Here is a 71,709-nt window from a genome sequence, read left to right as displayed (position 1 = left end):
CTCTGCGCACGCCTGTGCCTGCCAACCATTATGTGTCAACTGTTCCAGGCATTTCCTATTCTGCTCAGTGTGATCCTATGTACAGTAGTGAGCCTAAAATGGCTGCCTCACCTGGATCCTCCTCCTTCTCCTTCTCTCCTTCTTCTTTTTCTTCTTTTTTTCTTCTTTCTTTTCGTCTTCTTTTTTTTCTTCTTCTTTTTCTTCTTTGTTTTCTTCTCCCCCCACCTCCCTCTTTTTCTTCTTTTTCTTCCTGCTCTTGTTGGGTAGTTATTGCTGTCAGTTATCTGTCAGCTGTGATGGCCGAGTGGTTAAGGCGTTGGACTTGAAATCCAATGGGGTTTTCCCGCACAGGTTCAAATCCTGTTCACAGCGTGGTTGGTACAATTTTATTTTTTCTAGGACAATTTTCTCTAATCCAATTGCAGGCACTGTCCATGATGGCCAGTCAGATTCTACCTCTCGTTCTTTAGCATAACTAGATGATAACAGTGACGCGAAGCAGGATAATAATATAAAAAATAAAAATAAAACACAGCTTTGTAGGTGGCCATCTGGCGCTGTGGCTTAGTTGGTTAAAGCGCCTGTCTAGTAAACAGGAGATCCTGAGTTCGAATCTCAGCAGTGCCTACATTTTACAGATAAAGCAATGGTGGTCAGTGCTGAGCGTATAATAATTGTTAACAACAATAGAATTCATAAACCAGACTGATCGATTAGTATTTATTAAGCAATAATGTTATATGTAAATATGCTCTTTTTAAACTGCTATAATCTATGTAAAATAGGATGGAGGTCTGTCATTCATGAGACTACTAAAAAATAGGTGGGAAACAAATAGGAGAAGACAGTGGTGTGGTGTCCTAAAGCACTGCATGATATACTGATTGTCAGAATGTAAACAGTACTGTTTTAGCTTAAGGGCCGTATTCACGGGCCGATTTGGGGAGAGATGTGCGCTGAGCGGTTCGCTCAGCACACATCTCTCCCCCCGCTCAGCACAGCGCGATGTGTGCTGAGCGTGCGGGGGGAGATGGGGGGCACTCATTTCACCCAGCGGGTGAAGTGAGCGACCTGCTAGACAGGCCAATCTAGCACCAGCGATAGCGATGCGCGGGGCTGCTCATCGCTATCGCTGAGAGGGGTACACACGAAGTGATCGCTGCTTAAAATCTAAGCAATCTAGTCAGATTGCATAGATTTTAAGCAGCGATCGCTCAGTGAGTACCCCTCTTTAGAGTTTACCCTAACCCTTATTGCAACCTAACCCTAATTTACCATAATTGCGTAAAATTTTTAAAAACATGTTTTTTTTTGGTGTTTTTTTTATTGCTAATAACATATCTATTTATATTAGAAGGGATTATGTACTTGGTTTGTCTATTAGGAGACACAAGTATTATTTATATATTTTTTAAAAGAATATATTTTTTTTAACTGACTAAAATAATATGGAGAGATCAGAGCATGGTTTTCAGTGGGAAGGGGTGGGAATGGGTTAAAATCAAGAAAAAAATGCGTAGGGTCCTTGATTTAAGGGGTCCCCACTCCTCCCAACACTGGGATCTCAGCATCTAAAAATCTCGATGGCTGGCATGTCGACCAACAGCAGGGACTATTCCCGCTCGTGGGAGTCCACGATACCCATAGAGAGGGAATATAACCTGTGGTGAGCGCAGTGAGCCACCGAGACCGCAAGGTGCTTTGTTCCACTCACCCCCCTGCTAGCCATCCGACAGCTGGGATCCCGCCGTCGGTATTCTGACCAGTGGTCTCATGACCGCCTGTCAATCATTCCCAATTCAAGAGAACATATGCACAAAATCAGTGTTCAAAACTATTAAAATAAATATATAGGTCGGGTTTCGGTTGTCCGGAGACCCATTATCCGGAATATTCAGTTTTCCCTATTCAATTACAGTTTTTGAAACAAAAGACAAGGGTGTACTGCAACTTTTGAATCACCCTGTACTTGGGCCTCATCATTTTTTTTAAGAAATGGATAGCAGCCCTATCATAGACCCACAACACATGGAGTGAGACCAGGATCAACATTCACAGCTGGTAGCGTGGCCGAGCGGTCTAAGGCGCTGGATTAAGGCTCCAGTCTCTTCGGAGGCGTGGGTTCAAATCCCACCGCTGCCAAGGTTTTTTTTTTCCCCCACTTAATAAATAATATTGTCTTCATTACAATTTGAATTAAATAAAGATGTCACTTTATTGTCATTGAAAAAAAAAGCTGCAAATATTTTCTCAATGGTTCTAGAAGACCAGAATGAAAAAGACAACAATTTAATTTTTTTTTTTTTGCAAAGATCAAACAGCCGGCAGGTGCTGTGGCTTAGTTGGTTAAAGCGCCTGTCTAGTAAACAGGAGATCCTGAGTTCAAATCTCAGCAGTGCCTACATTTTATTTTGGGCTAAATCAGTCTGGAGCATGAAAACATTGATTAGTAAAATTAATTTACCAGACTGATCAACTGAGTCTTGTAAGGACAAATGATCTGATAATAAACTTGCAGGCCTACCCTGTAACCACAGATATACCGGCATGGGAAGCAGGGCGGATTAAGGTTTGTTGGGGCCAAATGGTCAGAAATGTATGCTGGAGATGTTATTAAAAAGTATAATGTGTAAATGCTCCCAGCACCACAAATGTGTTGAATACACTGCAGGGTCCAATGGTGGATTTCCCATTAGGCACACAAGGCACATGCCTAGGGTCACTACTAGCTGAGGGTGGCACTGCTGGCTCCCATGCATTAGAGCCCGAGGAGACTGCTGGCCTGATGAAGATCCCTGGAGGCCGTATGTTTCCCTTTTATTTCCTTTTCCACTATGGCAAATTGTGGTGCAGAAGGTGGGGAGAGGTAGGTGCTGCCTTGGTTGTCCAAAGACACCCTGGCATAAAGGGGGTGGAGCTGTCAGTGATGTGATTTGGGGGTGGGCAGCCAATATAAAAGTGTGTGATAATATTAATATAATGTGTGTGTGTGTGTGTGAGGAGTTTGGGGCAAGGGAGCGACTTCCAGACATTTGTTAATTGCATTTACCTATCTCACAGAGGGGCACATGGTAAATGTATTGCAAAAAGTACTCAGATGAGAAGCCTTTACATGTAGAAAACCAGCAGTGATGCTCCAGGTAAGTCTGTGTAATGTTATTTTATTTCTGGGTTCTGTTACACTATTAGTGCCATTGTTGTATGTATTTACTTAGCATGTCCTTTAAATGATCATTCGATCTTGAGGGTGGAACATTTTATAAACTATCCACTAATTTAATGTCCATGGATTACATGGTAAATCATTGTAAAGTTATCTACACAGAAGAAGAAAATTGCCTGAGCAGTGGGTTGGTAGTGTGGCCGAGCGGTCTAAGGCGCTGGATTTAGGCTCCAGTCTCTCTGGAGGCGTGGGTTCGAATCCCATCACTGCCAGTGTGTTTTTATTTCTTTTTCTCCCCTAAATGGTAAATCTGTATGAATGCATCATTATTATAAAATAACAAACTGGAAGCCATTTACTTGAAATTAGGCATGCCGTGTGAGGAAAGGTACAGCCTCTGCTAAGTTTGCATGGCAGCAATGAAACGCGTTAGCCTATTTTATCATTTTGCTTATAAACTTGATTTCGCTACACATACAGTAAGAGCTAATTCTTAGTTGGACAGATCTCTGTGCACGGATACAAATGGTGCATGTCCGTACTATTCATGAAATTGGAAGTTTCATATCGGGAACTGGGTGAGAATGCGATCGCACCCCGATGTCATCTATATGTTGTGGGCATGCATCTAAAGCTTTGTGCCATTGAGTCACACGTACGGCAAGGATACTTCTGTGTGTGACACATTTCTTGCCACTAGCATAGAGTTGGTGCAAATGCACATAGTAATGATGGTGGTATCCGGTCTGTAGGTCGACAGGCAATAGGACAACCGACCACTATTGGCTGACATGCATTTGGTTGGTTGGAGTCCTGCAGTGGTGGTGAGTGCCCTGCTGACACTATACTTGGGCATTATGTGTGTCTGTCGTTATTGGGGGCAGTGTGTGTGAGCAGGTATTACTGTGGCCATTATATGTAAGAGAGCACGTGCATGGGTGGGGGAGCACTTATAAGTTGGACCGCGAATGATGTTGAAAAAATTCAAATGGCCCTTGGCAGTAAAAAGGTTTCCACCCATGTTCTAAAGGATCTCTCTGAATGAATGAAGCAGCTCAATACATACCATTCTTACTAGAAATTTATTTTATGATAGACATCGGAGTAGACAGACTAAAGCAAGAGGTATGAGACCCTCCTCCCATGATAGGGTAACCTCCCCTTCCCTGAGACATACACTACCATTCCCCCCACACACCCTAATGACCAAGACAAAGAGGGGGCAGTAAGATGAGAAGGGAGGGGGCACAGGGGGTGATGATAATGCTATGGAGGGGACAGAGATATGGGGAGAGGAGCTCAGAGGGTGATGAAACTGCTATGGAGGGGACAGAGAGATATGGAGAGAGGGGCTCAGGGGGTGATGAGACTACTATGGAGGGGGGAGGCAGGGAGATATGGAGAAAGTGGGTCTCAGGCAGTGAGAGAGCTATAGAGAGGGTAATAAAGAGCTATAGAGTGGACAATAAAGAGCTATGGAGGGTACAATGAGTGAGATATATAGGGGTCATGAAGAGATATGGAGGATGTAATAAGAGAGATATTGAGGGGCAGTGAGAGATACAGAAGACGTCATAAGAGAGATGTGCAGGGAGGGCTGCTCACGGGTGATGAGACAGCTATTGGGGTGATAGGCGGAGAGATACAGTATGAAGGTAGGGGGCAGTGATAAAGTTATGGAGGTAGCAATGAGAGAACTATGGACGGACAGTTACAGATATGGAAGGGGTGAGAAGACGCATATGGAGGGAGGGGATAATGAGAGAAACCTGTGTGGGCTAGGATATTCATTCATTGTTGGTCTTTTTATTACTTATCTCTTCTACAAACAGGCCTGTAACTTTCCAGAACTTACAATGGTGCTGGAAAGTTTGTGTATCCTTCAGAATTTTCTATATTTCTGCTGAAATTTGGGCTAAAACTATTTTCACACAAGTCCAAAAAGTAGGTAAGGAACCAAATCAAACAAATGAGACAAAAAATATAGACGTGCTCATTTCTTTATTGAGGAAAATGATCCAATATCAAATATCTGTGAATGGCAAAAATATGTGAACCTTTAGGGTTAGCAGATATTTTGAAGGTGAAATTAGAGTCAGGTATTTTCAATCTATGGGATGACAATCAGGTGTGAGCGGACAACCTGTCTTTTTGAAAGAACAGGGATCTATCAAAGTCTGATGTTCACAACACATGTTTGTGGAAGTGTATCATGCCACGAACAAAGGAGATTTCTGAGGACCTCAGAAGAAGAGTTCTTGATGCTCATCAGGCTGGAAAAGGTTACAAACCATCTGTAAAGAGTTTGGACTCCACCAATCAACAGTCAGACAGATTGTGTACAAATGGAGGAAATTCCAGACCTTTATTAGCCTCCCAGGAGTGGTCAACCAACAAAGACCATGCCAAGAGCAAGGCGTCTAAAAGTTCCCAAGATTACAAAGGACCCCAAGGTATCCTCTAAGCAACTGAAGGCCTTTCTCACATCAGCTCATGAGTCCACCATCAGGAGGGCACTGAACAATGGTGTGCATGACAGGATTTCGAGGAGAAAGCCACTGCTCTCCAAAAAGAACATTGCTGCCCCTCTGCAGTTGGCTAAAGATCACCTGGACAAGCCAGAAGACTATTGGGACAATATTTTGTGGACAGAAGAGTCCAAAGTAGAACTTTTTGGTTTAAATGAGAAGCGTTATGTTTGGAGAAAGGAGAACACTGCCCAGCATAAAACCCTCATACCATCTATGAAACACGGGGGTGGTGGTGGTGGTGGTATCATATGGATCAGTTACAAGATATTAGACCTCATGTAAACCTTTGTATGTACTAATTGTATGGTGACCTGTCAGTGAATCGTTAGGTGTAATCACTTGGTCTCTGCAAATTGGTTCCTCTCCTCTGACCTCCTTGTGGACAGAGGGTTTGACAGATTAAAATTAAAAAATAAAATAAAATCAGGCGCAAGTTCTATAAATACAAAATAGTATAATATAGTTAATTAGAACTGATAATCCCCTAAGTATAAGCAGATTGATGCTGCTCCTAAAAGGCAACTCTGATTTGCCTAAGAAACATATAATCTGTTTCACCAAAGAGAATGCATGCACAAAATCAGTGTTTAAAACTACTAAAATAAATGTATAAGTCGGGTCTCGGTTTTACGGAAACCCGTTATCCGGAATATTCAGAATACCGGGATATTACGGACCTTTAGTGATGTCATGACATGCCTCGACGTCATGATGTCACTACTACAGTGACCAATGGCTGGAGGCGGGGGAGTTTTATTTGCAGCCATTCCCTATAGTGCATGCTGGATCCCCGCTGACTTTGCCATGGACCCTCCCGGACCCCCACAATGACACCTGGACCATCTGTGACGACTGCTGGACCCACCACACTGAGCGCCGGACCTCCACCGACCACCAGTGACGACCCCCGGACTGGAGATTCCATTATCCAAAAAAATCCAATATCCGGAATACTACCGGTCCCCAGCATTCTGGATATGGGATACTCGACCTGTAATAATAAATATTAGCAACATATATAGAAAACTTTTAAATATATCAAGGGCTGGACAATCTCCTCAGAACATTCTCCTCATGTTCAAAGCCTATGGGACACAGATTGCATAATTAGCCTGAAGACCCTCCCCTGAAACGGTCGGCGCGCATTTCTGGTCAGCGGACCTGCGAATGAGCAGGAGCCCCTGCACCACAATGAGCACAACACAAGTGCTCGGTCACACATCTGGCTGTAAGAGTCACATCTTGCGCCCAGATCACATTGCAAATGCAATTCTTGAAACTTGGGCCTCATCATATTTTAAGAGAAATGGACAGCAGTATTATCATAGAATGAGATCAGAACTAAGGGTCATGACTGTTACGGTGGATGAGCAGTCTAAGGTGCTGGATAAAGTCTCTGGTTTCTTTGGAGGTGTGGGTTCAAATCCCACCGCTGACATGTCTTTTTTTCCCCCCCACTTAACAAATAATATTGTCATCATTACAATTTTAATTAAATTGGATGTCACTTTGTTGTCTTTAAAAAAAAAAGTTTTCAAATGTTTTATCAAAAGTTCTAGCAGGCCAGAATGATACAGGCAACAATAAACAAAAATTACAAAATAGCGTTGCACCACCATGTGGCGCTGTGGCTTAGTTGGTTAAAGCGCCTGTCTAGTAAACAGGAGATCCTGAGTTCGAATCTCAGCAGAGCCTACATTTCATTTTGGACTAAATAAAAGGTCAGTCCGGAGCGTGAAAACATTGATAAGTAAAATTAATTTACCAGACTGATCAATTGAGTCTTATGAGAAAAAATTTATCTGATAATAAACTTGCACGCCAATCCTGTATCCACAGTTATACCGGCATGGGAAGCAGGGCCGGATTAAGGTTTGTTGGGGCCAAATGGTCAGTAATGTATGCTGGAGATGTTATTAAAAGGTATAATGTGTAAATACTCCCAGCACCACAAGTGTGTTGAATACACTGCAGGGTCCAATGGTGGATTTCCCATTAGGCACATAAGGCACATGCCTAGGGTCACCACTTGCTGAGGGTGGCACTGCTGGCTCCCGTACATCAGAGTCCCAGTAGACTGCTGGCCTGATGAAGACCCCTGGAGGCCAATATGGCAAATTGTAGTGCAGAAGGTGGGGAGAGGTAGGTGCTGCCTTGGTTGTCCAAAGACATCTGACATAAAGGGGGTGGAGCTGTCAGTGATGTGATTTGGGGGTGGGCAGCCAATATAAAGTGTGTGATAATATTAATATAATGTGTGAGTGTGTGTGTGTGAGGAGTTTGGGGCAAGGGAGCGACTTCCAGACATTTGTTAATTGCATTTACCTATCTCACAGAGGGGCACATGGTAAATATATTGCAAAAAGTACTCAGATGAGAAGCCTTTACATGTAGAAAACCAGCAGTGACGCTCCAGGTAAGTCTGTGTAACGTTATTTTATTTCCGGGTTCTGTTACACTATTAGTGCCATTGTTGTATGTATTTACTTAGCATGTCCTTTAAATGATCATTTAACCTTGTGGGTGGAACATTTTATAAACTATCCACTGATTTAATGTTCATGGATTACATGGTAAATCATTGTAAAGTTATCTACATAGAAGTAGAAAATTGCCTGAGCAGTGAGTTGGTAGTGTGGCCGAGCGGTCTAAGGCGCTGGATTTAGGCTCCAGTCTCTCTGGAGGCGTGGGTTCGAATCCCATCACTGCCAGTGTGTTTTTATTTCTTTTTCTCCCCTAAATGGTAAATCTGTATGAATGCATCATTATTATTATAAAATAACAAACTGGAAGTCAATTGCTTGAAATTAGAAATGCCATATGAGGAAAGGTGCAGCCTCTCCTAAGATTGCATCGCAGCAATGAAACGCGTTAGCCTACTTTATCATTTTGCATATTATCCTAATATTTCTACATATAAGAGCAGATTCTTAGTTGGACAGATCTCTGTGCACGGATACAAGTGGTGCATGTCCACACTACTCATGAAATTGGACGTTTCATATCGGGAATTGTGCGAGAATGCAATCGCACGGAACTACCCCGATGTCATGGGTATGTTGTGGGCATGCATCTAAAGCTTTGTGCGATTGAGTCCCACGCACGGCGAGGATACTTCTGTTTGTGACACACTTCTTGCCACTAGCATAGAGTTGGTGCAAGTGCACATACTAATGACGGGTGTATCCGGTGTTTAGGTCGACAGGCAATAGGACAACCGACCACTATTGGTAGTCATGCATTTGGTTGACATGTTTTTTCCACAATTTTTTTCGCTTCTATAACATTTCTTGTGCAAGTTGACCGAGACACGGTCACCCTTTGTACTGTCACCCTAATGACCGATACCCGTTTCAGCTGTTGGGGTAACATCAGTGGGTGGCGCGGCTTTCCATTTGCAGACACGCGGATCCTCACATTAGGTGACCGGAATCTTGCATTAGTATAAGGAAGTAATTAGGGCTGCCTGCAAACACAGTCCCTTTGCGTCTGACTCAGAATCAGCACCATTTGGTTGAAAAACTACTGCGTTAGAAATTGGGATTGGTATGCAGAGGTTATGTGTTCTTACACTTCAGCTAACAGACTGTGTGGACATATACACTGTAGTTCTAAAGCAGGGGTAGGGAACCTCCGGCCCGCGAGCCTTATCTGGCCCGGAAAAGCATTTTGACCGGCCATGGGCAGAGTCAAGGAAGCCGCCGAGTGTAAAGCCGTCCGCCGCACATTCATCATGGGAAATGTAGTTTTCTCACATTGTGCACTGTATTCAGTGTGAGAAAACTACATCTCCCATGATGCAGTGCATGGCAGACAGCCCCGGGAGATGAGAAGAGACAGCATTGGAGAGAGAGGTCTGCTCTGCTGGCTGCGGGCGGGAGGTATAGCTGTGTTGCGGTGCGGAGCAGATTCAGGACCTGGACCAGATGTGTGCAGGAGTCCTGCAGTGGTGGTGAGTGCCCTGCTGACACTATACTGGGGCATTATGTGTGTCTGTCATTACTGGGGGCAGTATGTGTGAGCAGGTATTACTGTGGCCATTATGTGTAAGAGAGCGCGTGCATGGGTGGGGGAGCACTTAAAAAATGGCCCGCGAATGATGCTGAAAAAATCCAAATAGCCCTTGGCAGTAAAAAGGTTCCCCACCCATGTTCTAAAGGAACTCTCTGAATGAATGAAGCAGCACAGTACATACCATTCTTACTAGCAATTTATTTTATTATAGACATCGGAGTACACAGACTAAAGCAAGAGCTATGAGACCCTCCTCCCATGATAGGGTAACCTCCCCTTCCCTGAGACATACACTACCATTCCCCCCATACACCCTAATGACCAAGACAAAGAGGGGGCAGTAAGATGAGAAGGGAGGGGGTGATGACACTGCTATGGAGGGGACAGAGAGATATGGAGAGAGGGCGGCTCAGGGAGTGATGAGACTACTTTGGAGAGGGGAGGCAGGGAGATATGGAGACAGTAGGGCTCAGGCATGGACAGTGAGAGAGAGCTATAGAGAGGTCAATAAAGAGCTATAGAGGGGCAATGAGTGAGATATATAGGGGTCATGAAGAGATATGGAGGACGTAATAAGAGAGATATTGAGGGACAGTGAGAGATACAGAGGACGTCATAAGAGAGATGTGCAGGAAGGGCTGCTCACGGGTGATGAGACAGCTATGGGGTGGTAGGCGGAGAGATACAGTATGAAGGTAGGGGCAGCGTAAAGTTATGGAGGTAGCAATGAGAGAACTATGGACGGACAGTGACAGATATGGAAGGGGTCATAAGACACATATGGAGGGAGGGGATAATGAGAGAAACCTGTGTGGGCTAGGATATTCATTCATTGTTGGCCTTTTTATTACTTATCTCTTCTACAAACAGGCCTGTAACTTTCCAGAACTTGCAGTGGTGCTGGAAAGTTTGTGAACCCTTCAGAATTTTCTATATTTCTACTAAAATTTGGCCTAAAACTATTTTTACTCAATTCCTAAAAGTAGATAAAGAACCAAATCAAACAAATGAGACAATACATATAGACGTGCTCATTTCTTTATTGAGGAAAATGATCCAATATCAAATATCTGTGAATGACAAAAATAAGAATTTACTTACCGATAATTCTATTTCTCGTAGTCCGTAGTGGATGCTGGGAACTCCGTAAGGACCATGGGGAATAGCGGCTCCGCAGGAGACTGGGCACAAAAGTAAAGCTTTAGGACTACCTGGTGTGCACTGGCTCCTCCCCCTATGACCCTCCTCCAAGCCTCAGTTAGGATACTGTGCCCGGACGAGCGTACACAATAAGGAAGGATTTTGAATCCCGGGTAAGACTCATACCAGCCACACCAATCACACCGTACTACTTGTGATCTGAACCCAGTTAACAGCATGATAACAGAGGAGCCTCTAGAAAAGATGGCTCACTACAACAATAACCCGATTTTTTGGTAACAATAACTATGTACCAGTATTGCAGACAATCCGCACTTGGGATGGGCGCCCAGCATCCACTACGGACTACGAGAAATAGAATTATCCGTAAGTAAATTCTTATTTTCTCTAACGTCCTAAGTGGATGCTGGGGACTCCGTAAGGACCATGGGGATTATACCAAAGCTCCCAAACGGGCGGGAGAGTGCGGATGACTCTGCAGCACCAAATGAGAGAACTCCAGGTCCTCCTCAGCCAGAGTATCAATTTTGTAGAATTTTACAAACGTATTTGCTCCTGACCAAGTAGCTGCTCGGCAAAGTTGTAAAGCCGAGACCCCTCGGGCAGCCGCCCAAGATGAGCCCCCTTCCTTGTGGAGTGGGCATTTACAGATTTTTGGCTGTGGCAGGCCTGCCACAGAATGTGCAAGCTTAATTGTACTACAAATCCAACGAGCAATAGTCTGCTTAGAAGCAGGAGCACCCAGCTTGTTGGGTGCATACAGGATAAACAGCGAGTCAGTTTTCCTGACTCCAGCCGTCCTGGAAACATATATTTTCAGGGCCCTGACAACGTCTAGCAACTTGGAGTCCTCCAAGTCCCTAGTAGCCGCAGGCACCACAATAGGTTGGTTCAGGTGAAAACGCTGAAACCACCTTAGGGAGAAACTGAGGACGAGTCCTCAATTCCGCCCTGTCCGAATGGAAAATCAGATAAGGGCTTTTACAGGATAAAGCCGCCAATTCTGACACGCGCCTGGCCCAGGCCAGGGCCAACAGCATGACCACTTTCCATGTGAGATATTTTAACTCCACAGATTTAAGTGGTTCAAACCAATGTGACTTTTGGAACCCAAAAACTACATTGAGATCCCAAAGTGCCACTGGAGGCACAAAAGGAGGCTGTATATGCAGTACCCCTTTTACAAACGTCTGAACTTCAGGGACTGAAGCTAGTTCTTTTTGGAAGAAAATTGACAGGGCCGAAATTTGAACCTTAATGGACCCCAATTTCAGGCCCATAGACACTCCTGTTTGCAGGAAATGTAGGAATCGACCCAGTTGAATTTCCTCCGTCGGGCCTTACTGGCCTCGCACCACGCAACATATTTTCGCCAAATGCGGTGATAATGTTTTGCAGTTACATCCTTCCTGGCTTTGATCAGGATAGGGATGACTTCATCCGGAATGCCTTTTTTCCTTCAGGATCCGGCGTTCAAAACCGCCATGCCGTCAAACGCAGCCGCGGTAAGTCTTGGAACAGACAGGGTCCTTGCTGGAGCAGGTCCCTTCTTAGAGGTAGAGGCCACGGATCCTCCGTGAGCATCTCTTGAAGTTCCGGTTACCAAGTCCTTCTTGGCCAATCCGGAGCCACGAATATAGTGCTTACTCCTCTCCATCTTATCAATCTCAGTACCTTGGGTATGAGAGGCAGAGGAGGGAACACATACACTGACTGGTACACCCACGGTGTTACCAGAGCGTCTACAGCTATTGCCTGAGGGTCCCTTGACCTGGCGCAATACCTGTCGAGTTTTTCCCAATGGTTTATAATCATGTGGAAGACTTCTGGGTGAAGTCCCCACTCTCCCGGGCGGAGGTCGTGCTGAGGAAGTCTGCTTCCCAGTTGTCCACTCCCGGAATGAATACTGCTGACAGTGCTATCACATGATTTTCCGCCCAGCGAAGAATCCCTGCAGCTTCTGCCATTGCCCTCCTGCTTCTTGTATCACCCTGTCTGTTTACGTGGGTGACTGCCGTGATGTTGTCCTACTGGATCAACACCGGCTGACCTTGAAGCAGAGGTCTTGCTAAGCTTAGAGCATTGTAAATGTCCCTTAGCTTCAGGATATTTATGTGAAGTGATGTCTCCAGGCTTGACCATAAGCCCTGGATATTCCTTCCCTGTGTGACTGCTCTCCAGCCTCGCAGGCTGGCATCCGTGGTCACCAGGACCCAGTCCTGAATGCCTAATCTGCAGCCCTCTGGAAGATGAGCACTCTGCAACCACCACAGGAGGGACACCCTTGTCCTTGGTGACAGGGTTATCCGCTGATGCATCTGAAGATGCGACCCGGACCATTTGTCCAGCAGGTCCCACTGGAAAGTTCTTGCGTGGAATCTGTCGAATGGGATTGCTTCGTAGGAAGCCACCATTTTACCCAGAACCCTTGTGCACTGATGCACTGAGACTTGGCTCGGTTTTAGGAGGTTCCTGACTAGCTCGGATAACTCCCTGGCTTTCTCCTCCGGGAGAAACACCTTTTTCTGGACTGTGTCCAGGATCATCCCTAGGAACAGAAGACACGTCGTCGGAACCAGCTGCGATTTTGGAATATTGAAAATCCAATCGTGCTGCCGCAACACTACCTGAGATAGTGCTACACCGATCTCCAACTGTTCCCTGGATCTTACCCTTATCAGGGAATTGTCCAAGTAAGGGATAACTAAAATTCCCTTCCTTCGAAGGAATATCATCATTTCGGCCATTACCTTGGTAAAGACCCGGGGTGCCGTGGACCATCCATACGGCAGCGTCTGAACTGATAGTGACAGTTCTGTACCATAAACCTGAGGTACCCTTGGTGAGAAGGGTAAATTTGACATGAAGGTGTCACGATCCGGGTATCTGGACGCCATTTCTTACCCATCAGATGCCTCCTAAGGCTGGCTCAGCGCTCCAGGACCGGATCCCATCTGTTATCCTGATGTGTACATTCCTGTATCCTCTCCTGTCACTCTGGGACGCTGTCACAGTAAACGCCATATTACACCTGGCATGGCGTCTCCCGCGGCCTCCGCCGCCGTCCCTGAACTTCTGCATGCAGAGTGTCTGAGTGGCGATTACGTCAGCCGCGGCCTCCGCTGTGTCCGCGTGGTTGGATGTGCATCTGTCAGCCTGGCGCCTCCTGTCTCCGGTGGCCGGCGCCGCCATTACTGTTTTCATTACCACATGGATTACAAACCAAACTTCCCTCCAAGTGTCTGCATGGGCGCAGCCATCTTGGATTCTGTCAGCTGATCATTTCCACCAATCTGTTCTCAGTATTGATAATCTGCATAATTGCCTAGCCAATCCCTTCCTTGCTGCAGGTATAAATACACTGTGCCTGAGCAAGGAAGGCGTCAGTGCTTTGGTTGTCAAACCTAGTTCCTGTTTGTCTCTCTCCTGTGATTGTCTTCCAGGTTCCAGCTCCTGTCTCAAGACTTCCACCATAGAGACCCGCACCAGCATTCCACCTGCGGTGTAGCCTGACTCTCCAATCCATTGTGGATTCATCTGTTTCCAGCTACAACATTACCTGCTTCCAGCTCAGCTTCCAGCAGAGTACAGCTTCCCTTAAAGGGCCGGTGTCCTTTCTACACTTTACCACTCTCCACCGGTATTATTATTTCTCCGCTCTCAAGTTCTACATTTCAGTTCATATTTCATCGCTCCCAAGTTCATTTATTATTTAACTGGTTCCAGCCAGTATCCACTCCGTGCTAACAACAGTCTGGTTCCAGCCAGTATCCACAGCAGCTGTTTTATCTTCAGCAACCCAGCTTTTCCTGGAACACCAGCTGGCACAATCCTGGGTTATCTCCATTGCTACAGTCGGGCCTGGTAAGGACTTTCCATCTAGAAGATCATAAGAACTATCTCACACTACCAGTGCCCTGTGGCTCCTGCCATCCTGTAGTACCCAGGAACTGTATTTATTCTTTGCTGACTTTTACGTTTTCTTTTACTGCTGCTGTGTTGCGGAGTTGTCATAATAAACATCATTGACTTTTATCCAAGTTGTCGTGGTCACGCCTTCGGGCAGTTATTATTCATGTTACTTACATGTCCAGGGGTCTGATACAACCTCCCAGGTTCCGGTACATCTCAGCCTTTACAACTGAGGCTGCCTCCCGTCAGCTCAGGCCCTCAGTTGTGACAGTAAGCACTGACCTAATGAATCCAGCCGGAGACCAGGATCAAGCGGCCAGGCCGATGCAAGAACTGGCAGCCCGACTAGAACATCAGGAGGCTGCACAGGGCCACATCATCCGCTGTCTCCAGGATCTCTCTACTCGGCTGGATGGGATTCAGACAACTCTCCGTGGATCAGGCGCGTCTGGTGCGTCAACCACAGTGACTCCAGCTATAACCCCACCCACCTTACCCATTTCTGCTCCATGTCTTCATCTTCCAACGCCAGCAAAATTTGACGGATCTCCAAGATTCTGCAGGGGATTTCTCAACCAGTGTGAGATTCAGTTTGAGCTACAACCTGGCAATTTTCCCAGTGACCGTACAAAAATTGCCTACATTATTTCTCTTCTCAGTGGCTCAGCCCTTGATTGGGCATCACCGTTATGGGAGAGGTCCGACACCCTGCTATCTTCCTACACTGCCTTCGTGTCAACATTCAGGCGCATCTTCGACGAGCCAGGCCGGGTAACCTCAGCTTCATCCGAGATTTTCCGTTTACGCCAGGGGTCACGTACTGTGGAACAATATCTGATACAGTTCCAGATCCTGGCATCCGAACTGGCATGGAACGACGAGGCCCTGTATGCTGCATTCTGGCATGGCTTGTCTGAGCGTATTAAAGATGAGTTAGCTACCAGAGACTTACCTTCTAAGTTAGATGAGCTAATCTCACTCTGCACGAAAGTTGATTTACGTTTCAGAGAGAGAGAGCAACTGAGCGTGGAAGATCATCTGCTCCAAAATCTTCTGCTCCTCCTCCTCGTCAACTGTCACCATCTAAAGATGAGCCCATGCAACTTGGCCGTTCCCGTTTAACTCCTGCTGAGCGCCGAAGACGTCTCTCCGAGTCTCTCTGTCTCTATTGTGCAGCTCCGTCTCACACCATTAATGCCTGTCCCAAACGTCCGGGAAACTCCAAATCCTAGCTCGCCAAGGAGAGGGCCGGCTAGGAGTAATGATCTCCTCTCCATCTCCTCAAGATTGTAATCTCCCAGTCTCGCTTCAAGTTGCTCAACGTTATCGGAACGTCATTGCCCTCCTTGATTTCGGAGCAGCTGGGAACTTTATTACCGAAGCCTATGTTAAACGGTGGTCCCTACCCACCGAGAGACTTCCTTTCTTTAACTTTCTTTCTTTAACTGCCGTGGATGGCGGCAAAATTTTTGATGCAGTTATTTCTTTAAGGACTCTACCAGTTCGTCTGAGAGTGGGAGTTCTTCATTCCGAACTTATTTCTTTTTTAGTGATTCCAAGAGCCACACATCCTGTGGTCCTGGGCCTTCCATGGCTCCGTCTTCACAATCCTACAATTGATTGGACGACTACGCAAATCCTGGCATGGGGTTCCTCCTGTGCTGAGACATGTTTGTTTAAAGTATTGCCTGTCTGTTCTTCCTCCCCCAGGTCGTCTGATGTTCCACCTCCTCCATATCAAGATTTCACGGATGTGTTCAGTAAAGCTTCTGCTGATATCCTTCCTCCTCATAGAGAATGGGACTGCCCGATTGATCTCGTTCCAGGGAAGGTTCCACCTCGAGGCCGAACTTATCCGTTGTCTCTGCCTGAGACGCATTCTATGGAGGAATATATTAAAGAGAACCTAGCAAAGGGGTTCATTCGACCTTCTTCTTCTCCAGCCGGCGCAGGCTTCTTTTTTGTAAAAAAGAAAGATGGTGGTCTGCGGCCGTGCATCGACTACAGAGGTTTGAACGACATTACCATCAAGAACCGTTATCCTTTACCCCTGATTACTGAGCTCTTTGACAGAGTTAGCGGAGCTACCATCTTTACAAAGCTGGACTTGAGAGGTGCATACAATCTCATCCGGATCCGTGAGGGTGACGAGTGGAAGACCGCCTTTAACACCCGTGACGGACATTATGAGTACCTCATCATGCCCTTCGGATTGAGCAATGCTCCAGCTGTCTCCCAGCATTTTGTCAATGAGATCTTCAGAGACATTCTATACCGTCATGTCGTGGTCTATCTAGACGATATCCTCATTTTTGCCAACGATTTAGAGGAACATCGTTTTTGGGTTAAAGAGGTTCTGTCCCGTCTCCGTGTCAATCATCTCTATTGCAAATTAGAAAAATGCGTCTTTGAAGTCAAGTCCATTCCGTTTCTAGGGTACATTGTGTCCGGTTCCGGACTACAGATGGATCCTGAGAAACTACAAGCAATCCAAAATTGGCCGGTACCCTTAACCCTCAAAGGGGTCCAGAGGTTCTTAGGGTTCGCCAACTATTACCGAAAGTTTATACGAGACTTTTCCACCATTGTGGCGCCTATTACTGCTTTCACTAAGAAGGGTGCTAACCCGTCCAAGTGGTCTGAAGAAGCCATGCAAGCATTTCATCTTTTAAAACAAAGGTTCATCTCTGCGCCTGTTCTGAAACAGCCTGACATCGACTCTCCTTTCATCTTAGAGGTGGATGCCTCCTCCGTTGGAGTAGGAGCGGTGTTATCTCAGAGGGCTAAAGATGGCCATTTACACCCTTGCAGTTTCTTCTCCCGGAAGTTCTCCCCAGCTGAGCGCAACTATGCCATTGGCGACCAGGAGTTGCTAGCCATCAAGCTCGCTCTAGAAGAGTGGAGGTATCTGTTGGAGGGAGCTTCTCATTCAATCACCATACTTACAGACCACAAGAACCTTTTATATCTGAAAGGCGCACAATGTCTCAACCCTCGTCAGGCCAGATGGGCACTTTTCTTTTCCAGGTTCGACTTTAAACTCCAGTTCTGTCCGGGCTCTCAGAATCGCAAGGCCGATGCCCTTTCCCGCTCATGGGAGCAAGAAAATGAGTCAGAGTCTTCAGACAAGCATCCTATTATAAATCCGTTGGCATTCTCCACGGTAGGGATGGACTCTACGCCCCCATCAGGGAAAAGTTTTGTGAAACCGATGCTAAGGAAGAAGCTCATGCATTGGGCCCATGCTTCCCGTTTTGCCGGACATACAGGTATCCAAAAAACCCTGGAGTTTATCTCTAGGTCCTATTGGTGGCCAACTCTGAAAAAGGACGTCTTGGAGTTTATTGCATCTTGCCCAAAGTGTGCTCAACATAAGGTATCCCGCCAGTCGCCTGCGGGGCAACTGGTTCCACTATCTGTTCCCCGTCGACCTTGGACCCATTTGTCGATGGATTTTATTACAGATTTACCCATGTGCAACAAGTTCAATACCATCTGGGTGGTAGTTGACCGGTTCACCAAGATGGCACACTTCATTCCTCTCACCGGTCTTCCGTCAGCTTCCAAGTTGGCTCAAGTATTCATACAAGAGATCTTCCGACTCCACGGTCTTCCTGAAGAAATTATCTCAGATCGAGGAGTTCAATTCACAGCCAAATTCTGGCGAAGTTTATGTCAAGTCCTCCAAGTCAAGCTAAAGTTTTCCACGGCTTACCATCCTCAGACCAATGGTCAAACCGAGAGGGTGAATCAGGACTTGGAGGCCTTCCTCCGCATCTATGTGTCCTCCTCTCAAGATGACTGGGTTCAATTACTTCCCTGGGCCGAGTTCTGTCATAACAACCAGTATCATTCTTCATCTGCTTCAACACCATTCTTCACTAACTTTGGATTCCACCCTAACGTCCCTGAGTTCCAACCGCTTCCAGCAACTTCTGTTCCCGCAGTGGATATCACCTTGCATCAGTTTGCCAATATCTGGAAGAGCGTACGATCAGCTCTGCTCAAGGCATCGTTCAGGTACAAGAAGTTTGCGGATAAGAAGCGTCGAGCAGTTCCTGCTCTCAAGGTGGGTGATCGGGTATGGTTATCCACGAAGAATTTGAGGTTAAGAGTTCCCAGTATGAAGTTTGCACCTCGCTATATCGGTCCTTTCAAGATTGAACAAGTCATCAATCCTGTTGCTTACAGACTCCAGTTGCCTCCCTTCTTAAAAATACCCAGGACATTCCATGTTTCCCTGTTGAAACCGCTGATCTTGAATCGGTTTCATTCCTCACTTCCTCCAACTCCGAAAGTCCAAACTCAACGAGGCGTTGAGTATGAAGTGGCCAAGATCCTGGACTCACGTCACCGTTACGGTCAACTACAATATCTTATTGACTGGAAGGGTTATGGTCCTGAGGAACGTTCATGGACCAATGCTTCTGATGTCCATGCTCCTGCCTTGGTCCGGAGATTCCATTCCAAGTTTCCTCAAAAGCCAAAGAAGTGTCCTGGGGCCACTCCTAAAGGGGGGGGGGGGGTGCTGTCACGATCCGGGTATCTGGACGCCATTTCTTACCCATCAGATGCCTCCTAAGGCTGGCTCAGCGCTCCAGGACCGGATCCCATCTGTTATCCTAATGTGTACATTCCTGTATCCTCTCCTGTCACTCTGGGACGCTGTCACAGTAAACGCCATATTACACCTGGCATGGCGTCTCCCGCGGCCTCCGCCGCCGTCCCTGAACTTCTGCATGCAGAGTGTCTGAGTGGCGATTACGTCAGCCGCGGCCTCCGCTGTGTCCGCGTGGTTGGATGTGCATCTGTCAGCCTGGCGCCTCCTGTCTCCGGTGGCCAGCGCCGCCATTACTGTTTTCATTACCACATGGATTACAAACCAAACTTCCCTCCAAGTGTCTGCATGGGCGCAGCCATCTTGGATTCTGTCAGCTGATCATTTCCACCAATCTGTTCTCAGTATTGATAATCTGCATAATTGCCTAGCCAATCCCTTCCTTGCTGCAGGTATAAATACACTGTGCCTGAGCAAGGAAGGCGTCAGTGCTTTGGTTGTCAAACCTAGTTCCTGTTTGTCTCTCTCCTGTGATTGTCTTCCAGGTTCCAGCTCCTGTCTCAAGACTTCCACCATAGAGACCCGCACCAGCATTCCACCTGCGGTGTAGCCTGACTCTCCAATCCATTGTGGATTCATCTGTTTCCAGCTACAACATTACCTGCTTCCAGCTCAGCTTCCAGCAGAGTACAGCTTCCCTTAAAGGGCCGGTGTCCTTTCTACACTTTACCACTCTCCACCGGTATTATTATTTCTCCGCTCTCAAGTTCTACATTTCAGTTCATATTTCATCGCTCCCAAGTTCATTTATTATTTAACTGGTTCCAGCCAGTATCCACTCCGTGCTAACAACAGTCTGGTTCCAGCCAGTATCCACAGCAGCTGTTTTATCTTCAGCAACCCAGCTTTTCCTGGAACACCAGCTGGCACAATCCTGGGTTATCTCCATTGCTGCAGTCGGGCCTGGTAAGGACTTTCCATCTAGAAGATCATAAGAACTATCTCACACTACCAGTGCCCTGTGGCTCCTGCCATCCTGTAGTACCCAGGAACTGTATTTATTCTTTGCTGACTTTTACGTTTTCTTTTACTGCTGCTGTGTTGCGGAGTTGTCATAATAAACATCATTGACTTTTATCCAAGTTGTCGTGGTCACGCCTTCGGGCAGTTATTATTCATGTTACTTACATGTCCAGGGGTCTGATACAACCTCCCAGGTTCCGGTACATCTCAGCCCCTACAACTGAGGCTGCCTCCCGTCAGCTCAGGCCCTCAGTTGTGACAGAAGGTAAGCATCCTTGATGTCCCGAGACATCATGTAGTCCCCTTCTTCCAGGTTCGCAATCACTGCTCTGAGTGACTCAATCTTGAATTTGAACCTCTGTATGTAAGTGTTCAAAGATTTTAGATTTAGAATCGGTCTCACCGAGCCGTCCGGCTTCGGTACCACAACAGTGTGGAATAATACCCCGTTCCCTGTTGCAGGAGGGGTATCTTGATTATCAACTGCTGGGAATACAGCTTGTGAATGGCTTCCAAAACTGTCTCCCTGTCAGAAGGAGACATCGGTAAAGCCGACTTTAGGAAACGGCGAGGGGGAGACGTCTCAAATTCTAATTTGTACCCCTGAGATATCAGCTGAAGGATCCAGGGGTCTACTTGCGAGTGAGCCCACTGCGCGCTAAAATTCATTGAGACGGGCCCCCCACCGTGCCTGATTTTGCTTGTAAAGCCCCCGCGTATACTGAGGGCTTGGCAGAGGCGGGAGAGGGTTTCTGTTCCTGGGAACTGGCTGATTTCTGCAGCCTTTTTCCTCTCCCTCTGTCACGGGGCAGAAATGAGGAACCTTTTGCCCGCTTGTCCACGAAAAGACTGCGCCTGATAATACGGCGTCTTCTCATGTTGAAAGGCGACCTGGGGTACAAACGTGGATTTCCCAGCTGTTGCCGTGGCCACCAGGTCTGAAAGACCGACCCCAAATAACTCCTCCCCTTAATAAAGCAATACTTCCAAATGCCGTTTGGAATACGCATCACCTGACCACTGACGTGTCCATAACCCTCTACTGGTAGAAATGGACAACGCACTTAGACTTGATGCCAGTCGGCAAATATTCCGCTGTGCATCACGCATATATAGAAATGCATCTTTTAAATGCTCTATAGGCAAAAATATACTGTCCCTATCTAGGGTATCAATATTTTCAGTCAGGGAATCCGACCACGCCAACCCAGCACTGCACATCCAGGCTGAGGCGATTGCTGGTCGCAGTATAACACCAGTATGTGTGTAAATACCTTTTAGGATACCCTCCTGTTTTCTATCAGCAGGATCCTTAAGGGCGGCCATCTCAGGCGAGGGTAGAGCCCTTACAAGCGTGTGAGCGCTTTATCCACCCTAGGGGGTGTTTCCCAACGCACCCTAACCTCTGGCGGGAAAGGATATAATGCCAATAACATTTTAGAAATTATCAGTTGTTATCGGGGGAAACCCACGCATCATCACACACCTCATTTGATTTCTCAGATTCAGGAAAACTACAGGTAGTTTTTCCTCACCGAACATAATACCCCTTTTTGGTGGTACTTGTATTATCAGAAATGTGTAAAACATTTTTCATTGCCTCAATCATGTAACTTGTGGCCCTACTGGAAGTCACATTTATCTCTTCACCGTCGACCCTGGAGTCAGTATCCGTGTCGGCGTCTATATCTGCCATCTGAGGTAACGGGCGCTTTAGAGCCCCTGACGGCCTATGAGACGTCTGGACAGGCACAAGCTGAGTAGCCGGCTGTCTCATGTCAACCACTGTCTTTTATACAGAGCTGACACTGTCACGTAATTTCTTCCAACAGTTCATCCACTCAGGTGTCGACCCCCTAGGGGGTGACATCACTATTACAGGCAATCTGCTCCGTCTCCACATTATTTTTCTCCTCATACATGTCGACACAAAAGTACCGACATACAGCACACACACAGGGAATGCTCTGATAGAGGACAGGACCCCACTAGCCCTTTGGGGAGACAGAGGGAGAGTTTGCCAGCACACACCAGAGCGCTATATATATACAGGGATAACCTTATATAAGTGTTTTTCCCCTTATAGCTGCTGTATAGTTAATACTGCGCCTAATTAGTGCCCCCCTCTCTTTTTTAACCCTTTCTGTAGTGTAGTGACTGCAGGGGAGAGCCAGGGAGCTTCCCTCCAACGGAGCTGTGAGGGAAAATGGCGCCAGTGTGCTGAGGAGATAGGCTCCGCCCCCTTATCGGCGGCCTTATCTCCTGTTTTTCTATGTATTCTGGCAGGGGTTAAATGCATCCATATAGCCCAGGAGCTATATGTGATGCATTTTTTTGCCATCTAAGGTGTTTTTATTGCGTCTCAGGGCGCTCCCCCCCAGCGCCCTGCACCCTCAGTGACCGAAGTGTGAAGTGTGCTGAGAGCAATGGCGCACAGCTGCAGTGCTGTGCGCTACCTTGTTGAAGACAGGACGTCTTCTGCCGCCGATTTTCCGGACCTCTTCTGCCTTCTGGCTCTGTAAGGGGGCCGGCGGCGCGGCTCTGGGACCCATCCAAGCTGGGCCTGTGATCGTCCCTCTGGAGCTAATGTCCAGTAGCCTAAGAAGCCCAATCCACTCTGCACGCAGGGGAGTTCGCTTCTTCTCCCCTTAGTCCCTCGATGCAGTGAGCCTGTTGCCAGCAGGTCTCACTGAAAATAAAAAACCTAAACTAAAACTTTCACTAAGAAGCTCTGGAGAGCCCCTAGTGTGCACCCTTCTCGTTCGGGCACAGAGATCTAACTGAGGCTTGGAGGAGGGTCATAGGGGGAGGAGCCAGTGCACACCAGATAGTCCTAAAGCTTTCTTTAGATGTGCCCAGTCTCCTGCGGAGCCGCTACTCCCCATGGTCCTTACGGAGTCCCCAGCATCCACTTAGGACGTTAGAGAAAATATGTGAACCTTTAGGGTTAGCAGATATTTTGAAGGTGAAATTAGAGTCAGGTATTTTCAATCTATGGGATGACAATCAGGTGTGAGCGGACAACCTGTCTTTTTGAAAGCACAGGGATCTATCAAAGTCTGATGTTCACAACACATGTTTGTGGAAGTGTATCATGCCACGAACAAAGGAGATTTCTGAGGACCTCAGAAGAAAAGTTCTTGATGCTCATCAGGCTGGAAAAGGTTACAAACCATCTGTAAAGAGTTTGGACTCCACCAATCAACAGTCAGACAGATTGTGTACAAATGGAGGAAATTCCAGACCTTTATTAGCCTCCCAGGAGTGGTCAACCAACAAAGACCATGCCAAGAGCAAGGCGTCTAAAAGTTCCCAAGATTACAAAGGACCCCAAGGTAACCTCTAAGCAACTGAAGGCCTTTCTCACATTAGCTAATGTTAATGTTCATGAGTCCACCATCAGGAGGGCACTGAACAACAATGGTGCATGACAGGATTGCGAGGAGAAAGCCACTGCTCTCCAAAAAGAACATTGCTGCCCGTCGCCAGTTTGCTAAAGATCACTTGGACAAGCCAGAAGACTATTGGGACAATATTTTGTGGACAGAAGAGTCCAAAGTAGAGCTTTTTGGTTTAAATGAGAAGTGTTATGTTTGGAGAAAGGAGAACACTGCATTCCAGCATTAAACCCTTATGCCATATGTGAAACACGGGGGTGGTGGTAGTATCATATGGATCAGTCACAAGATATTAGACCTCATGTAAACCTTTGTATGTACTAATTGTATGGTGACCTGTCAGTGAACCGTTAGGTGTAATCACTTGGTCTCTGCAAATTGGTTCCTCACCTCTGACCTCCTTGTAGGCAGAGGGTTTAACAGTTTAAAATTAAAATATAAAATAAAATCAGGCGCAAGTTCTATAAATACAAAACAGTATAATATAGTTAATTAGAACTGATAATCCCCTAAGTATAAGCAGATTGATGCTGCTCCTAAAAGGCAACTCTGATTTGCCTAAGAAACATATAATCTGTATCACCAAAGAGAACACATGCACAAAATCAGTGTTCAAAACTACTAAAATAAATGTATAGGTTGGGTCTCGGTGTATCTATCTGGAAACCCGTTATCTGGAAAATTCAGAAAACTGGGATATAGCGGACCTGTAGTGATGTCATGACATGCCTCGACATCATGATGTCACTACTACAGTGACCAATGGCTGGCGGCAGGGGAGTGGCTATGCAGCCATTCCTTCGCCGCATAGTGCATGCCGGACCCCCACTGACCTTGCCACGGACCCTCCCAGATCCCCACAATAACCCCTGGACCACCCACAATGACTGCCGGACCTACCACACCGACCTCCGGATCCCCACCAACCACCAGTGACGACCCCCGGACTAGATATTCCATTATCCGGAAAAATCCCATATCCGAAATGCTCCTGGTCCCCAGCATTCTGCATATGGGATACTCAACCTGTAATAATACATTTTAGCAACATATATTATTATTATCCTTTATTTATATGGCGCCACAAGGGTTCAGCAGCGCCCAATTACAGAGTACATATGCACATAATCAAAACAGGAAAACTGTGACTTACAGTTGAAGACAATGTAGGACAAGTACAGGGTAACTAAGCAGAACTACACCAGTAGACGACATTTCAAGGTTGCCAAAAAACTGCGGGATTTGGGCAGTTGCGGATTATTAAAGTAAGAAAAGGATAAGCACATGAGGGAAGAGGGCCCTGCTCGTGAGAGCTTACATTCCAAAGGGGAGGGGCAGACAGACAGGGGTGACACAGATGGGGTAGACCGAGCATTGGACAGAGGGTTAGGATGAGATTTGGCTGGGTTTTGTAAACTTTTAAATAGATCAAGGGCTGGACAATCTCCTTGGAACATTCTCCTTGTGTTCTAAGCCTATGGGACACAGATTTCATAATAAGCCAGAAGATCCTCCCCTGCAACGGACGGCGCGCATGTGTGGTCAGCGGGACTGTGAATGTGCAGGAGCCCCTGCACCACACTGAGCACAATACAAGTGCTCGGTCACACATCTGTCTGTAAGAATCACAGCCTGCGCCCAGATCACATTGCAAATGCAATTCTTGATAATTGGGCCTCATCATATATGAAAAGAAATGGACAGACATCAGCATCAGTGAAAGCAAATTGTTATTTATCGGCTTTGATTTTCAGTGACAGCAGTTAAGCAGATCATGGTTGTCGTCAGACCCCTCTGCCGATAGTTGAAGCTGGACAACACAACGTCTCCTTGGTTCTAGTTGAGGCTACTGTGTATCTTTGTTAACCAGCTTTTATACACACAGTGGGCGGTGGCTCCCCAGATATTTATACAACATATAGCTATGGCTTTGCTGCGCTCCCCCCTTGCGAGCATTCTGGCGGTCGGGATCCTGGCATCGGTATTCTGACCGCTGGGATCCCGTACACAACCCACATAAACAGCTTGTTAATGTACAATAATAATCTTTAGTGCATGTCAATGTGTGGTTAGTGAATTGCCAAGAGCCTGATAAATGTTACGTTTATCGTCCCTATCCATACTTTCCTACTCTCCCGAAAAGGCCGGGAGGCTCCCAAAAATCAGATGGCACTCCTGCTTCCCCCGGGGAAGTGGGGAAGTCACCCGCATCACGCTCACCCCCCCGCTGTACTCCCAGCTCATGACCTTTTCTGCCCATGGCATCCCATTACATAGAAAAATGGGGCGGGGTGATGACACTATTTTCACTAAATTGCGTCATCATAGCCCCACCCCCACTTTGCAGTGCCAATAATGTGGGTAAAAGCGGGGGCGGGTCTACGAAGATGCAATTGCATCACCATGCCCCCGTACCGCCTCCCATGCCCCTTCTTGGGTGACATAGCTATTCCTTCAGCCAAAAAGTAGGTATGTCCCTCTCACAGAGCTGCAACACATGGAGTGAGACCAGCACACAGACCCACAGCTGGTAGCGTGGCCGAGCGGTCTAAGGCGCTGGATTAAGGCTCCAGTCTCTTCGGAGGCGTGGGTTCAAATCCCACCGCTGCCAAATATTTTTTTTCTCCACTTAATAAATAATATTGTCTTCAGTACAATTTTAATTAAATTTGATGTCTTTTTATTGTATTGAAAAAAAGTTGCAAATGTTTTTTCAATGGTTCTAGCAGACCAGAATGAAATAGACAACAAATGATTAAAAAAAATCAAAAAGAGCAGCTCTTGACTGTCTGGTGCTGTGGCTTAGTTGGTTAAAGCAGCAATTTGAAATACTGTCAAACACCACTAGCGCTAAGGTAAAATATCACCATAACATCCCTTTGGGGCTGAGTGACAGATCCTTTTCCTCTCAGGTGTGTCTCCCGTTCAAGTAGACAGTCTCGGATTCTCAAATATGGATGTCATAGAAAAGATAAAATGAACAACCAATGTGTAGTATGTAATATCACAGCCTAATGGTATACATGTGATGTCCTAAGATAAATGAAGTGGATTCAGAGCGTACCCCACTCACACTGGGAGTGGAGATTTCAAGCGTATCAAGGTTTCTTTTATTGCAATATCCTTCATTAATTCATATAGCCCCCAGAGGTATCAAGGAATAGGGTCACACTTAGACTTAATACTGGTAAAACTCTTGTAGCAGACAGTCGATGCGTACCCCAACACTCACACTTTGCAGGTGTGTTGTAAACATATAAAGGTATCTTTCTCTCTTTCAAGGGTAAGTTGAAACAAATGCGTACCGCCACTCACAATCTGAGACACTGTATGACTCCTATAAAGGTATCTTTCAATTTTCGTGTGAAGGTAACCACTGGGAAGTTCTAGTGTAGTCTCCCGACGTCGGTCATAAAGAAATGGAAACAAACCAATGTGTGACCAATTGTATCTATCAGGAGTATTCAGCAATTTCCTCCTAGTATGATATCCACTGATTTCAAACACCCTTCAGCACATATGAGTTAATGCGTACCCAAACACTCACACTCTGAAGTTAGGTGGTAACCATATAAAGGTATCTTTTGTGCCTCATTGCGTAATTAGCGGTAGTTAATATTGCGTACCCTGACTCACAATTTGATGTGTTTGGAGGACTCCTATCAAGGTATCTTTAGACTTCAGGTGGCCCATGCAGCTTAAATATTCAGATCATGTATTTTTCCGTTAACCCCAAAAAAAAGAAAAAATGGATGCTCTTACCACAATGAGTAAAAGAAAAGGGGTTACAGATTTTATTTAACAATACATGCCATGAAATATAAGTGGGGACAACCATGCACAAAGATGCACTGGGTGAATACAACTGGATAAAAACAGCAAAGAGAGATGGCACACTCTTGCAAAAAAACTTAACATAAAGAATAAAACAACAAAGTACAAGATAAAAAAATCCGGATAAAACAGCTACTCACACTCCTGTAAATCAACGCGTTTCAGCCCACATCTGGGCCTTTATCAAGATATATTGGAGTGTGTGAGTAGCCTGGTATTTAAAGGACACAGCGCCAATAAGGAGTGAGCAGGAAGTGACATCATAATTGCAGAAGGAATTTTTTTCCTATCTGCAGTTACATTCCCCTTGCTGTTTTTAATAAGCTATATGTTCTAAAGATCAATTTTTTTATATGTATAAAGATTCTCCTCACATAGTGTGAAAAATCTAACTAGAAACGTTAGAAACTGTGGTGTAACATCGCATGTTTCCACTTCCGGCGGAAGTGACATTACGGCATCACTGTGTTCATGGGAAATGTAGTAAACACTCTCAAGTCCGGCCACTCGTCGTTCATGGTTCAATCTGGACGGGAAATGACGTTGCGGCACCAAGCTGTTCATGGGAGATGTAGTTGTGTCTCACAAGTCCTGCCGTTCGTCACTCATGATCCGGTCTGGACAGGAAGTAATCTTGATGCCTCTTGGGAAATGTAGTATTTTTCCCTTACGGATTTAGATCGTTACCGGAAGTGGAGTTTTTTCACCCATTCAGCTGTTTAGGTGTCTTGGGAAATGTAGTTCTTTGCATGCCACACTTTGAGGATTTTGTATCGTGGAGTTCCCTGATTTGACTAGATAGTCAGATTCAACATATCTTCCATTGAATAATGTCATGATGTATTTAGTGCAATAGGTTCTAAAAAACAAGATCGCAGTCAGCATGTAACAGTGTAACAGTACACTTTCCATATTTTTGACATATATATGTAATAATCATAATAAAATTTTTTTTATATTAAAAGTGACATATAAAGTGCATTCAGTGTCTAATTTTTTTAAAATAGTGATGAACACATTCCCGTTATTAGGGTTATGTAGTTAAATAACCAAGTGTCCATATAATACATAAGTGCTCAATTCCTAACTAGATATTGGTAGAGTGTTCCTCTGTGAATACAAACTTTTATAAAGTTTATATTGGTTATTTGTTATAGTGATAAATGTGCAAAAATGGTGACCAATACCCCATTATTTAGATATTTAAATATATTATTTTATAGGTGTCTAGCTTCATATCTACCATTAAGTGCTTCCTATAACTGGCAATTTGTGAGTGAGTCCCTAATCAGGGTCTATATTTCATAAATTCTGTGTGCGGACACTTCAAATAGAGGCAACATGATAGAAGATTACATAAACCATTTGATCTCGAAGTCGCTGTTAAGGCCTGTGGGATCTAATGTGTTATAATTGAAGATCAGACTCATCTCAGTTTTCGCTAGTAGGGTTGCGGTGTTACTAGTACGTATGTTCCCCTTAATGTGTCTTAATCCATAAAACCCAGAGACTTCGGAAACACGGCAGCCATGTTTAAGCTTAAAATGGGCTGATAGAGAATGGGTTTCGAGACCTTTTTTGATATTACGGACGTGTTCACCCAGTCTGGTTTTTAATGGGCGCGATGTTCGTCCGATATAAGTCAAATTACAATTACAGGTGACAGCATAAATCACATTACTAGTGTCGCATGTAATGAAATCTCTTATTTCCACTATTTTTTCATTGATGGTTACTTTTTCAATTTTACTGGATCCCCCACTTTTAATGCTTCTACAGCCCATGCAGTTGCCGCACCTGAAAAAGCCCTTAGATCTTATTCTGGATGGTGGTAGTTGGGTGTGCAGAGTGCTGGAAACTAGTTTTGATTTGAGATTAGGGGCCCTGCGGTAAATATGGACCGGTCTATCTGGTGCCAAGGGGCCAATGACCGGGTCATTTTTAACCAGGTTCCAGTGTTTTTTTATAATTTTTTCAATCGATCTATGCTGGGAGGTAAAGTCTGTAATGAAGGCCCATTCATATTTTTTGTCTTTTATTTTTTTCCTATTGTCTGTGTGGAGAAGATCCCTGCGATCTATTCTGTTAACCTCTTCCAGGACATTGTTGATGGTATCACGATTGTATCCACAGGCCTCAAACTTTCGTGATAATGTGGATGCCTGTTGTTGAAAAGTAGTATTTTCACTACAATTTCTTTTGAGTCTTTTTAATTGCCCAACTGGGATCGAGTTAAGCCAGCTTTCATGATGGCAACTGTTTGTGGAAATATATGTCCCAGAGTCTGTAGGTTTTGAAAATGTTTTGGTGTTGATTATGCCATCCTTGATATATACTGTTATATCGAGGAAGTTAACTGAATTTTGATCAATTTGAAAAGTCAAATTGATATTCTTATCATTAGAATTAAGATAATGGCAGAAGGCGTTCAGGGTGTCGATATTGCCCCGCCAAATGAAAAAAACGTCATCTATGTATCGGACATAGGACACCAGGCTCGACCCGAGCACGTCGGAGGACCAGATGGTTGTGGCCTCCCACAGCCCCAAAAAGAGGTTGGCGTAACTCGGGGCGAACCTGGTGCCCATCGCCGTGCCAGTCTTTTGGAGATAATACTGATCTTTGAAAAGAAAAAAATTATTTTCAAGAATGAATTGAACCCCTTCAATGATAAATTCCTTGATGTCCTCTGAGAGATCTGAAGCATCAAGGAAATGTTTCACTGCCTCTATACCAAAATCATGTTTTATGATGGTATAGAGTGAGGTGACGTCAGCCGTCACCAAAAAACTGCCCTCCTCCCATTTGATGGTTGCCAAGGTTCCCAAGAAATCCTTGGTGTCCCTCAAGTGGGATTTATTAGATAGGACCAACGGTTGGAGAACATGATCTATTACTTGCGATAGATTTGCAGTCAGGGAATCTACTCCCGAAATTATCGGCCTACCCGGTGGGTCCACCAAGCTTTTGTGGACCTTTGGGAGGATGTACAATACTGGAGTAATTGGGTTCTCCACTAGAATGAAACAGGATTCTTTATTACTCAAAGTCCCCATTTTTTCATATTTCTCGATCATGAGCTTTAATTTGGTTTTGACCTGTTCAGTGGGGTTGTTCCTAAGTTTTTTATAAACAGATGAATCGTTAAGTTGTCTGAACACTTCGTTCTCGTATTTTATAGTGTCCAACAAGACGATCCCCCCCCCCTTGTCTGCAGGTTTAATGATGAAGGACCCTGACTTCTTTAAATCGCCCAGTGCCTTTCTTTCTTTTGTTGTTAAATTGGATGTTTTTTTTGGGCGACACTGTAATTTAGCTAAATCACTTATAACTAATTTAGAGAAGGATTCCAAAAGGGGCCCTTGCACGTGTTTTGGAAAAAAGATTGACTTGGGTCTATAAGGGGTAAGTGGTGGGGGATCTATTGGTTCACTGCTGTTATCATGGCTGGCAAAGAATTTTTTAACAGTTAGCTTCCTCACGTATTTTTGAACATCCACATAAAGATCAAATGGGTGGATGTAATTGCTTGGGGCGTATTTCAGGCCCTTTTCAAGCACTGAAATTTCATTTGCAGTTAAAGTATGTGAACTTAGATTAAATATTTTCACCTTTTTTAAAGAATCATTGAATTCCATAGTGTTTGTATCGGACTCTGGTATCTGTGTCTCGCTGGTAGCTAGAACTTCAGTGGGGCTCTTTTTATTCTTTCTTTTATTCTTTTTATGTTTTCTCCAACCGTTGGTCCTATCTAATAAATCCCACTTGAGGGACACCAAGGATTTCTTGGGAACCTTGGCAACCATCAAATGGGAGGAGGGCAGTTTTTTGGTGACGGCTGACGTCACCTCACTCTATACCATCATAAAACATGATTTTGGTATAGAGGCAGTGAAACATTTCCTTGATGCTTCAGATCTCTCAGAGGACATCAAGGAATTTATCATTGAAGGGGTTCAATTCATTCTTGAAAATAATTTTTTTCTTTTCAAAGATCAGTATTATCTCCAAAAGACTGGCACGGCGATGGGCACCAGGTTCGCCCCGAGTTACGCCAACCTCTTTTTGGGGCTGTGGGAGGCCACAACCATCTGGTCCTCCGACGTGCTCGGGTCGAGCCTGGTGTCCTATGTCCGATACATAGATGACGTTTTTTTCATTTGGCGGGGCAATATCGACACCCTGAACGCCTTCTGCCATTATCTTAATTCTAATGATAAGAATATCAATTTGACTTTTCAAATTGATCAAAATTCAGTTAACTTCCTCGATATAACAGTATATATCAAGGATGGCATAATCAACACCAAAACATTTTCAAAACCTACAGACTCTGGGACATATATTTCCACAAACAGTTGCCATCATGAAAGCTGGCTTAACTCGATCCCAGTTGGGCAATTAAAAAGACTCAAAAGAAATTGTAGTGAAAAATAAGAATTTACTTACCGATAATTCTATTTCTCGGAGTCCGTAGTGGATGCTGGGGTTCCTGAAAGGACCATGGGGGATAGCGGCTCCGCAGGAGACAGGGCACAAAAGTAAAGCTTTTACAGGTCAGGTGGTGTGTACTGGCTCCTCCCCCTATGACCCTCCTCCAGACTCCAGTTAGGTACTGTGCCCGGACGAGCGTACACAATAAGGGAGGATTTTGAATCCCGGGTAAGACTCATACCAGCCACACCAATCACACCGTACAACTTGTGATCTAAACCCAGTTAACAGTATGATAACAGAGGAGCCTCTGAAAGATGGCTTCCTAAACAATAACCCGAATTAGTTAACAATAACTATGTACAAGTATTGCAGATAATCCGCACTTGGGATGGGCGCCCAGCATCCACTACGGACTCCGAGAAATAGAATTATCGGTAAGTAAATTCTTATTTTCTCTATCGTCCTAAGTGGATGCTGGGGTTCCTGAAAGGACCATGGGGATTATACCAAAGCTCCCAAACGGGCGGGAGAGTGCGGATGACTCTGCAGCACCGAATGAGAGAACTCCAGGTCCTCCTTTGCCAGGGTATCAAATTTGTAAAAATTTACAAACGTGTTCTCCCCTGACCACGTAGCTGCTCGGCAGAGTTGTAATGCCGAGACCCCTCGGGCAGCCGCCCAAGATGAGCCCACCTTCCTTGCGGAATGGGCCTTAACAGATTTAGGCTGTGGCAGGCCTGCCACAGAATGTACAAGTTGAATTTTGTTACAAATCCAACGAGCAATCGACTGCTTAGAAGCAGGTGCACCCAACTTGTTGGGTGCATACAGTATAAACAGCGAGTCAGATTTTCTGACTCCAGCCGTCCTTTAAATGTATATTTTTAAGGCTCTGACAACGTCCAACAACTTGGAGTCCTTCAAGTCGTCTGTAGCCGCAGGCACTACAATAGGCTGGTTCAGGTGAAACGCTGATACCACCTTAGGGAGAAAATGCGGACGCGTCCGCAGCTCTGCCCTATGTCGAATGGAAAATTAAATAAGGGCTTTTATAAAACAAAGCCGCCAGTTCAGATACTCTCCCGGCCGAAGCCAGGGCCAGTAACATAGTCACTTTCCATGTGAGATATTTCAAATCCACATTCTTTAGTGGTTCAAACCAATTGGATTTGAGGAAATCTAAAACTACATTTAGATCCCACGGTGCCACCTTAGGCACCACAGGAGGCTGTATATGCAGTATTCCTTTGATAAAAATCTGGACCTCAGGGACTGAGGCCAATTCTTTTTGGAAGAATATTGATAGGGCCGAAATTTGAACCTTAATAGATCCCAATTTGAGACCCATAGACAATCCTGATTGCAGGAAATGTAGGAAAACGACCCAGTTGAAATTCCTCCATCGGAGCACTCCGCTGCTCGCACCACGCAACATATTTTCGCCAAATACGGCGATAATGCTTCGCGGTGACTTCCTTCCTTGCCTTTATCAAGGTAGGAATGACTTCTTCTGGAATGCCTTTTCCTTTTAGGATCTGGCATTCAAACGCCATGCCGTCAAACGCAGCCGCGGTAAGTCTTGAAAAAGACAAGTACCCTGCTGAAGCAGGTCCCTTCTCAGAAGTAGAGGCCACGGATCGTCCGTGACCATCTCTTGAAGTTCCGGGTACCAAGTCCTTCTTGGCCAATCCGGAGCCACTAGTCTTACTCCTCTTTGCCGTATAATCCTCAATACCTTTGGTATGAGAGGCAGAGGAGGAAACACATATACCGACTGGTACACCCAAGGTGTTACCAGCGCGTCCACAGCTATTGCCTGCGGATCTCTTGACCTGGCGCAATACCTGTCCAGTGTTTTGTTGAGGCGAGACGCCATCATGTCCACCATTGGTTTTACCCAACGGTTTAATAGCATGTGGAAAACTTCTGGATGAAGTCCCCACTCTCCCGGGTGAAGGTCGTGTCTGCTGAGGAAGTCTGCTTCCCAGTTGTCCACGCCCGGGATGAATACTGCTGACAGTGCTATCACGTGATTCTCCGCCCAGCGAAGGATCCTGGCAGCTTCTGCCATTGCCCTCCTGCTTCTTGTGCCGCCCTGTCTGTTTACATGGGCGACTGCCGTGATGTTGTCCGACTGGATCAACACCGGTCTTCCTTGAAGCAGAGGTTCCGCCTGGCTTAGAGCATTGTAGATTGCTCTTAGTTCCAGAATGCTTATGTGAAGAGACTTTTTCAGGCTCGACCACACTCCCTGGAAATTTCTTCCCTGTGTGACTGCTCCCCAGCCTCTCAGGCTGGCCTCCGTGGTCACCAGGATCCAATCCTGCATGCCGAATCTGCGGCCCTCCAATAGATGAGCCTCCTGCAACCACCACAGAAGGGATACCCTTGTCCTCGGCGACAGGGTTATCCGCAGGTGCATCTGAAGATGCGACCCTGACCATTTGTCCAACAGATCCCTTTGCATGGAATCTGCCGAAAGGGATTGCTTCGTAAGAAGCTACCATTTTTTCCCAGGACTCTTGTGCATTGATGTACAGACACCTTTCCTGGTTTTAGGAGGTTCCTGACCAGGTCAGATAACTCCTTGGCTTTTTCTTCGGGAAGAAAAACCTTTTTCTGAACTGTGTCCAGAATCATCCCCAGGAACAGCAGACGAGTTGTCGGCATTAATTGGGATTTTGGAATATTCAGAATCCATCCGTGCTGCTTTAGCACCTCTTGAGATAGTGCTAAACCCATCTCTAGCTGTTCTCTGGACCTTGCCCTTATTAGGAGATCGTCCAAGTATGGGATAATTAATACGCCTTTTCTTCGAAGAAGAAATATTATCTCGGCCATTACCTTTGTAAAGACCCGAGGTGCCGTGGACAAACCAAACGGCAGCGTCTGAAACTGATAGTGACAGTTTTGTACAACGAACCTGAGGTACCCCTGGTGTGAGGGGTAATTGGAACGTGGCAATACGCATCCTTGATGTCCAAGGATACCATAAAGTCCCCTTCTTCCAGGTTCGCTATCACTGCTCTGAGTGACTCCATCTTGAACTTGAACTTCTTTATGTACAGGTTCAAGGACTTCAGATTTAGAATAGGCCTTACCGAGCCATCCGGCTTCGGTACCACAAAAAGAGTGGAATAATACCCCTTCCCTTGTTGTAGAAGAGGTACCTTGACTATCACCTGCTGAGAATACAGCTTGTGAATGGCTTCCAAAACCGTCTCCCTTTCTGAGGGGGACGTTGGTAAAGCAGACTTCAGGAAACGGCGAGGTGGCTCTGTCTCTAATTTCAACCTGTACCCCTGAGATATTATCTGCAGGATCCAGGGATTTACCTGCGAGTGAGCCCACTGCGCGCTGTAATTCTTGAGACGACCGCCTACCGCCCCCGAGTCCGCTTGCGAAGCCCCAGCGTCATGCTGAGGCTTTTGTAGAAGCCGGGGAGGGCTTCTGTTCCTGGGAAGGAGCTGCCTGTTGCTGTCTCTTCCCTCGTCCTCTGCCTCGTGGCAGATATGAATAGCCCTTTGCTCTCTTATTTTTAAAGGAACGAAAGGGCTGCGGTTGAAAGGTCGGTGCCTTTTTCAGTTGGGGAGTGACTTGAGGTAGAAAGGTGGATTTCCCGGCCGTAGCCGTGGCCACCAAATCCGATAGACCGACCCCAAATAACTCCTCTACGCATCGCCTGTCCACTGTCGTGTCCATAAAGCTCTTCTGGCCGAAATGGACATAGCACTTACCCGTGATGCCAGTGTGCAGATATCTCTCTGTGCATCACGCATATAAAGAAATGCATCCTTTATTTGTTCTAACGACAGTAAAATATTGTCCCTGTCCAGGGTATCAATATTTTCGATCAGGGACTCTGACCAAACTACCCCAGCACTGCACATCCAGGCAGTCGCAATAGCTGGTCGTAGTATAACACCTGCATGTGTGTATATACCTTTTTGGATATTTTCCATCCTCCTATCTGATGGATCTTTAAGTGCGGCCGTCTCAGGAGAGGGTAACGCCACTTGTTTTGATGAGCGTGTTAGCGCTTTGTCCACCCTAGGAGGTGTTTCCCAGCGCTCCCTAACCTCTGGCGGGAAAGGGTATAAAGCCAATAACTTCTTTGAAATTAGCAGTTTTTTATCGAGGCACCCCACGCTTCATCACACACGTCATTTAATTCTTCTGATTCGGTAAAAACTACTGGTAGTTTTTTCACACCCCACATAATACCCTGTTTAGTGGTACCTGTAGTATCAGCTAAATGTAACATCTCCTTTATTGCCAAAATCATATAACGTGTGGCCCTACTGGAAAATACGGTTGATTCGTCACCTTCACCACCGGAATCAGTGCCTGTGTCTGGGTCTGTGTCGACCGACTGAGGCAAGGGGCGTTTTACAGCCCCTGACGGTGTTTGAGGCGCCTGGACAGGCACTAATTGAGTGTCCGGCCGCCTCATGTCGGCAAACGACTGCTTAAGCGAGTTGACGCTATCCCGTAATTCCACAAATAAAGGCATCCATTCTGGTGTCGACCCCCTAGAAGGTGACATCCTCTTATTTGGCAATTGCTCCGCCTCCACACCAATAACGTCCTCATACATGTCGACACACACGTACCGACACACAGCAGACACACAGGGAATGCTCTATACGAAGACAGGACCCACTAGCCCTTTGGGGAGACAGAGGGAGAGTCTGCCAGCACACACCAAAAAGCGCTATATATGACAGGGATAGCCTTATGATTAAGTGCTCCCTTATAGCTGCTTTTATATTAATATATTGCCATTTATTTTGCCCCCCCTCTCTGTTATACCCTGTTTCTGTAGTGCAGTGCAGGGGAGAGACCTGGGAGCCTTCCTGACCAGCGGAGCTGTGACAGAAAATGGCGCCGTGTGCTGAGGAGATAGGCCCCGCCCCTTTTCCGGCGGGCTCGTCTCCCGCTATTTAGTACATTTAGGCAGGGGTAAATATCTCCATATAGCCTCTGGGGCTATATGTGAGGTATTTTTAGCCTTTTTAAAGGTTTTCATTTGCCTCCCAGGGCGCCCCCCCCCAGCGCCCTGCACCCTCAGTGACTGCCGTGTGAAGTGTGCTGAGAGGAAAATGGCGCACAGCTGCAGTGCTGTGCGCTACCTTAAGAAGACTGCAGGAGTCTTCAGCCGCCGATTCTGGACCTCTTCTTGCTTCAGCATCTGTGAGGGGGCCGGCGGCGTGGCTCCGGTGACCATCCAGGCTGTACCTGTGATCGTCCCTCTGGAGCTTCATGTCCAGTAGCCAAGAAGCCAATCCATCCTGCACGCAGGTGAGTTCACTTCTTCTCCCCTCTGTCCCTCGTTGCAGTGATCCTGTTGCCAGCAGGAATCACTGTAAAATAAAAAACCTAAGCTAAACTCTCTAAGCAGCTCTTTATGAGAGCCACCTAGAATTGCACCCTTCTCGGCCGGGCACAAAAATCTAACTGGAGTCTGGAGGAGGGTCATAGGGGGAGGAGCCAGTACACACCACCTGACCTGTAAAAGCTTTACTTTTGTGCCCTGTCTCCTGCGGAGCCGCTATCCCCCATGGTCCTTTCAGGAACCCCAGCATCCACTTAGGACGATAGAGAAATACTACTTTTCAACAACAGGCATCCACATTATCACGAAAGTTTGAGGCCTGTGGATACAATCGTGATACCATCAACAATGTCCTGGAAGAGGTTAACAGAATAGATCGCAGGGATCTTCTCCACACAGACAATAGGAAAAAAATAAAAGACAAAAAATATGAATGGGCCTTCATTACAGACTTTACCTCCCAGCATAGATCGATTGAAAAAATTATAAAAAAACACTGGAACCTGGTTAAAAATGACCCGGTCATTGGCCCCTTGGCACCAGATAGACCGGTCCATATTTACCGCAGGGCCCCTAATCTCAAATCAAAACTAGTTTCCAGCACTCTGCACACCCAACTACCACCATCCAGAATAAGATCTAAGGGCTTTTTCAGGTGCGGCAACTGCATGGGCTGTAGAAGCATTAAAAGTGGGGGATCCAGTAAAATTGAAAAAGTAACCATCAATGAAAAAATAGTGGAAATAAGAGATTTCATTACATGCGACACTAGTAATGTGATTTATGCTGTCACCTGTAATTGTAATTTGACTTATATCGGACGAACATCGCGCCCATTAAAAACCAGACTGGGTGAACACGTCCGTAATATCAAAAAAGGTCTCGAAACCCATTCTCTATCAGCCCATTTTAAGCTTAAACATGGCTGCCGTGTTTCCGAAGTCTCTGGGTTTTATGGATTAAGACACATTAAGGGGAACATACGTACTAGTAACACCGCAACCCTACTAGCGAAAACTGAGATGAGTCTGATCTTCAATTATAACACATTAGATCCCACAGGCCTTAACAGCGACTTCGAGATCAAATAGTTTATGTAATCTTCTATCATGTTGCCTCTATTTGAAGTGTCCGCACACAGAATTTATGAAATATAGACCCTGATTAGGGACTCACTCACAAATTGCCAGTTATAGGAAGCACTTAATGGTAGATATGAAGCTAGACACCTATAAAATAATATATTTAAATATCTAAATAATGGGGTATTGGTCACCATTTTTGCACATTTATCACTATAACAAATAACCAATATAAACTTTATAAAAGTTTGTATTCACAGAGGAACACTCTACCAATATCTAGTTAGGAATTGAGCACTTATGTATTATATGGACACTTGGTTATTTAACTACATAACCCTAATAACGGGAATGTGTTCATCACTATTTTAAAAAAATTAGACACTGAATGCACTTTATATGTCACTTTTAATATAAAAATTTTTTTATTATGATTATTACATATATATGTCAAAAATATGGAAAGTGTACTGTTACACTGTTACATGCTGACTGCGATCTTGTTTTTTAGAACCTATTGCACTAAATACATCATGACATTATTCAATGGAAGATATGTTGAATCTGACTATCTAGTCAAATCAGGGAACTCCACGATACAAAATCCTCAAAGTGTGGCATGCAAAGAACTACATTTCCCAAGACACCTAAACAGCTGAATGGGTGAAAAAACTCCACTTCCGGTAACGATCTAAATCCGTAAGGGAAAAATACTACATTTCCCAAGAGGCATCAAGATTACTTCCTGTCCAGACCGGATCATGAGTGACGAACGGCAGGACTTGTGAGACACAACTACATCTCCCATGAACAGCTTGGTGCCGCAACGTCATTTCCCGTCCAGATTGAACCATGAACGACGAGTGGCCGGACTTGAGAGTGTTTACTACATTTCCCATGAACACAGTGATGCCGTAATGTCACTTCCGCCGGAAGTGGAAACATGCGATGTTACACCACAGTTTCTAACGTTTCTAGTTAGATTTTTCACACTATGTGAGGAGAATCTTTATACATATAAAAAAATTGATCTTTAGAACATATAGCTTATTAAAAACAGCAAGGGGAATGTAACTGCAGATAGGAAAAAAATTCCTTCTGCAATTATGATGTCACTTCCTGCTCACTCCTTATTGGCGCTGTGTCCTTTAAATACCAGGCTACTCACACACTCCAATATATCTTGATAAAGGCCCAGATGTGGGCTGAAACGCGTTGATTTACAGGAGTGTGAGTAGCTGTTTTATCCGGATTTTTTTATCTTGTACTTTGTTGTTTTATTCTTTATGTTAAGTTTTTTTGCAAGAGTGTGCCATCTCTCTTTGCTGTTTTTATCCAGTTGTATTCACCCAGTGCATCTTTGTGCATGGTTGTCCCCACTTATATTTCATGGCATGTATTGTTAAATAAAATCTGTAACCCCTTTTCTTTTACTCATTGTGGTAAGAGCATCCATTTTTTCTTTTTTTTTGGGGTTAACGGAAAAATACATGATCTGAATATTTAAGCTGCATGGGCCACCTGAAGTCTAAAGATACCTTGATAGGAGTCCTCCAAACACATTAAATTGTGAGTCAGGGTACGCAATATTAACTACCGCTAATTACGCAGTGAGGCACAAAAGATACCTTTATATGGTTACCACCTAACTTCAGAGTGTGAGTGTTTGGGTACGCATTAACTCATATGTGCTGAAGGGTGTTTGAAATCAGTGGATATCATACTAGGAGGAAATTGCTGAATACTCCTGATAGATACAATTGGTCACACATTGGTTTGTTTCCATTTCTTTATGACCGACGTCGGGATACTACACTAGAACTTCCCAGTGGTTACCTTCACACGAAAATTGAAAGATACCTTTATAGGAGTCATACAGTGTCTCAGATTGTGAGTGGCGGTACGCATTTGTTTCAACTTACCCTTGAAAGAGAGAAAGATACCTTTATATGTTTACAACACACCTGCAAAGTGTGAGTGTTGGGGTACGCATCGACTGTCTGCTACAAGAGTTTTACCAGTATTAAGTCTAAGTGTGACCCTATTCCTTGATACCTCTGGGGGCTATATGAATTAATGAAGGATATTGCCATAAAAGAAACCTTGATACGCTTGAAATCTCCACTCCCAGTGTGAGTGGGGTACGCTCTGAATCCACTTCATTTATCTTAGGACATCACATGTATACCATTAGGCTGTGATATTACATACTACACATTGGTTGTTCATTTTATCTTTTCTATGACATCCATATTTGAGAATCCGAGACTGTCTACTTGAACGGGAGACACACCTGAGAGGAAAAGGATCTGTCACTCAGCCCTAAAGGGATGTTATGGTGATATTTTACCTTAGCGCTAGTGGTGTTTGACAGTATTTCAAATTGCTGGTTTTCTATTTCTTGTTTTAAATGTGGTGACATTTATTTAGAAATCTGTTACACCTAAGCAGCTCAGCGCCAGTTAAGACCACCCCGACACACTTTGTTTCCATAGTTGGTTAAAGCGCCTGTCTAGTAAACAGGAGATCCTGAGTTCGAATCTCAGCAGTGCCTACATTTTATACATAGTAATTAAAAGGTCAGTCTGGAGCGTGAAAATATTGATAAGTAAAATGAATTTACCAGACTGATCAATTGAGTCTTGTAAGGAAAAATTAGCTGATAATAAACTTGCAGGCCAACCCTGTATCCACAGTTATACCGGCATGGGAAGCAGGGACGGATTAAGGTTTGTTGGGGCCAAATGGTCAGTAATGTATGCTGGAGATGTTATTAAAAAGTATATTGTGTAAATACTCCCAGCACCACAAGTGTGTTGAATACACTGCAGTGTCCAATGGTGGATTTCCCATTAGGCACATGCCTATGGTCACCACTTGCTGACGGTGGCACTGCTGGCTCCCATGCATTAGAACCCCAGTAGACTAATGGCCTGATGAAGACCCCTGGAGGCTGTGTGTTTCCCTTTTATTTCCTTTTCCACTATGGCAAATTGTGGTGCAGAAGGTGGGGTGAGGTAGGTGCTGCCTTGGTTGTCCAAAGACATCCTGACATAAAGGAGGAGGAGTTCTCAGTGATGTGATTTTAGGTGGGCAGCCAATGTCGGGTGGTGGACAGTTATGCTGTGCCCAGGGGCAGCCTGAATCCTTAATCTGCCCCCAGTAGTGGCCCCAGTTCACATTATATGTCACAGTACCACCCATGATGAGGATGTAGCTATGTGTGTGGTGGGGGCCACTGAACACCATTGAGACTATACTATTAATAGGATGTGTGTGTTTGTGTGAGGGAATGGATTCACTATAATATGTGTGAGGGGGGGGGGTAATGCTACTATACTGTATGCACTGATATTAATAAAGTGTGTGTGTGTGTGTGAGAGAGAGAGAGAGAGAGAGAGAGAGAGAGAGAGAGAAATGGTTAATATAATTTTTGCATGTGTTAGGGGAGTGTGCAGTATTAATATAAAGTGTGTGATATTAATGTGTGAGTGTGTGTGTGTTTGTGTGTGAGAGAGAGAGGGTTGGGACAAGGGAACGACCTCCAAGCTATTGTTAGTGGCAATTACTTATCTCTGATCGCAGAGAGGTGCACCTGGGAAAAGTACTAAGGTAAGAATACTATACATGTAGGAAACTACTTTCCAGTGTAAAGTTTTCTACATAGAAGTGGAGATTTCCCCATGCACAAAGCAGGTAGTGTGGCTGAGCAGTCTAAGGTGCTGGATTTAGGCTCCAGTCTCTCTGGAGGTGTGGGTTCGAATCCCATCACTGCCAGTATGTTTGTTTTTTGTAAAATTTTTTTACCCTAAATGGCAATTCTGTATGAATGCATCATCATTATTATTATTATTATTATTATAAAATAACAAACTGGAAGCCAATTACTTAAAATTAGACATGTCCTATGAGGAAAGGTGCAGCCTCTGCTAAGACGGAATGCCGACCAACAGGGACCATTCCCACTCATGGGGTGTCCACGATACCCATAGAGTGGGAATAGAACCTTTGGCAAGTGCAGTGAGCCACCGAGTCTTCTGCGTGGCGAACGCATCGGGACCGCAGGTGGCTTCGTGGCGCTCACACTCCCCCCTCCCCGCCGGCCATCTAAAAGCTGGAATCTCAGTGTCGGTATGGTGACTGGTGGTCTCCCAACAGTCGGTCACCCGAACCCAACACCTACATACAGTTCTTATTAACAATTTATTTTATTATAGGCATTGGAGTATGCAGACTAAAGTAAGAGGTATGAGACCCTCTTCCCATGACAGGGTAACCCCCCACCCCTTCCCCGGGACATAAACTACCATTTACCACCCCCCAATACATACACTACTCACCAGGACCTGGTAGCGGCCACTGCTGTTGTCTCCTCCTCAGTGTTGCTGGCTCCAAGGGAAGAGGCAGCCTCGCTTTCATTCCAAGATGGCCGATGTGAAGCTGCTCTGTTCATATGCAGCAGTTTCACATCAGCCATCCTGGTTTCAAAAAGAGACGGCCTCCTCCCTGGGATTCGGCTACACCCTTTGATTACTCACAGGTTATGTATCCTGCCTTAAAGCACATCTTGGTGGTGGAAACACTGCCTTGTACTGATAAATGGTTCCTAATTAAATGTTTTCTCGATATTGTATATAGGAACAAATTTTTTTTGTGTGGTGGTGGTGGGGGGGCTATTCAATTAGCAACAATGGCTGCAAGGGGCCCATGTTCGGACTGTTTTCCTGTCACTTCATGACCAACATCAGAGACAGAGGTACGCAGGATATGGTTGCCCATGTTGCAGGGGTTAAAGTGGAAGGGAACGAGTTGGAACTGAGTTCCACCACCTGTAGTGGTAGGAGGAACTAGTTCCACTACCTCCATTGCCCTGCACAGTAAAACCTGCCCCATCACCTAGATGATGCAGGTGGCGCTAGTTTTACTGACGCGTTGCAGCCACCTCCTTCTTCCTCAGGTCCTGGTGGCTTCATGGTCCTCCTCCATTTACAGTCCACCTCTCCTGACACATGCTGTGTCTGTTGGATAGCATTCATCCCCTCCTTAGGTCCAAGTGGCTTCATTTTCCAGCACGGCGTATGTTATATTATGCTGTCACCGCTGTTGAAGTGAAGAAGAATCTGTGCATCTTGAAGACAAGATGAGAGCAGGCTGGAGGAACAAGAGAGGTGTGAGGACACAGGTGGTGAGCTGCAGGGAGTGACAGAGGCGAAATGTGTATAAGGGGCACTACTGTGGGCAATATATGTATAAGCAGCACTACTGTGGTCATTATGTTTAAGGGGCACTACTATTGTGGGCAGGGCCGTTTCTAGCCAATTTGGCTCCCAGTGCCAGATTTAAAAATGCGCCCCCCCCCCCATTCACATAAGAAAAAATGTGCCCCCCCCCCCCCCCCCCCCCCCCCCCATAGATAGAAAGAGGAAAAGCATGCACGCGCCTCTCCCGGCAAGGAGGCGTGGCCTCGTTAAAATGGGCGTGGTTTTGTTAAGATGGGCGTGGCCTCATATGATCTCATCATCACGGCCACCACAGGAAAAAAAAAAAAAGTCCTCATTTTACACATTACAGCAGACACGCGACCCCATTTTACACAGCACGGTAGGCAAGTGTCCCCATTTTACACAGCACGGCAGGCAAGTGTCCCCATTTTACACATTGCGGCAGGCACGTGCCCCCAGTGCCGTAGCTACACATTTTAGTGCTGTGTGCAAGAAATAGCATCGGCGCCCCCCCCCAATATTTAAAACAGGGCCAGCGCGCATCGTAGGCACGCGCCAAAACTATAGGGGCATGGTTTCTAGGGGAAGAGGTGTGACCACAAAATATTACCAATTCATATTACGCTGCACAGTAGTCTCCAGTACTCAAATTACACCGCACAGTAGCGTCACTACACACTTTACACCAGATAGAGTCCCATTTTACACATTACTCCAGGTAGAGAAATATAAAATAACATTCTTGTTTTATACATCACTCACCACCCCAAGCTCTGTGACTGACGGCAGGTGGGGAAAAGGTCACCGGAGGTCTGACTCCGGACTCACTGGGCTGCTGCTGCACTGTGAGCTGGAATGCCTCCTCCTCAACCCCCATGTCATCATGTCTCTCCCTAGAGACACTGCAGGGGGGCGGAGCATCAGATCCAGGAGAAAGGTGGCGCTGTTATACAGAGGGAGCAAGAAGGAATGAGAGAGTGTTATACAGACGCAGAGAGGCGGAAGAAGAGGTGGTATACAGAGAAGGAGACGAGAAAGGAGAGAGTGTTATACGAAGGGAGCATGGAGGAAGGAAAGAGTGTTATATGGAGGGAGCGCGGAGGATGGAGAGAGTGTTAAACAGAGAGAGTTATACAGAGGGAGAGAAGATGAAGGAGAGAGAGTGTTATACAGAGGGAGAGACGAGGAAGAGTGTTATACGGAGGGAGCGCGGAGAGGGTGTTATACAGAGGCAGAGAGGAGGAAGGAGAGAGAGGCGGAAGAAGAGGTGTTATACAGAGAAGGAGACGAGAAAGGAGAGAGTGTTATACGAAGAGAGCATGGAGGAAGGAGAGAGTGTTATACAGAGAGAGAGAGGGGAGGAAGTAGAGAGTTATACAGAGGGAGAGAAGAGGAAGAAGAGGGTGTTATAAAGAGGGAGAGAAGATGAAGGAGAGAGAGTGTTATACAGAGGCAGAGACGAGGAAGAGGGTGTTATACGGAGGGAGCACGGAGGAAGGAGAGAGTGTTATACGGAGGGAGCGCGGAGAGGGTGTTATACAGAGGGAAAGAAGAGGAAGGAGAGAGTGTTATACAGAGGGAGAGAGAAGGAAGGAGAGGGTGTTATACAGATGGAACGAGGAGGAAGGAGAGGGTGTTATACAGGGGGAGAGATAAGATAGGGGAAGTGTTATACAGGGTAAGAGATAAGGTAGGGGAGAGTTATACAGGGTGAGAGATAAGGTGGGGGAGAGTGTAATATGGCGGGAGAGATTTTATGGGGAGAGTGTTATACAGGCGGAGATATACGATAGGGGAGATTATACAGGGGGGAGATAAGATAGCGGAGCGTGTTATACAAGAAGGTGAGAGATAAGGTAGGGGATAGTGTTATATAGGGTGAGAGATAAGGTAGGGGAGCGTGTTATACAGGGGGAGAAAGAAGGTAGGGGTGAGTTACACAGGTGGAGTGATAAGGTAGGGGTGAGAATTACACAGGGGGGAGATAAGGTAGGGGGAGAATTACACAGGGGGAGAGATAAGGTAGGGGAAGTGTTACACAGGGGGAGAGATAAGGTAGGGGGAGAGTTAAACAGGGGGAGAGATAAGGTAGGGGGAGAGTTACACAGGGGGAGAGATAAGGTAGGGGGAGAGTTACACAGGGTGAGAGATAAGGTAGGGGGAGAGTTACACAGGGTGAGAGATAAGGTAAGGGTGAGAATTACACAGGGGGGGTGTTACACAGGGGGAGAGATAAGGTGGGGGGAGGGTTACACATGGGGAGAGATAAGGTAGGGGGCAGAGTTACACAGGGGGAGAGATAAGGTAGGGGAAGTGTTATACAGGGGGAGAGATAAGGTAGGGGGGAGAGTTATACAGGGGGAGAGGGTTACACTTGGGGAGAGATAAGGTAGGGGAAGTGTTACACAGGGGGAGAGATAAGGTAGGGGGGAGAGTTATATAGGGGGAGAGGGTTACACTTGGGGAGAGATAAGGTAGGGGAAGTGTTACACAGGGGGAGAGATAAGATAGGGGCGAGAGTTACACAGGGGGAGAGATAAGGTAGGGGGGGGGAGTTACACAGGGGGAGAGATAAGGTAGGGGGAGAGTTACACAGGGGGAGAGATAAGGTAGGGGGGAGAGTTACACAGGGGGAGAGATAAGGTAGAGGCGAGAGTGTTACACAGGGGGAGAGATAAGAAAGATAAGAGAGAGGAGAGAGTGTTATACAGAGGTAGAGATGAAGGAGAGAGCTGGAAGAGAGTGACAGACTTACACACTTCCTGTCACCTCTGCTCCTCCGGAGTGTGGGCCTTCTGTCTGTAACGTCTGCCTGAGCTTGGCTCCGCCCCCTGACAGCCGGAGAGCTCAGCTCCCAGCAGTGAGGGCTGTCTCTCTGTCTCCTCTCCTGCAGTGCTGCGCTGTGGGGCCGGCAGTTGGTTCTATATCGGAGTGGCTGAAGGGACCTTGTGACGTATTGAGGGGAGGGGCTACGTCACCAGGGGGAGGAGCTACGGACGAACAGGGTACCCGAAAAGTTCGCTCGCCACGCTTCGGGCACGGTGGCTCGCTCCGCTCCGCTTCGCTCACCACCTAATTACTAAAGGTAATAGTTGGTGGCGTGGATAATAGAAAACGAACTATCCCGCTAGCCTAGCTCCTCCCCCTTGCGTCGTAACTCCTCCCCCTTACGGAAAAGGTCCCTTAGCCCACTTGATTCTAGCATCTACCATAGTAAGAGCGCGGGGGCAGCATCACATGCCGAACCCACGCTGACTGAGTGATGAAACAGGAAATAAACTACAGCTTCCTGCAGCAAGGGCTGCTGGGAGCTGTAGTTTATTTCCTGTTTCTTCACTCGTGCGGAGCTGCGGTGCGGTGGGCGCCTCCTGGGTCCTGGTAGATTAATTCTTATTGAGCGGCCGTGCGGGTGGTGATGCCGGATGGTGCGCCTACAGTGAATATGCGCTGTGGGCAAGGCACCATCGGCACACACCTAGTTACGGCCCTGCGTGCCCCCATTTTACACATTGCAGCAGGAAAGTGTCCCCATTTTACACATTGCGGCAGGCACGTGCCCCCATTTTACGCATTGCGGCAGGAAAGTGTCCCCATTTTACACATTGCGGCAGGCACATGCCCCCATTTTACACAGTACGGCAGGCAAGTGTCCCCATTTTACATATTGCGGCAGGCACGTGCCCCCATTTTACACAGTACAACATGCAAGTGTCCCCATTTCACACATTCCGGCAGGCAAGAGTCCCCATTTTACACATTCCGGCAGACAGGTGTCCCCATTTTACTCAGTACGGCAGGTGGTGGTGGGGGGGAGGGAGGGAGAGAGAGGGAGAGGGGCTAACTTACATTTGAAGCGGTTCTTCCCGCTCTTCAGCTGCCTCTCCCTCGTTTGCGCGGCTCCCCTTTCTCCCTCCTCCCGAGTGCCCAGCTCGGGGGGGCGGGGTTTCGCGGAATGACGCTATTGCGTCGTGAAGTCACGACGCAAACGCGTCATTCCGCGAAACCCCGCCCCCCGAGCTGGGCACTCGGGAGAAGAGGGGAGGGGGGATTCAAAGTGCTGAAGAAGTGCCGCGGCAGGCGCCCCGTGAGGTTGCACGGCTCGCCCGCCGCAAGAAACGGCACTGATTGTGGGCATTATGTGTAAGGAGCAATACAACTGTGGGCATTATGTGTAAGGGGCACTACTACTGTACTGTGGGAATGGTGTATAAGGGGTGTATATAATCGGCACTACTGTGTGGCATAACATGTATAGAGGGTACCATTGTGTAGTGCAATGTGAATAAAAGGCACTACTAAGTGACATAACCTGAATAAGGGGCATTACTATGTGGTGTAATATGAATAAGGGGCACTATATGTGGTGTAATGTGAATAAGATTGTGCTTCTAGTGTGGTGTGATTTGAATTGGGGGATTATGTGACCATGCTGCTTCTTTGTGAGATCAATGTGCCTTTATAAAGTATGGGAAGTATGGCACTAATGTACAGTTTGCAGGGGGGGTGCCGAAAACATTAGCACTGGCCCAGGCTCCGCTTAATGTGTGTGTGTAGGGGGGGTGGCTGGTGATAAGTGGTGGCGTAAATGAGTTCCACCACCAGTCCAGGACCACTTTAAGCACTGCCATGATGGCTTACCGTAATCAGCAGTGACGTGCACGGCCGAACATTACCGCCAGCTGAATACCCTCTTAGCTCCCACCAACTTTTCTTTACTTCCATATTTCTCTAACGTCCTAAGTGGATGCTGGGGACTCCGTCAGGACCATGGGGAATAGCGGCTCCGCAGGAGACAGGGCACAAAAATAAAGCTTTAGGATTAGGTGGTGTGTACTGGCTCCTCCCCCTATGACCCTCCTCCAAGCCTCAGTTAGGTTTTTGTGCCCGTCCGAGCAGGGTGCAATCTAGGTGGCTCTCCTAAAGAGCTGCTTAGAAAAAGTTTTTAGGTTTTTTATTTTCAGTGAGTCCTGCTGGCAACAGGCTCACTGCATCGAGGGACTTAGGGGAGAGAATTTCAACTCACCTGCGTGCAGGATGGATTGGATTCTTAGGCTACTGGACACCATTAGCTCCAGAGGGAGTCGGAACACAGGTCTCACCCTGGGGTTCGTCCCGGAGCCGCGCCGCCGACCCCCCTTACAGATGCTGAAGATTGAAGGTCCGGAAACAGGCGGCAGAAGGCTCTTCAGTCTTCATGAAGGTAGCGCACAGCACTGCAGCTGTGCGCCATTGTTGTCACACACTTCACACCAAGCGGTCACGGAGGGTGCAGGGCGCTGCTGGGGGCGCCCTGGGCAGCAATATTTAATACCTTATGGCAAAAGAATACATCACATATAGCCATTGAGGCTATATGTATGTATTTAACCCATGCCAGTTATCTAAAACTACGGGAGAAAAGCCCGCCGAAATAGGGGGCGGGGCTTATTCTCCTCAGCACACAGCGCCATTTTCCTGCTCAGCTCCGCTGTGAGGAAGGCTCCCAGGACTCTCCCCTGCACTGCACTACAGAAACAGGGTAAAACAGAGAGGGGGGGCACTTTTTTGGCGATATTTTGATATATTTAAGCTGCTATAAAGAACAACACTTATATAAGGTTGTTCCCATATATATTATAGCGCTTGTGTGTGTGCTGGCAAACTCTCCCTCTGTCTCCCCAAAGGGCTAGTGGGGTCCTGTCTTCGATAAGAGCATTCCCTGTGTGTCTGCTGTGTGTCGGTACGTGTGTGTCGACATGTATGAGGACGATGTTGGTGTGGAGGCAGAGCAATTGCCGATAATGGTGATGTCACCCCCCAGGGAGTCGACACCGGAATGGATGGCTTTGTTTATGGAATTACGTGATAATGTCAGCATATTACAAAAATCAGTTGACGACATGAGACGGCCGGCAAACCAGTTAGTACCTGCCCAGGCGTCTCAGACACCGTCAGGGGCTGTAAAGCGCCCTTTACCTCAGTCGGTCGACACAGACACAGACACTGAATCTAGTGTCGACGGTGATGAAACAAACGTATTTTCAAGTAGGGCCACACGTTATATGATCACGGCAATGAAGGAGGCTTTGCATATCTCTGATACTGCAAGTACCACAAAAAGGGGTATTATGTGGGGGGTGAAAAAACTACCTGTAGTTTTTCCTGAATCAGAGGAATTAAATGATGTATGTGATGAAGCGTGGGTTAACCCAGATAGAAAAATGCTAATTTCAAAAAAGTTATTAGCATTATACCCTTTCCCGCCAGAGGTTAGGGTGCGCTGGGAAACACCCCCTAGGGTGGATAAGGCGCTCACACGCTTATCAAAACAAGTGGCGTTACCGTCTCCTGATACGGCCGCCCTCAGGGATCCAGCTGATAGGAGACTGGAAACTACCCTAAAAAGTATATACACACATACTGGTGTTATACTGCGACCAGCCATCGCCTCAGCCTGGATGTGCAGTGCTGGGGTCGTCTGGTTGGATTCCCTGACTGAAAATATTGATACCCTGGATAGGGACAGTATTTTATTGACTATAGAGCAATTAAAGGATGCTTTCCTTTATATGCGAGATGCTCAGAGAGATATTTGCACTCTGGCATCGAGAGTAAATGCGATGTCCATATCTGCCAGAAGGAGTTTATGGACGCGACAGTGGTCAGGTGATGCGGATTCCAAACGACATATGGAACTATTGCCGTATAAAGGGGAGGAATTATTTGGCGTCGGTCTATCGGATCTGGTGGCCACGGCAACTGCCGGAAAATCCACCTTTTTACCTCAGACCCCCTCCCAACAGAAAAAGACACCGTCTTTTCAGCCGCAGTCCTTTCGGTCCTATAAGAACAAACGGACAAAAGGACAGTCATATCTGCCTCGGGGCAGAGGAAGGGGTAAGAGAGGGCAGCAAGCAGCCCCTGCCCAGGAACAGAAGCCCTCCCAGGGTTCTGCAAAGCCCTCAGCATGACGCTGGGGCCTTACAAGCGGACTCAGGAGCGGTGGGGGGTCGACTCAAGAATTTCAGCGCACAGTGGGCTTGCTCACAGGTGGACCCCTGGATTGTGCAGGTAGTATCTCAGGGTTACAGGTTGGAATTCGAGAAGTCTCCCCCTCGCCGGTTCCTAAAGTCTGCTTTGCCAACGTCTCCCTCAGACAGGGCGACGGTATTGGAAGCCATTCACAAGCTGTTTTCTCAGCAGGTGATAGTCAAGGTACCCCTCCTACAACAGGGAAAGGGGTATTACTCCACGCTATTTGTGGTACCGAAGCCGGACGGCTCGGTAAGACCTATTCTAAATCTGAAATCTTTGAACCTGTACATACAAAAATTCAAGTTCAAGATGGAGTCACTCAGAGCAGTGATAGCGAATCTGGAAGAAGGGGACTTTATGGTGTCCCTGGACATAAAGGATGCTTACCTACATGTCCCAATTTGCCCTTCACATCAAGGGTACCTCAGGTTCGTGGTGCAAAACTGTCATTATCAGTTTCAGACGCTGCCGTTTGGATTGTCCACGGCACCTCGGGTCTTTACCAAGGTAATGGCCGAAATGATGATTCTTCTGCGAAGAAGAGGCGTATTAATTATCCCTTACTTGGACGATCTCCTGATAAGGGCAAGGTCCAGAGAACAGCTGGAGGACGGAGTAGCACTAACCCAAGTAGTGCTGCAACAACACGGGTGGATTCTGAATTTTCCAAAATCTCAGTTGACCCCGACGACACGTCTGCTGTTCCTGGGAATGATTCTGGACACGGTTCAGAAAAAGGTGTTTCTTCCGGAGGAGAAAGCCAGGGAGTTATCCGAACTTGTCAGGAACCTCCTAAAACCAGGGAAAGTGTCTGTGCATCAATGCACAAGAGTCCTGGGAAAGATGGTGGCTTCTTACGAAGCGATTCCATTCGGCAGATTCCACGCACAAACTTTTCAGTGGGATCTGCTGGACAAATGGTCCGGATCGCATCTGCAGATGCATCAGCGGATAACCTTATCGCCACGGACAAGGGTGTCTCTTCTGTGGTGGTTGCAGAGTGCTCATCTGTTAGAGGGCCGCAGATTCGGCATACAGGACTGGGTCCTGGTGACCACGGATGCCAGTCTGAGGTCACACAGGGAAGAAACTTCCAGGGAGTATGGTCAAGCCTGGAGATGTCTCTTCACATAAATATACTGGAGCTAAGAGCGATTTACAATGCTCTAAGTCTGGCAAAACCCCTGCTTCAGGGTCAGCCGGTGTTGATCCAGTCGGACAACATCACGGCAGTCGCCCACGTAAACAGACAGGGCAGCACAAGAAGCAGGACAGCAATGGCAGAAGCTGCAAGGATTCTTCGTTGGGCGGAAGATCATGTGATAGCACTGTCAGCAGTATTCATTCCGGGAGTGGACAACTGGGAAGCAGACTTCCTCAGCAGACACGATCTACACCCGGGAGAGTGGGGACTTCATCCAGAAGTCTTCCACATGATTGTGAACCGTTGGGAAAAACCAATGGTGGATATGATGGCGTCCCGCCTCAACAAAAAACTGGACAGGTATTGCGCCAGGTCAAGAGACCCTCAGGCAATAGCTGTGGACGCTCTGGTAACACCGTGGGTGTTCCAGTCAGTGTATGTGTTCCCTCCTCTGCCTCTCATACCAAAGGTACTGAGAATTATACGGCAAAAGGGAGTAAGAACGATACTAGTGGCTCCGGATTGGCCAAGAAGAACTTGGTACCCGGAACTTCAAGAGATGCTCACGGAGGATCCGTGGCCTCTACCTCTAAGACCGGACCTGCTTCAGCAGGGACCGTGTTTATTCCAAGACTTACCGCGGCTGCGTTTGACGGCATGGCGGTTGAACGCCGAATTCTAAGGGAAAAAGGCATTCCGGAAGAGGTCATTCCTACACTGGTAAAAGCCAGGAAGGAGGTGACTGCACAACATTATCACCGCATTTGGAGAAAATATGTTGCGTGGTGTGAGGCCAGGAAGGCCCCCACGTAGGAATTTCAACTGGGTCGATTCCTACATTTCCTGCAAACAGGATTGTCTATGGGCCTCAAATTGGGGTCCATTAAGGTTCAAATTTCGGCCCTGTCGATTTTCTTCCAGAAAGAATTGGCTTCAGTTCCTGAAGTCCAGACTTTTGTAAAAGGAGTACTACATATACAGCCCCCGGTTGTGCCCCCAGTGGCACCGTGGGATCTTAATGTAGTCTTGGATTTTCTGAAATCCCATTGGTTTGAGCCGCTCAAATCGGTGGAGTTGAAGTATCTTACATGGAAAGTAACCATGCTACTGGCCCTGGCTTCAGCCAGGAGAGTATCAGAATTGGCGGCTTTATCATATAAGAGCCCATATCTGATTTTCCATACGGACAGGGCAGAACTGCGGACACGTCCTCATTTTCTGCCTAAGGTGGTGTCAGCGTTTCACCTGAACCAGCCTATTGTGGTGCCTGCGGCTACTAACGATTTGGAGGATTCCAAGTTGTTGGACGTGGTCCGGGCATTGAAAATATATATTTCAAGAACGGCGGGAGTCAGAAAGTCTGACTCACTGTTTATATTGTATGCACCCAACAAGATGGGTGCTCCTGCTTCTAAGCAGACGATTGCTCGTTGGATTTGTAGCACAATTCAACTTGCACATTCTGTGGCAGGCTTGCCACAACCTAAATCTGTCAAGGCCCATTCCACAAGGAAAGTGGGCTCATCCTGGGCGGCTGCCCGGGGGGTCTCGGCATTACAACTCTGCCGAGCTGCTACTTGGTCAGGGGCAAACACATTTGCAAAATTCTACAAATTTGATACCCTGGCTGAGGAGGACCTGGAGTTCTCTCATTCGGTGCTGCAGAGTCATCCGCACTCTCCCGCCCGTTTGGGAGCTTTGGTATAATCCCCATGGTCCTGACGGAGTCCCCAGCATCCACTTAGGACGTTAGAGAAAATAAGAATTTACTTACCGATAATTCTATTTCTCGTAGTCCGTAGTGGATGCTGGGCGCCCATCCCAAGTGCGGATTGTCTGCAATACTTGTACATAGTTATTGTTAAAAACAAATTCGGGTTGTTATTGTTGTGAGCCGTCTGTTCAGAGGCTCCTACGTTTGTCATACTGTTAACTGGGTTCATATCACAAGTTATACGATGTGATTGGTGTGGCTGGTATGAGTCTTACCCGGGATTCAATATCCTTCCTTATTGTGTACGCTCGTCCGGGCACAGTATCCTAACTGAGGCTTGGAGGAGGGTCATAGGGGGAGGAGCCAGTACACACCACCTAATCCTAAAGCTTTATTTTTGTGCCCTGTCTCCTGCGGAGCCGCTATTCCCCATGGTCCTGACGGAGTCCCCAGCATCCACTACGGACTACGAGAAATAGAATTATCGGTAAGTAAATTCTTATTTTTTCCATATACTTGAATTTTGTTTTTTATTAGTCATTTTGAACAGCACAGTCTTTTTATGGCTGCTCATGCCGCCGTCCGTCCCCGTATATTCATCGCCATCCGCATCACTCCATTGAAAATGTACCTTCCAAGATGGCTGCCGCCTTAGAGGAGATAGTTTCTAAAATACTAGAGGAGGTTCCTCTGTATGTGTATAGGATTATTTTTTTTAAATATATATGCATTATATATATATATATATATATATATATATATACAGATACAGTATATATATATATATATATAAATTTTGGGGGAAGGGGGCAGCCTATTATGTCAGTCCCAGGCCCACAATTTTTGATGGCAGCCCTGCATACATACTTAGCAATAAAGTACAGCACTACCAAGCCCTTGTGGTGCTATAGAAATAAAGGATTCTAATAAAATAATGGTAATAATAATAATAATAATAATAATAATGCTAGGCAGACTTTTTAATGTGATTTATTTTTAAATAAAATATAATATGAAGTAAACTGATTTAAAAAAAAAATAATTATCATAATCATTAAATATATCCATGGTGCAGATACAACATTAGCGCCATCTGTTGTTTATATTTAATAAAGATGTCTAATAAAGGATAATTACACTGTGGATAGAATGTTTTACAGACTGTCCACAACATTGATGCTTATGGTTTGCAAAGTGGTTGAGCGTTGATGACATTTTCCACTTATTCTTTAAGGTTCGCGCACATTGATGTGGAAAATGCCTCCTGTTTGTTTTTATATTTTTCCATTTGTCAAATGTATTTTCATGAATGTAATGAAGCCCTTACCTGGAGACCTAAAAGGAGGTTGTTTCTCTTCTTGGGATCCAGTCATGTACGGAGATTCTGGGTCTCTAGTTTTTTTCTTTCTTTTTTTCATGTTTTACTTTTTTTCTTAAATGTTATATTTGTTTGTGCACCTCTGTGTCATCATTGATGCACCTCTGTGTCATCATTGATGCACCTCTGTGTCATCATTGATGCACCTCTATGTCATCATTGATGCACCTCTATGTCAACATTGATGCACCTCTATGTCAACATTGATGCACCTCTGTGTCATCATTGATGCACCTCTATGTCATCATTGATGCACCTCCATGTCATCATTGATGCACCTCTATGTCATCATTGATGCACCTCTGTGTCAACATTGATGCACCTCTGTGTCATCATTGATGCACCTCTATGTCATCATTGATGCACCTCTATGTCATCATTGATGCACCTCTATGTCATCATTGATGCACCTCTATGTCATCATTGATGCACCTCTATGTCATCATTTATGCACCTCCGTGTCATCATTGATGCACCTCCGTGTCATCATTGATGCACCTCCGTGTCATCATTGATGCACCTCCGTGTCATCATTGATGCACCTCTATGTCAACATTGATGCACCTCTGTGTCATCATTGATGCACCTCTATGTCATCATTGATGCACCTCTATGTCATCATTGATGCACCTCTATGTCATCATTGATGCACCTCCGTGTCATCATTGATGCACCTCTGTGTCAACATTGATGCACCTCTGTGTCATCATTGATGCACCTCTGTGTCATCATTGATGCACCTCTGTGTCATCATTGATGCACCTCCCTCTATATCATCATTGATGCCAGGGCCGTAACTACGTGTGTGCCAAGTGGGCTTGGCACACAGCGCAGTTGCCCTGAGGGCGCACGGCCAGCGGCATGTAATGAGTCAAATTGACTCATTACATGCCGCCTCTGAAGTCTGCGCCGTGCGCCGCCGCCGCACTGGGGAGGAGAGCAGCGCTGGGCAGCGATGAAGGAGGAGGAGGGAGGGGGACTGGAGCCGCAGCAGCGCTATTTCATTGGTAGTAAGCGCCGCTGCAGCTGTCCCCTCTTCTTCCGTATTGGCTGCCTGGCGCTGCTGTGGATGCTGGGATGCGGTTCCTCCATCCCAGCATCCACAGCAGCGCCAGGTAGCCAATACGGAAGAAGAGGGGACAGCTGCAGCGGCGCTTACTACCAATGAAATAGCGCTGCTGCGGCTCCAGTCCCCCTCCCTCCTCCTCCTTCTCACCTGCCTGCACCGAGGGAGCTGCACGAGGAGCCTGACTGCCAGATGGTAAGTATCTTTCTTTCTCTCTCCCTCTCTCTCTCTCTCTCTCTCTCTCTCTCGGGGACACCGTCTGCCATAATGTGTAAAAAGGGGGCCTGGCTGCCGCAATGTGTAAAAAGGGGGACTGGCTGCCGCAATGTGTAAAAAGGGGGACTGCTTGCCGCAATGTGTAAAAAGGGGGACTGGCTGTCGCAATATGTAAAAAGGGGGACTGGCTGCCACAATGTGTAAAAAGGGGGACTGGCTGCCGCAATGTGTAAAAAGGGGGACTGGCTGCCGCAATGTGTAAAAAGGGGGACTGCTTTCCGCATTGTGTAAAAAGGGGGAATCTGCCTGCCGTAATGTGTAAAAAGGGAGACTGCCTGCCGCAATGTGTAAAAAGGGGGAATCTGCCTGCCGTAATGTGTAAAAAGGGAGACTGCCTGCCGCAATGTGTAAAAAGGGGGACTGGCTGCCGTAATGTGTAAAAAGGGGGACTGGCTGCCGCAATGTGTAAAAAGGGGGACTGGCTGCTGCAATGTGTAAAAAGGGGGACTGGCTGCCGCAATGTGTAAAAATGGGGACTGTCTGCTGTAATGGGTAAAAAGGGGGATGCTGTCTGCTGTAATGTATAAAAGGGGCTCTACCTGGTGTAGTGGCGCTACTGTGCAGCATAATTTGAATAATGGAGACTACTGTGCACCGTTGTATGAATTGCTATTATTTTGTGACCACGCCCCTTCCCCATGAAGCCACGCCCCTATATATTTTTGGCGCGCGCCAATGTCATTTCTTGCACACAGCGCTAAAATGCCTAGTTACGGCACTGATTGATGCACCTCTGTGTCATCATTGATGCACCTCTGTGTCATCATTGACAGTGTTAAGACTATTTGACATAAAGTTGGAGAACTATCATTTTACATCCTTTCTGTCCAATTCAGACATTTTCATTTTTTTCACTTAGCCAATTCTGCTTTGTACCTATAAGTTACTGTGTAAGCTATTCACCACAGCAATAATACAAGCCCCAAGAGGGATGAAATTAGGAAAAATGCCATGTGATGTATACCATTAAAACAGCATATGGTGATTTGTTTTTGTAGAGACTTTGAAAATGAAACCATGATTGTCGTCAGACCCCTCTGCCGATAGTTGAAGCTGGACAACACAACGTCTTCTTGGTTCTAGTTTAAGCATCTTTGTTAACCAATTTTTATACACACAGTGGGCGGTGGCTCCCCAGATATTTATACAACATATAGCTATGGCTTTGCTGCGCTCCCCCCTGCCGGCATTCTTGCGGTCGGGATCCTGGCATCAGTATTCTAATCGCTGGGATCCCGTACACAACCCACATAAACAGCTTGTTAATGTACTGTACAATAATAATTTTTAGCGCATGTCAATGTGTGGTCAGTGAATTGTCAAGTGCCTGATAAATGTTACGTTTATCGTCACTATCGATACTTGACTACTCTCCTGAAAAGGCCGGGAGGCTCCCAGAAATCGGATGGCACTCCTGCTTCCCCTCGGGGAAGTGGGCAAGTCATCCCGCTCGCTCCCCCCCCCCTCACCGTACTCACAGCTCACGACCTTTGCTGCCCGCGGCATCCCATTACATAGAAAAATGGGCCGGGGTGATGACGCAATTTGCACTAAATCGCGTCATCATAGCCCCACCCCCACTTTGCAATACCAATAATGACGGCATTATAAAGTGGAGAGGCGGGTCTACAAAGATGCAATTGCATCACCATGCCCCTGCACCACCTCTTCCATGCCCTCTCTTGGGTGACATGGCTGCTTCCTCAGCCAAAAAGTAGGTATGTCCCTCTCACAGAGCTGCAACACATGGAGTGAGAACAGCCACACAGTGCACAGCTGGTAGCGTGGCCGAGCGGTCTAAGGCGCTGGATTAAGGCTCCAGTCTCTTCGGAGGCGTGGGTTCAAATCCCACCGCTGCCAAATATCTTTTTTTCTCCACTTAATAAATGATATTGTCTACATTACAATTTTAATTAAATTTGATGTCATTTTATTGTATTGAAAAAAAGTTCCAAATGTTTTCTCAATGGTTCTAGCAGACCACAATGAAACGGACAACAATTAAAAAAAAAATCAAAAAGGGCATCCCTTGGCTATCTGGTGCTGTGGCTTAGTTGGTTAAAGCGCCTGTCTAGTAAACAGGAGATCCTGAGTTCAAATCTCAGCAGTGCCTACATTTTTATTTGGGCTAAATAAAAGGTCAGTCCGGAGTGTGAAAACATTGATTAGTAAAAGAAATTTGCCAGACTGATCAATTGAGTCTTGTAAGGAAAAATTAGCTGATAAGAAACTTGCAGGCCAACCCTGTAACCACAGTTGTATTGGCATGGGAAGCAGGGCCAGATTAAGGTTTGTTGGGGCCAAATGGTCCGTAATGTATACTGGAGATGTTATAAAAAGTATAATATGTAAATACTCCCAGCACCACAAGTGTGTTGAATACACTGCAGTGTCCAATGGCGGATTTCCCATTAGGCATATAAGGCGCATGCCTATGGTCACTACTTACTGAGGGTGGCACTGCTGGCTTCCATGCATTAGAGCCCCAGTAGACTGCTGGCCTGATGAAGACCCCTGGAGGCCATGTGTTTCCCTTTTATTTCCTTTTCCACTATGGCAAATTGTGGTGCAGAAGGTGGGGTGAGGTAGGTGCTGCCTTGGCTGTCCAAAGACACCCTGACATAAAGGGGGAGGAGTTCTCAGTGAAGTGATTTTAGGGTGGGCAGCCAATGTCGCGTGGTGGCCAGTAATGCTGTGCCTAGGGGCGGCCTGATTCCTAAATCTGCCCCTGGTGGTGCCCCCAGTTCACATTATATGCCACAGTACCACTTATGCTGAGGATGTAGCTATGTGTGGGGTGGGGGCCATTGAGCACCATTGAGACTATAGTATTAATAGGATATGTGTGTTTGTGTAAGGGAATAGATTCACTATAATATGTGTGATTGGGGGATAATGCTACTATACTGTTTGCACTGATATTAATATAATGTATGTGTGGGGGGGGGAACTGAGTTAATATTTTGTGTGTATGGGGAGATGGTCTTAACATAATTTTTGCATGTGTTAAGGGATTGTGTGGTTTTAATATAAAGTGTGTGATATTAACGTAATGCGTGTGTGTATGTGTGAGAGAGAGAGAGAGAGAGAGAGGTTTGGGACAAGGGAGCGACCTCCAAGCTATTAATTGTTAGTGACAATTACCTATCTCTGATCGCAGAGGGGCACCTTGGAAAAGTACTCAGGTGAGAATCCTGTACATGTAGAAAACTACTTTCCAGTGTAAAATTTTCTACATAGAAGTGGAAATTTCCCTGAGCTAGGAGCAGGTAGTGTGGCCGAGCGGTCTAAGGCGCTGGATTTAGGCTCCAGTCTCTCTGGAGGCGTGGGTTCGAATCCCATCACTGCCAGTGTGTTTTTTTTCCTACCCCTAAATGTCAAATCTGTATGAATACATTATCATTATTATTATGAAATAACAAACTGGAAGCCAATTGCTTAAAATTAGACATGTCCTATGAGGAAAGGTGCAGCCTCTACTAAGACGGAATCTTAGCAGTGAAATGCGTTAGCCTATTTTACTATTTTGCATATTAACTTGATATTGCTACACATAAGAGCGGATTCTTGGTTGGACAGATCTCTGCGCACGGATACAAATGGTGCGTTTTAACATACAGCCCATGCGCAGATGCGAAATTACGCAATTTTGCATATGTTTGCACTACTCATGAAATTGGACGTTTCATATCGGGAACTGTGCGAGAATGCGATCGCACGGAACTACCCCGATGTCATAGGTATGTTGTGGGCATGCATCTAAAGCTTTGTGCGATTGAGTCCCACGCACGGCGAGGATACGTCTGTTTGTGACACACCTCTTGCCACTAGCAAGGAGTTGGTGCAAATGCACATACTAATGACGGGTGTATCCGGTCTTTAGGTCGACAAGTCAATAGGCCAACCGACCACTATTGGTAGACATGCATTTGGTTGACGTGCTCAAAAGGTCGACATGTCAGTGGTCGACACAGTATGTGGTCGACATGTGTTTTTCTAACAAAAACAATGTAATTTTGATAATTTTTCTTGTGCGTTGACCTTTTTGGGTCGATTTAGACACTGTCATCCTTTGTACTGTCAACCTAATGACCTATACCAGTTTCAGCTGTTTGGGTAACATCAGTGGGTGGCGCGGCTTTCCGTTTGCAGACACGCGGATCCTCACATTAGGTGACCGGAATCTTGCATTAGTATAAGGAAGTAATTAGGGCTGCCTGTAAACACAGTCACTTTGCGTCCGACTCAGAATCAGCGCCATTGTGTTGAAATACTACTGCGTTAGAAATTGGGATTGGTATGCAGAGGTGATAATGTGTTCTTACACTTCAGCTAACAGACTGTGTGGACATATACACTGCAGTTCTAAAGGATCTCACTAAATGAATGAAGCAGCGCACTACATACAGGATGCGGTAATGTGACTGGCGATCAGAGACCGCTGGTCACAATAACGACACCGGGATCCCGACCAACAGGGACTATTCCCACTCGTGGGGTTTTCACGATACCCATAGAGAGGGAATAGAACTTTTGGCAAGTGCAGCGAGCCACCGAGCCTTCTGCGTGGCGAACACAGCGGGCCCGCAAGGGGCTTCATTGCGCTCATACCCCCACCTCCCCACCGGCCATCTAAAAGCCGGGATCTCAGTGTTGGTATGGTGACGGGTGGTCTCCCAGCCGCCGGTCACCCGAACCCAACAGCTACATACAGTTCTTATTAACAATTTATTTTATTATAGGCATTGGAGTATGCAGACTAAACTAAGAAGTATGAGACCCTCCTCCCATGACAGGGTAACCCCCCCCCCCCTTCCCCGGGACATAAACTACCATTTACCACCCCCCAATACATGGCCTACTCACCAGGACCTGATAGCGGTTACTGCTGTTGCCTCCTCCTCAGTGTTGCTGGCTCCAAGGGAAGAGGCAGCCTCACTTTCATTCCAAGATGGCCGATGGGAAGCTGCTCTGTTCATATGCAGCAGTTTCACATCAGCCATCCTGGTTTCAAAAAGAGACGGCCTACTCCCTGGGATTCGGCTGCACGCCTTTGATTACTCACAGCGTATGTATCCTGCCTTCAAGCACATCTTGGCTGTGGAAACACTTTGCCTTGTACTGATAAATGGTTCCTAATTAAATGTTTTCTTGATATTGTATATAGGAAAATGTTTTTTTGTTGTTGGTGGTGGTGGGGTATTCAATTAGCGGCAATGGCTGCAAGGGGCCCATGTTCTGACCATTTCCCTGGCACTTCATGACCAACATCAGAGACAGAGGTACGCAGGATATGGTAACCCATGTTGGCTTACCGTAATTAGCAGTGACGGGCACGGCCGAACATTACCGCCAGCTGAATACCCTCTTAGCTCCCACCAACTTTTCTTTACGTCCATATTTTTTCCATATACTTGAATTTTGTTTTTTATTAGTCATTTTGAACAGCACAGTCTTTTTATGACTGCTCATGCCGCCGTCCGTCCCCGTACATCCGCCTCCGCTGTATTGAAGATGTACCTTGCAAGATGCTGCCGCCTTAGTGGAGACAGTTTTTAAAGATACTAGAGGAGGCTCGTCTGTATGAGGATAGGATTTTTTAAATATATATATATATATATATATATATATATATATATATATATATACAGTGTATATATATAATTTTATTTTGGAGGGGGGGGAGGGGGGGAGCATACTTGCCTACTTTTGAAAACTAGTTTCAGGGAGATTCCAGATGGCAGCAGAATACGCCTCGCTTTCTGTTGATGGGGTGTGTCATGCTCCGCCCAAAGGGCTTGTCTAGGCCCACCTGTGGGCGTATTTATTGCCATTCAGGGGTGTGTCCTGCAATGGCAGATGAAAACTATAGTACTAAAAGCAGCAAATTTTTTTTAAAAAAAGAGTAATAATATAGGTACACTAGAGTAATAATAGGTGTACATGTACATTTGTGAGAAGAGGCAGACAAATAGAAAACCTACACATATACACTGGTGTGCGATTGTGTGATATATACATATATAGTACACCCAGTACATTCCCTCCCCGTAAATTTAAAATAGGGACAGTGGGCACCAAAAATATACATGGCTTCATGGGGAAGTGACGTGGCCACAGAATTCACATTACATTACCCTGCACAGTAGTGTACATTTGTCACATTACCCTACACAGTACTACCCCTTATACACATTACACCAGGTAGATTCCCTTACACACAGAACACCACGTAAAACCTTATACACATTATGCCAGGTAGCCTCTTATACACATTACACCAGGTAGAGCCCCTTACACACATAATGCCAGGTAGAACCTTATACACATTACACCAGGTAGCCCCTTATACACATTACGCCAGGCAGAGCCCAATACACGCATAATGCCAGGTAGAACCTTATACACATTACGTCAGGTAGAGCAGCTACACCTGAGGAAAAAAAGGTGTGTGTGTGTGTGTGTGTGTGTGTTTGTGTGTCATTTACACCAATGGAAACCCGCAGCTCCACGTCTCACCCTTTTCTGTGAGCAGCTCCGGGACCCACCGCTCCACGACTCCAGCAACCCCAAGCAGCGCACGAGGGTTGACACTAATATACACAGGAGGCAGCGCTGCAACTGTCAACTATGCAGACAGAGCTGGACAATAGGGGTAAGTGCAGACGATCGGCATCAAAAGTGTGCAAGGCATCGTCTGCTCCACCCTAGTAACGGCCTTGCACACAGCACCATAATAAATTACAATATATACATTATACACAGATCCCATATTACACGCCCAGTAGCAGATTCCATTATACACAGATCCCATATTACACACCCAGTAGCAGATTCCATTATACACAGATCCCATATTACACACCCAGTAGCAGATTCCATTATACACAGATCCCACATTACACACCCAGTAGCAGATTCCATTATACACAGATCCCATATTACACACCCAGTAGCAGATTCCATTATACACAGATGCCATATTACACACCCAGTAGCAGATTCCATTATACACAGATCCCATATTACACACCCAGTAGCAGATTCCATTATACACAGATCCCATATTACACACCCAGTAGCAGATTCCATTATACACAGATCCCATATTACACACCCAGTAGCAGATTCCATTATACACAGATCCCATATTACACACCCAGTAGCAGATTCCATTATACACAGATGCCATATTACACAACCAGTAGCAGATTCCATTATACACAGATCCCATATTACACACCCAGTAGCAGATTCCATTATACACAGATCCCATATTACACACCCAGTAGCAGATTCCATTATACACAGATCCCATATTACACACCCAGTAGCAGATTCCATTATACACAGATCCCATATTACACACCCAGTAGCAGATTCCATTATACACAGATCCCATATTACACACCCAGTAGCAGATTCCATTATACACAGATCCCATATTACACACCCAGTAGCAGATTCCATTATACACAGATCCCACATTACACACCCAGTAGCAGATTCCATTATACACAGATCCCATATTACACACCCAGTAGCAGATTCCATTATACACAGATCCCACATTACACACCCAGTAGCAGATTCCATTATACACAGATCCCATATTACACACCCAGTAGCAGATTCCATTATACACAGATGCCACATTACACACCCAGTAGCAGATTCCATTACACACAGATTCCATATTACACACCCAGTAGCAGATTCCATTATACACAGATGCCATATTACACACCCAGTAGCAGATTCCATTATACACAGATCCCATATTACACACCCAGTAGCAGATTCCATTATACACAGATGCCATATTACACACCCAGTAGCAGATTCCATTATACACAGATGCCATATTACACCCAGTAGCAGATTCCATTATACACAGATGCCATATTACACACCCAGTAGCAGATTCCATTATACACAGATGCCATATTACACACCCAGTAGCAGATTCCATTATACACAGATGCCATATTACACACCCAGTAGCAGATTCCATTATACACAGATGCCATATTACACACCCAGTAGCAGATTCCATTATACACAGATGCCATATTACACACCCAGTAGCAGATTCCATTATACACAGATGCCATATTACACACCCAGTAGCAGATTCCATTATACACAGATGCCATATTACACACCCAGTAGCAGATTCCATTATACACAGATTCCATATTACACACCCAGTAGCAGATTCCATTATACACAGATGCCATATTACACACCCAGTAGCAGATTCCATTATACACAGATCCCATATTACACACCCAGTAGCAGATTCCATTATACACAGATGCCATATTACACACCCAGTAGCAGATTTCATTATACACAGATGCCATATTACACCCAGTAGCAGATTCCATTATACACAGATGCCATATTACACACCCAGTAGCAGATTCCATTATACACAGATGCCATATTACACACCCAGTAGTTGTTGCGGCCTCCTGTGAGGAGCAGGGATCCGGCCCATGGACACTCAGTGAGATCTGGGGAGGCAGATCAGGGCAGGCACATGCAGGAACCAGGAAGAGGAAAGCCGGCCTGTTACATGCAGTGGGTGAGTGGGATGGGCGGTGCAGAGACCTGGCTGCCGGGCTACAGTATGAGCTTCGGTGAATAGGCAGCTGCCCTGCTATAATTACTCCCCTGACACTGCTGCCGCTCACACTGCCCAGCTCCATACTGCACAAGACGGCCACCGCTACCAACAACAACCCCGCACCGCTGGCCGGCCATGACCTTTCCCTTGCAGATCACATCACACCCCACATTGCCGGGCTCGATCATGCGCAGTCCGGATTTTCAGGTAGGAGCTCTTAAAAACCGGGAGGGCTGGCAATGTGTGCGGGGCAGCGGGAGGCTCATTGAAATATCGGGAGCCTCCCGCTGAATGCCTGGGGGGGAGGGGGGGGGGCTGCCTAGTTTGTCAGTCCCAGGTTCACAATTTTTGATGGCAGCCCTGCATGCATACTTAGCGATGAAGTACAGCACTAACATGCCCTTGTGGTGCTATAGAAATAAAGGATTCTAATAAAATAATGGTAATACTAATAATAATAATAATAATAATAATAATGCTAGGCAGACTTTTTAATGTGATTTTTTTTAAATAAAATATAATATGAAGTAAACTGATTTAAAAAATAATAATATTAAGTTGTTCAGCAAATATATCCATGGTGCCGATACAACATTAGCGCCATCTGTTGTTTATATTTAATAAAGATGTCTAATAAAGGATAATTACACTGTGGATAGAATGTTTTACAGACTGTCCACAACATTGATGCTTATGGTTTGCAAAGTGGTTGAGCGTTGATGACATTTTCCACTTATTCTTTAAGGTCCGCGCACATTGATGTGGAAAATGCCTCCTGTTTGTTTTTATATTTTTCCATTTGTCAAATGTATTTTCATGAATGTAATGAAGCCCTTACCTGGAGACCTAAAAGGAGGTTGTTTCTCTTCTTGGGATCCAGTCATGTACGGAGATTCTGGGTCTCTAGTTTTTTTCTTTCTTTTTTTCATGTTTTACTTTTTTTCTTAAATGTTATATTTGTTTGTGCACCTCTATGTCATCATTGATGCACCTCTGTGTCATCATTGATGCACCTCTGTGTCATCATTGATGCACCTCTGTGTCATCATTGATGCACCTCTCTGTCATCATTGATGCACCTCTGTGTCATCATTGATGCACCTCTATGTCATCATTGATGCACCTTCCTGTCATCATTGATGCACCTTCCTGTCATCATTGATGCACCTCTATGTCATCATTGATGCACCTCTATGTCATCATTGATGCACCTCTATGTCATCATTGATGCACCTCTATGTCATCATTGATGCACCTCCCTGTCATCATTGATGCACCTCTATGTCATCATTGATGCACCTCTATGTCATCATTGATGCACCTCTATGTCATCATTAATGCACCTCTATGTCATCATTGATGCACCTCCCTGTCATCATTGATGCACCTCTATGTCATCATTGATGCACCTTCCTGTCATCATTGATGCACCTTCTTGTCATCATTGATGCACCTCTGTGTCATCATTGATGTACCTTTATGTCATCATTGATGCACCTCCCTGTCATCATTGATGCACCTCCGTGTCATCATTGATGTACCTCTATGTCATCATTGATGCACCTCTCTGTCATCATTGATGCACCTCCATGTCATCATTGATGTACCTCCGTGTCATCATTGATGCACCTCCATGTCATCATTGATGCACCTCTATGTCATCATTGATGCACCTCTCTGTCATCATTGATGCACCTCCATGTCATCATCGATGTACCTCTCTGTCATCATCGATGCACCTCTCTGTCATCATTGATGCACCTCTCTGTCATCATTGATGCACCTCTATGTCATCATTGATGTACCTCTCTGTCATCATTGATGCACCTCTCTGTCATCATTGATGCACCTCTCTGTCATCATTGATGTACCTGTCTGTCATCATTGATGCACCTCCATGTCATCATTGATGTACCTCTATGTCATCATTGATGCACCTCTCTGTCATCATTGATGCACCTCTCTGTCATTGATGTGCCTCTATGTCATCATTGATGCTCCTCTCTGTCATCATTGATGCACCTCTATGTCATCATTGATGCACCTCTATGTCATCATTGATGCACCTCTATGTCATCATTGATGCACCTCTATGTCATCATTGTTGCACCTCTATGCACCTCCGTGTCATCATTGATGCACCTCTGTGTCATCATTGATGCACCTCTGTGTCATCATTGAGTGTTAAGACTATTTGACATAAAGTTGGAGAACTATAATTTTACATATTTTCTGCCCAATTCAGATATTTTCATTTTTTCACTTAGCCAATTCTGCTTAGTACCTATAAGTTACTGTGTAAGCTATTCACCACAGCAATAATACAAGCCCCAAGAGGGATGAAATTAGGAAAAATGCCATGTGATGTATACCATTAAAACAGCATATGGTGATTTTTTTTTTTTTTGTAGAGACTTTGAAATTGAAACCATGATTGTCATCAGACCCCCTGCCGATAGTTGAAGCTGGACAATACAACGTCTCCTTGGTTCTAGTTGAGGCTGCTATGTATCTTTGTTAACCAACTTTTATACACACAGTGGGCGGTGGCTCCCCAGATATTTATACAACATATAGCTATGGCTTTGCTGCGCTCCCCCCTTGCCGGCATTCTTGTGGTTGGGATCCTGGCATCAGTATTCTAATCGCTGGGATCCCGTACACAACCCACATAAACAGCTTGTTAATGTACTGTACAATAATAATTTTTAGCCCATGTCAATGTGTGGTCAGTGAATTCCCAAGAACCTGATAAATGTTACGTTTATCATCACTATCCATACTTTTCTACTCTCCTGAAAAGGCCGGGAGGCTCCCGGAAATCAGATGGCACTCCTGCTTCCCCTCGGGGGAAGTGGGCAAGTCTCCCGCATCCTGCTCGCCCCCTCCCGCCATACTCCCAGCTCATGACCTTTGCTGCCCATGGCATCCCATTACATAGAAAAATGGGGCGGGGTGATGACGCAATTTGCACTAAATCACGTCATCATAGCCCCACCCCCACTTTGCAATGCCAATAATGTGGGCATTATAAAGCGGGGGGCGGGTCTACAAAGATGCAATTGCATCACCATGCCCCCGTACCGCCTCCTCCACACCCCCTCTTGGGTGACATGGCTGCTCCCTCAGCCAAAAAGTAGGTATGTCCCTCTCACAGAGCTGCAACACATGGAGTGAGAACAGCCCCGCAGTGCACGTCTGGTAGCGTGGCCGAGCGGTCTAAGGCGCTGCATTAAGGCTCCAGTCTCTTCGGAGGCGTGGGTTCAAATCCCACCGCTGCCAAATATCTTTTTTTCTCCACTTAATAAATAATATTGTCTTCATTACAATTTTAATTAAATTTGATGTCATTTTATTGTATTGAAAAAAAGTTGCAAATGTTTTCTCAATGGTTCTAGCAGACCACAATGAAACAGCCAACAATTAAAAAAAAATCAAAAAGGGCAGCTCTTGGCTATCTGGTGCTGTGGCTTAGTTGGTTAAAGCGCCTGTCTAGTAAACAGGAGATCCTGAGTTTGAATCTCAGCAGTGCCTACATTTCATTTTGGACTAAATAAAAGGTCAGTCCAAAGCGAGAAAACATTGATTAGTAAAATGAATTTACCAGACTGATCAATTGAGTCTTGTAAGGAAAAATGATCTGATAAACTTGCAGGCCAACCCTGTATCCACAGTTATACCAGCATGGGAAGCAGGGACGGATTAAGGTTTGTTGGGGCCAAATGGTCCGTAATGTATGCTGGAGATGTTATTAAAAAGTATAATGTGTAAATACTCCCAGCACCACAAGTGTGTTGAATACACTGCAGTGTCCAATGGTGGATTTCACATAAGGCACATGCCTTGGGTCACCACTTGCTGAGGGTGGCACTGCTGGCTCCCATGCATTAGAGCCCCAGTAGACTGCTGGCCTGATGAAGACCCCTGGAGGCTGTGTGTTTCCCTTTTATTTCCTTTTCCACTATGGCAAATTGTGGTGCAGAAGGTGGGGTGAGGTAGGTGCTGCCAAGGACACCCTGACATAAAGGGGGAGGAGTTCTCAGTGATATGATTTGGGGGTGGGCAGCCAATGTCGGGTGGTGGCCAGTTATGCTGTGCCTAGGGGCGGCCTGAATCCTTAATCTGCCCCCAGTAGTGGCCCCAGTTCACATTATATGCCACAGTACCTCACATGCTGAGGATGTAGCTATGTGTGGGGTGGGGACCATTGAGCACCATTGAGACTATACTATTAATAGGATGTGTGTGTGTGTTTGTGTGAGGGAATGGATTCACTATAATATGTGTGAGGGGGGATAATGCTACTATACTGTATGCACTGATATTAATATAATGTATGTGTGTGTGGGGAATTGAGTTAATATAATGTGTGTGTGTGTGTGTGTGTGTGTGTGTGTGTGTGTGTGTGTGTGTGTGTGTGTGTGTGTGTGTGTGTGGGAGTGAGTGAGTGAGATTGAGTTAATATAATGTGTGTATGGGGAGATGGTGTTAATATAATTTTTGTATGTGTTAGGGGAGTGTGCAGTATTAATATAAAGTGTGTGATGTTAATGTGTGAGTGTGTGTTTGTGTGAGAGAGAGAGGTTTGGGACAAGGGAGCGACCTCCAAGCTATTGTTAGTGACAATTACCTATCTCTGATCGCAGAGAGGCGCATCTGGGAAAAGTACTCAGGTGAGAATCCTGTACATGTAGAAAACTACTTTCCAGTGTAACGTTTTCTACATTGAAGTGGAAATTTCCCTGTGCTTAACACAGGTAGTGTGGCCGAGCGGTCTAAGGCGCTGGATTTAGGCTCCAGTCTCTCTGGAGGCGTGGGTTCGAATCCCATCACTGCCAGTATGTTTTTTTTTTTTTTTAATGTTTTTACCCTAAATGGCAATTCTGTATGAATGCATCATAATTATTATTAATTATTATTATTATTATTATTATTATTATTATTATAAAATAACAAACTGGAAGCCGATTACTTAAAATTAGACATGTCCTATGAGGAAAGGTGCAGCCTCTGCTAAGACGGAATCTTAGCAATGAAACGCGTTAGCTTATTTTACTATTTTCCATGAAGTAAGCCTCCTCAACCTGCTCGGGTGGTGTATCAGCAATATTCAACACATCCCTAATGGCCTCTATCATCAACTGCACCCCTTTTGCAAGAGATGCTGCCCCCTGCAACACATCCCCGTCACCTTCTGCAGTGTCAGAATCAGTATCCGTGCCGTCTTGCATGATCTGTGCAAGAGCACTTTTTGGGAATATACAGCGGGGGGCCCTGAGGTACCAGAACTGGGCCAGACTGCCATAAAGTTCTGTAAAGCCTGAGTTGCAGATTAATTTTGTGTAACCCTGTTAGAAATCTGAGAAATCATAGTTTTGATAGAGGATAACCACTCAGGCTCCCTTGCTGGTATCTGTGCTAAACCAGTGCAATCCTGATTACATGGAATGGGATCATCCTGAGAGGACATATCCTCTGCAGCATATGACACAGAGTCCCTGGCAGTGCCGTTTCTTGCAGCGGGCGAACCGTGCAACCGCACGGGGCGCCCGCCGCGGCACTTCTTGAACACTTTAAAATCCATTCCCACCTCCTCCGTCCTCCCGAGTAGAGAGAGCTTCTCCCTCTCTCTCTCTCCACCCCCCCTCTGCCACCTGCCATCATGTATACAAAGGGGACACTTGCCTGCCATAATATGTTAAATGGGGACACTTGCCTGCCATAATGTGTTAAATGGGGACACCTGTCTGCGTACTGTGTAAAATGGGGACACCTGCCTGCGTACTGTGTAAAATGGGGACACCTGCCTGCGTACTGTGTAAAATGGGGACACCTGTCTGCGTACTGTGTAAAATGGGGACACCTGCCTGCGTACTGTGTAAAATGGGGGCACGTGACTGCGTACTGTGTAAAATGGGGACTCTTGCCTGCCGTACTGTGTAAAATGGGGGCACGTGCCTGCCGTACTGTGTAAAATCGGGGCACGTGCCTGCCACAATGTGTAAAATGGGGACACCTGTCTGCGTACTGTGTAAAATGGGGACACCTGCCTGCGTACTGTGTAAAATGGGGGCACGTGACTGCGTACTGTGTAAAATGGGGACACTTTCCTGCCGCAATGTGTAAAATGGAGGCACGTGCCTGCCGCAATGTGTAAAATGGGGACACTTTCCTGCCGCAATGTGTAAAATGGGAACACTTTCCTGCCGCAATGTGTAAAATGGGGGCACGTGCCTGCCGCAATGTGCAAAATGCGGACACTTTCCTGCCGCAATGTGTAAAATGGGGACACTTGCCTACCGTGCTGTGTAAAATGGGGACACTTGCCTGCCGTGCTGTGTAAAATGGGGACACTTGCCTACCGTGCTGTGTAAAATGGGGACACTTGCCTACCGTGCTGTGTAAAATGGGGACACTTGCCTACCGTGCTGTGTAAAATGGGGACACTTGCCTGCCGTGCTGTGTAAAATGGGGTCGCGTGCCTGCTGTAATGTGTAAAATGAGGACTTTTTTTTTTTTAATCCTGTGGTGGCCGTGATGATGAGATCAGATGAGGCCACGCCCATCGTAACAAAACCACGCCCATTTTAACGAGGTCACGCCCCCTTGCCAGGAGCGCGCACACATGCTTTTACTCTTTATATCTATGGGGGGCACATTTTTTTTATGTGAATGGGGGGGGGGGGGGGGCGCATTTTTAAATCTCGCACTGGGAGACAAATTGGCTAGAAACGTCCCTGGTCCCTGGACATAGCTTAACAGAGACCACAGACACTCCACACAGGGGAGGACAGACAGAGTTTCACCCCCAAGAA

The 71,709-nt window shown here is 46.0% G+C and overlaps 1 long non-coding RNA gene and 15 other non-coding genes across 16 annotated transcripts; 15 read left to right on the top strand and 1 right to left on the bottom strand.

Annotated features, from left to right (window-relative positions):
* Positions 1-290: 290 nt before the first annotated feature.
* TRNAS-UGA (transfer RNA serine (anticodon UGA)) lies at positions 291-372 on the top strand. The gene has a single exon. It is a non-coding gene; the product is annotated as a tRNA-Ser (tRNA).
* Positions 373-553: 181 nt separating this feature from the next.
* Positions 554-627, top strand: TRNAT-AGU (transfer RNA threonine (anticodon AGU)). Its single transcript has one exon. It is a non-coding gene; the product is annotated as a tRNA-Thr (tRNA).
* A 1,433-nt stretch (positions 628-2,060) lies between these two features.
* TRNAL-AAG (transfer RNA leucine (anticodon AAG)) lies at positions 2,061-2,142 on the top strand. The gene has a single exon. It is a non-coding gene; the product is annotated as a tRNA-Leu (tRNA).
* Positions 2,143-2,327: 185 nt separating this feature from the next.
* On the top strand, positions 2,328-2,401 carry TRNAT-AGU (transfer RNA threonine (anticodon AGU)). The gene has a single exon. It is a non-coding gene; the product is annotated as a tRNA-Thr (tRNA).
* Positions 2,402-3,353: 952 nt separating this feature from the next.
* TRNAL-UAG (transfer RNA leucine (anticodon UAG)) lies at positions 3,354-3,435 on the top strand. The gene has a single exon. It is a non-coding gene; the product is annotated as a tRNA-Leu (tRNA).
* A 3,880-nt stretch (positions 3,436-7,315) lies between these two features.
* Positions 7,316-7,389, top strand: TRNAT-AGU (transfer RNA threonine (anticodon AGU)). The gene has a single exon. It is a non-coding gene; the product is annotated as a tRNA-Thr (tRNA).
* A 934-nt stretch (positions 7,390-8,323) lies between these two features.
* TRNAL-UAG (transfer RNA leucine (anticodon UAG)) lies at positions 8,324-8,405 on the top strand. Its single transcript has one exon. It is a non-coding gene; the product is annotated as a tRNA-Leu (tRNA).
* Positions 8,406-26,289: 17,884 nt separating this feature from the next.
* On the top strand, positions 26,290-26,371 carry TRNAL-AAG (transfer RNA leucine (anticodon AAG)). Its single transcript has one exon. It is a non-coding gene; the product is annotated as a tRNA-Leu (tRNA).
* A 15,440-nt stretch (positions 26,372-41,811) lies between these two features.
* LOC134935997 (uncharacterized) lies at positions 41,812-46,925 on the bottom strand. Its single transcript, XR_010180434.1, has 3 exons — positions 46,426-46,925; positions 44,433-44,613; positions 41,812-43,599 (listed from the first exon to the last, which is right to left on the bottom strand). It is a non-coding gene; the product is annotated as an uncharacterized LOC134935997 (long non-coding RNA).
* On the top strand, positions 42,144-42,225 carry TRNAL-UAG (transfer RNA leucine (anticodon UAG)). Its single transcript has one exon. It is a non-coding gene; the product is annotated as a tRNA-Leu (tRNA).
* Positions 46,926-58,040: 11,115 nt separating the features above from the next.
* Positions 58,041-58,122, top strand: TRNAL-AAG (transfer RNA leucine (anticodon AAG)). Its single transcript has one exon. It is a non-coding gene; the product is annotated as a tRNA-Leu (tRNA).
* A 179-nt stretch (positions 58,123-58,301) lies between these two features.
* Positions 58,302-58,375, top strand: TRNAT-AGU (transfer RNA threonine (anticodon AGU)). The gene has a single exon. It is a non-coding gene; the product is annotated as a tRNA-Thr (tRNA).
* A 1,155-nt stretch (positions 58,376-59,530) lies between these two features.
* Positions 59,531-59,612, top strand: TRNAL-UAG (transfer RNA leucine (anticodon UAG)). Its single transcript has one exon. It is a non-coding gene; the product is annotated as a tRNA-Leu (tRNA).
* Positions 59,613-68,094: 8,482 nt separating this feature from the next.
* Positions 68,095-68,176, top strand: TRNAL-AAG (transfer RNA leucine (anticodon AAG)). The gene has a single exon. It is a non-coding gene; the product is annotated as a tRNA-Leu (tRNA).
* A 178-nt stretch (positions 68,177-68,354) lies between these two features.
* Positions 68,355-68,428, top strand: TRNAT-AGU (transfer RNA threonine (anticodon AGU)). Its single transcript has one exon. It is a non-coding gene; the product is annotated as a tRNA-Thr (tRNA).
* Positions 68,429-69,650: 1,222 nt separating this feature from the next.
* Positions 69,651-69,732, top strand: TRNAL-UAG (transfer RNA leucine (anticodon UAG)). The gene has a single exon. It is a non-coding gene; the product is annotated as a tRNA-Leu (tRNA).
* Positions 69,733-71,709: the final 1,977 nt, after the last annotated feature.

The sequence above is a fragment of the Pseudophryne corroboree genome, chromosome 6 (genome assembly GCF_028390025.1).
Source record: "Pseudophryne corroboree isolate aPseCor3 chromosome 6, aPseCor3.hap2, whole genome shotgun sequence".
In the NCBI taxonomy this organism is placed as follows: domain Eukaryota; kingdom Metazoa; phylum Chordata; class Amphibia; order Anura; family Myobatrachidae; genus Pseudophryne; species Pseudophryne corroboree.
The sequence above is the reverse complement of the archived record's forward strand: the minus strand, read 5'-3'. Positions and strand labels throughout refer to the sequence as shown.